The 65,278-nt window shown below is 56.0% G+C and overlaps 9 protein-coding genes across 28 annotated transcripts in view; 3 read left to right on the top strand and 6 right to left on the bottom strand.

Moving 5' to 3' along the window:
• The window catches only part of RLF (RLF zinc finger), a 31,203-nt gene extending 12,697 nt beyond the window's left edge, over positions 1-18,506 (bottom strand). For 2 of the 5 annotated variants that reach the window (XM_061480304.1, XM_061480306.1), the window contains exons 1-2: positions 13,226-13,346; positions 2,198-2,330 (exon numbers count right to left, since the gene is read on the bottom strand). Coding sequence is in view for 2 of the 5 variants with exons in the window: in XM_061480301.1 (XP_061336285.1) it covers positions 2,198-2,330; positions 8,047-8,128; positions 13,226-13,380; positions 18,289-18,501 (583 nt within the window). In the remaining 3 variants the exon portion in view is untranslated. Of the gene's footprint in view, positions 1-2,197; positions 2,331-8,046; positions 8,129-12,477; positions 12,596-13,225; positions 13,381-18,288 lie in introns of those variants that run through there. The other 3 variants (XM_061480301.1, XM_061480305.1, XM_061480303.1) reach the window with 3 other exon arrangements.
• Positions 18,507-21,021: 2,515 nt separating this feature from the next.
• CNKSR1 (connector enhancer of kinase suppressor of Ras 1) lies at positions 21,022-27,196 on the bottom strand. The gene is given in 21 exon segments (XM_061480172.1): positions 21,022-21,227; positions 21,306-21,487; positions 21,687-21,777; positions 21,847-21,911; positions 22,132-22,205; positions 22,299-22,370; positions 22,777-22,922; positions 22,924-23,105; positions 23,216-23,246; positions 23,521-23,645; positions 23,730-23,866; positions 24,331-24,457; positions 24,460-24,700; positions 25,041-25,109; positions 25,385-25,444; positions 25,519-25,749; positions 25,838-25,879; positions 26,120-26,204; positions 26,293-26,483; positions 26,659-26,816; positions 27,063-27,196. Coding segments are annotated over 21 exon segments (2,565 nt in total). The 5' UTR covers positions 27,115-27,196; the 3' UTR covers positions 21,022-21,023.
• Positions 27,197-29,480: 2,284 nt separating this feature from the next.
• ZNF593 (zinc finger protein 593) lies at positions 29,481-30,481 on the bottom strand. Its single transcript, XM_061480168.1, has 3 exons — positions 30,270-30,481; positions 30,074-30,136; positions 29,481-29,929 (listed from the first exon to the last, which is right to left on the bottom strand). The coding sequence occupies exons 1-3, from the start codon at positions 30,464-30,466 to the stop codon at positions 29,728-29,730; spliced, it is 462 nt and encodes a 153-aa protein (XP_061336152.1). The 5' UTR covers positions 30,467-30,481; the 3' UTR covers positions 29,481-29,727.
• Positions 30,482-30,803: 322 nt separating this feature from the next.
• On the top strand, positions 30,804-31,901 carry CUNH1orf232 (chromosome unknown C1orf232 homolog). The gene is made up of 4 exons (XM_061480208.1): positions 30,804-31,073; positions 31,166-31,252; positions 31,338-31,435; positions 31,642-31,901. Exons 1-4 carry the CDS (start codon positions 30,816-30,818, stop codon positions 31,898-31,900), a joined length of 702 nt encoding a protein of 233 aa, XP_061336192.1. The 5' UTR covers positions 30,804-30,815; the 3' UTR covers position 31,901.
• A 326-nt stretch (positions 31,902-32,227) lies between these two features.
• On the bottom strand, positions 32,228-35,154 carry FAM110D (family with sequence similarity 110 member D). Of its 2 annotated transcripts, none has more exons than XM_061480207.1 (2): positions 34,976-35,154; positions 32,228-33,590 (listed from the first exon to the last, which is right to left on the bottom strand). In XM_061480207.1, exon 2 carries the CDS (start codon positions 33,469-33,471, stop codon positions 32,509-32,511), a length of 963 nt encoding a protein of 320 aa, XP_061336191.1. In that variant the 5' UTR covers positions 33,472-33,590; positions 34,976-35,154; the 3' UTR covers positions 32,228-32,508. The 2 variants fall into 2 exon arrangements, with proteins under 2 accessions (XP_061336191.1, XP_061336190.1); XM_061480206.1 differs by lacking the exon at positions 34,976-35,154 and adding an exon at positions 34,543-34,883.
• A 7,005-nt stretch (positions 35,155-42,159) lies between these two features.
• Positions 42,160-48,510, bottom strand: PDIK1L (PDLIM1 interacting kinase 1 like). 3 transcript variants are annotated; one of them, XM_061480348.1, is made up of 3 exons: positions 48,458-48,510; positions 46,126-46,427; positions 42,160-43,495 (listed from the first exon to the last, which is right to left on the bottom strand). In XM_061480348.1, exons 2-3 carry the CDS (start codon positions 46,408-46,410, stop codon positions 42,755-42,757), a joined length of 1,026 nt encoding a protein of 341 aa, XP_061336332.1. In that variant the 5' UTR covers positions 46,411-46,427; positions 48,458-48,510; the 3' UTR covers positions 42,160-42,754. The 3 variants fall into 3 exon arrangements, with proteins under 3 accessions (XP_061336332.1, XP_061336331.1, XP_061336333.1); XM_061480347.1 differs by having other exon boundaries at positions 46,126-47,514; positions 48,458-48,509; XM_061480349.1 differs by lacking the exon at positions 48,458-48,510 and adding an exon at positions 47,663-47,809.
• A 2,313-nt stretch (positions 48,511-50,823) lies between these two features.
• TRIM63 (tripartite motif containing 63) lies at positions 50,824-54,318 on the top strand. Of its 2 annotated transcripts, none has more exons than XM_061480225.1 (9): positions 50,824-51,034; positions 51,135-51,301; positions 52,434-52,599; positions 52,857-52,952; positions 53,114-53,347; positions 53,457-53,479; positions 53,662-53,786; positions 53,888-53,965; positions 54,074-54,318. In XM_061480225.1, the coding sequence occupies exons 1-9, from the start codon at positions 50,876-50,878 to the stop codon at positions 54,082-54,084; spliced, it is 1,059 nt and encodes a 352-aa protein (XP_061336209.1). In that variant the 5' UTR covers positions 50,824-50,875; the 3' UTR covers positions 54,085-54,318. The 2 variants fall into 2 exon arrangements, with proteins under 2 accessions (XP_061336209.1, XP_061336208.1); XM_061480224.1 differs by having other exon boundaries at positions 52,431-52,599.
• Positions 54,319-54,982: 664 nt separating this feature from the next.
• SLC30A2 (solute carrier family 30 member 2) lies at positions 54,983-57,292 on the top strand. Of its 2 annotated transcripts, none has more exons than XM_061480177.1 (8): positions 54,983-55,112; positions 55,226-55,428; positions 55,671-55,817; positions 56,070-56,223; positions 56,307-56,463; positions 56,600-56,705; positions 56,797-56,931; positions 57,004-57,292. In XM_061480177.1, exons 1-8 carry the CDS (start codon positions 55,063-55,065, stop codon positions 57,147-57,149), a joined length of 1,098 nt encoding a protein of 365 aa, XP_061336161.1. In that variant the 5' UTR covers positions 54,983-55,062; the 3' UTR covers positions 57,150-57,292. The 2 variants fall into 2 exon arrangements, with proteins under 2 accessions (XP_061336161.1, XP_061336163.1); XM_061480179.1 differs by having other exon boundaries at positions 54,991-55,112; positions 55,229-55,428.
• A 379-nt stretch (positions 57,293-57,671) lies between these two features.
• Positions 57,672-64,783, bottom strand: EXTL1 (exostosin like glycosyltransferase 1). Of its 11 annotated transcripts, none has more exons than XR_009747802.1 (11): positions 63,306-64,636; positions 60,301-60,394; positions 60,120-60,227; positions 59,616-59,735; positions 59,395-59,527; positions 59,197-59,315; positions 58,810-58,905; positions 58,627-58,713; positions 58,313-58,469; positions 58,069-58,240; positions 57,672-57,888 (listed from the first exon to the last, which is right to left on the bottom strand). XR_009747802.1 is itself a non-coding variant. In XM_061480188.1 (11 exons), exons 2-11 carry the CDS (start codon positions 64,238-64,240, stop codon positions 57,811-57,813), a joined length of 2,283 nt encoding a protein of 760 aa, XP_061336172.1. In that variant the 5' UTR covers positions 64,241-64,557; positions 64,681-64,783; the 3' UTR covers positions 57,672-57,810. The 11 variants fall into 11 exon arrangements, 7 of the variants coding, with proteins under 7 accessions (XP_061336172.1, XP_061336173.1, XP_061336175.1 ...); XM_061480188.1 differs by adding an exon at positions 64,681-64,783 and having other exon boundaries at positions 57,672-58,240; positions 58,313-58,473; positions 63,306-64,557; XM_061480189.1 differs by having other exon boundaries at positions 57,672-57,987; positions 58,313-58,473.
• Positions 64,784-65,278: the final 495 nt, after the last annotated feature.

Raw genomic sequence — 65,278 nt, 5'->3', positions numbered from 1 at the left:
ACTCTAAAACCTCATGGATTTAAGTTTGCTCTCCCTAGGTACCTGTAGAACCGCAGAGTACCTCAAGTTGGAAGGGACCTGTAAGGATCACTGAACCCAATTCCCTGCTCCTCACAGGACTACCTAAAACTAAACCATATATTGACAGCATTGTCCAGACACTCCTCGATCTCTGACAGGCTTATTGCCATGACTACCTCCATGGGGAGCCTGTTGCAAGGACTGACCACCCCCTCAGTAAAGAACCTTTTCCTAATGTCCTGACACAGCTTCATTTCATTTCCTCATGTCCTACCAGAGAGAGGAGATCAGCACCTCCCTATCCATTATTTACTGTAGCTCTTTAAGCCCAATTCATCAGCCAATTGCTCACCCAAAGTATAATGGACTTGTCTAGCCATATGCTGGACATTTTATCCACAGGGATACTGTGAGAGACAACATCAAAAGCTTCGCTACAGAACATGTACTTTCCCTTAGCTGACAAAACAGTACGCCTCAAGAGAGCTATGATGCCATTTCAAGCTTAACATAAAGCTCGACAGAAAGGCTTGATGCTCCTCTCCAGAACTGTACATACTTCAACAGCACCTGGAGAATTAAAGAGTCAATACATTCTTACACTGCATGCAACAATGCATATCGACAAGAAACAAACTGTCTGATGACCTGTAGAAAGAAGTATGGAAATGTCTGAGATGTTCTGACAAGCCACATTAGAACCGGTGTCCTGCAGCAGCTGTAGTGAACCAGCTACCTGCAAAGGCTGTCATTTACTCTGGGTTAGCCAAAAAGGAAAGTTTGCTTTAGGGTAACAACTTAGTGGAAGAACCATTGCACAAAACCATTTTCACTATGTGAGTATCTTACTGGGTGAGATGGGTAGCTAAGAAATCAGTAGTACAGAATTTCTGAGAGAGGACTGTACACAATACAAGGCAAGAACAATCTCAGGCTTTCTGCACTTAAATTCTGTCCAAATAAAAGAGCATCACCTTCTGACAGACACCACTCCAGTTAGCAGAAGGTTTTCAAAGTGCACCTAAACAGAAAACCCATTTCAGGGTACATACCACATGGTTGTAGTGAGATTCCCTGGTATTCTGCAGAAGTCTGCTTAATGGGCCATTAGATTTTATTTTCTATATAGGTTTTATTTTCTAAATACAGATTTAAGTTTCAAGTCTATGGTGCTAGGCTCCATTTTCGAGAGGAAAACCTCTGAGCAGTAAACTCTTGACACAGCTGACACCTCACATTAAAGTAACCTCAGCAGAGAAGGCAGAAAAAGCTGGGAATAAGCTCTCCAGTTGCTAGGAAACAAGCCTCCTCTCTTAAAATTTACATCTGTACATGCCACTGTGCTTCAAATTTATCAAGGAAAACAGTGTTTCCATCTCCATCCTGTTTGATGCAAGCGAATGCTATCACAACAGGGTGGCCCAAAAAAAACCATTAATGAAGAACTCGAAGAAGGTTTGCTTATTCAACACATCCATCCAGGTGAAGCACATTACTCATGGTCATGTCTGTACAGGTGGTTTATGTACTGTTAACTGAGGGATTGAAATACCTGCAAGTCCTTAATGGCACCACTAACAGATATGAAAACAATTCAGTGAGTAAAGGAAGAGAACACATCCAAAAGTTCTATGAAGCGATGCTAAAAGCTCCTTTCCTTCCTCACCTCTCAACATTTTCTGATTCAAGATCTTATTTCCATAGTCTAAACACACTGAGGTTCCAAGCCCAGAGCTCAATGAAACCTCCACACTCATGTTGCCCCTCCACACGTGCTTGTCATACCTCCGAACGGTGTGGGGAGGCACGGTTCCTCCCTGGGAAGCATTCAGGAGCACGTTTAAAAGCAAAGTTCTGAAGAACAAACCACCTCAGGGAGCAAAATTTCCCTATTTTTATGATGGAAAGAAAGGTGTTTTTTTTTAAAAATGGAGCTTCAAAATATTCAAATTGCTGGCTAGTAGAGCCCAGGCTAAGATGATTTAGCAAGGCCACATTATTCAGAGTGACACTGAGCCAGTTTCATCATAACTACCTTTTAGCAACACAAGAATACCACTGCACAATGCAATTTAAAATACAGCTCTCTTCTGACTTCAGATCACTGGCTCCCCACCACAACTGCACCAAGTAATTCCTTAATACCCACACATCATCTCTGGAATCACCTTCTTACCTTCCTCAGCTTCTACTGGTTGCTGGGACAGAATTTTGAGAAGAACTGGATGTTTCCATATTCCTTCCCTTGTGATATCCACCAGTATTTGGAGGTTGTTATTCCCAAATTCCAGCAAAGCATCATGTGAATCCTACAAAATGTGACAACAAAAAAAGTCATTAAAAGGCTCTGCTAAAAATTAAACTGATGCGATTTTACATTACCTGCCCAAAACTTCCCAATCTCAAAGTACTGGAATGGCTTAAGTCAAAAAGCCTGCTCTGCAGTTGTAATTCTGCAATGCACAACACTGCCAACCCAGCCCAAACGTGATCATGAATAATTTCCTTTATTAAGATGGAAACATCCTTCTACTGAATACAGATTTCCTCACAAAATAAACCATGCCCAGTGGTCACTCCAACATCCAGGGACTTCCAGTCCTGCAAGTTCTGATGCTGTGAAGGCTGGCGCAGGGACCCTCCACCCTCAACAAGCCTCCAGCTGAAGCTCCTCCACCAACCCTGTGCCCACAGCACAACACCCACCAGAGATTAGGGCCCTAACACTTTTAATGCTGGAAATCTGAGGAGTGAAGGATGAGACATTTCACATGGAGAGAAGTTTAGAGCCTAATGCAGGAAAAAGGCAACTGCAAAGGATTCCAGCACTTCATGTGTCTACCAGGAAAACCCATCCCGGGTGACCAGCACTGAAAAACTGAAGCTCACTGAAGGCAGTTTAACTAGAGAGCCATAAAGCTGTTTCTCACAGCAGCCACAGCACATCTCACATTTAAGAGCTGATTTGATACATGACATGTCCCCTGGTTCTGGTGAGCTGTGGTTTAGCAGGCAGCACTTCCAACACCGTTATTAACCTCAGGCTGGCTTTCAGTAGCCTCTGCTGTATCCTCTCTATATGCCAGACGCAATTCCATGTTCTAAATGGTCAGAATTAAATGGGGCTATGCTATAACCACTGGGAATAGCAGAGTAACCAGAGTCCTGCAGCATGGGCTGTCAAAAGACAGCAATAAACTGCATTCCCCATTGCAACACACAATCAAGCTCCCGAGTTACCTTCAGGAACCAAGTGAATTTGCTATGAAAATACCCAAGGCTTTCCCATTAACCATTCACAGTAAAAGGCATCTTTTTATTTAACAATTAGATGTCCTTTAATAAATTTGATATACACATTCAATATCAAAGGCTAATTTCAGACCAACTTCAATGTTTTGATATACCAATTTCCTTTCTAATACTGCAGCAAATTGCACTTCACAGGTCTCTGGAGAAGAGAGCTTGGATTTAACTCTTGGGCAAAGCACCTGCCCACTAAGGATTGAAGCTTTATCCCCAGCAAAAGATTTACCAAGAGGAAATCACATTCCTTCAGTGAAGGTTTCATTTACTTGATCCATAGCTGTTGTAAGTCAGAGTCTCACAAGTTTCTTAAGGGACTCCTCTCCAATGACTCTGAAACCATGCTATCAGACATGCTACTTAGTAAATCCCAAATTAAAGTCAAGTGTCCAATGGCAAGTTTATATGGATCTGTTCATTCCTTGGATAGTCCACCCATCTCTACAACACGAAACTAAGCGTATGAGGCTCTTCAGGTAGTCTGCGCATCCAGATGACTCTGGGTCAATTCCTGCACTAAACCAAGAGCACAGGTGAGTTTAGAGGAGAATCATTCCCAGTAGATACTAAGAGAAGATTCCAACAACCAAAAGGGAACCAGAGGAGGATGCACATACCCCTACAAAGCTCACTACAGCAACCACCTTCCAGAGTGCTCATCTAGCCCACAGTGAATTGGGACATTCTGGGGGATAAGCAACAACACTGGGTGGTGTTCTGCTACACAGGATACGTATCTGTATCCTGCATATCTGTAGGATGTCTTGTCACAGGCAGCACGGGGAAGTCAAGGAAAAGTAATGCACATTTTGTATGTTCCTGTGTAAGCTGATAAGATAACACAAAATGTATTCTTGATTCCAGAAGCTGGTATTACTGTACTCCATCGCTGGACTGATCTTCCTATGCTAGTCATAACATTAAAGTAACCATGTCCTGACTGCCCTTGAACAGACTGGATTTCAGCTATAACCAGCCTTTAATATAGTAGGCAAGATGGGAAAGGAGGAAGGAAACAAAACAAGTTATCAGTTATCATTGTTAGAAGCCTATCGGACCGTCTGCCACCTTCAGGTGCTCATCAGACTTCAGGGCGTGGTGTTTGGGGGCCAGACTAAAGGACAGGAGCATCTGTTTGGTCTTCTTCACTTTGCTGAGGAAAATACGACTGAAAGCAAAAGAAAGCTCAAGAGAAATCTGAGAACAGCTCAGTGAGGCAGGGCATCAAATAACAGAGGCCACGGTACTCAGGAGCTTTGCCTCAAGTTTTACTGTTCAGGTCTGCACTTTGCCCTTCCTGGACCCTCTGACTAGTGTCAGAGTTGGAGAAGAGAAGGGGCACAAAGCAGCACAACAGATGAGATGCTGGGACATGTTACCAGACAGAAGCCAAGGGTGTCGATGGAGATCACGGCTGTCACCCCAAGACCCATCATAGCTCTGAAAGGTCACAGCCACTGGGAGAAGTCTCCAAGTGACTGGAAGAAACCACCAGTCCATTTGCAAGACCAAGGGGAGGAGAGCCCAAGGAACTATAAGCCCAGCCAGCATAACCTGTGCTCAGACAGACTATGGGGCAAATTCTCCTGGAAAGCACATCCAGGCACCTGAAGAACAAAAATGTGACTTGGGGCCAGCCAGGGTTTGCCAAGTGCAAGCTATGTTTTAGCAACCTATTTTCTGTGATAACAGGCTACAGATGACATCAGAGTCATCAGGCTTAGCAAGGCTTCCGACAGCCTCCCACAGTAGCTTTAAACCCAAACTATTAAAATAGGGAAAGTGCACAACAATGCAGATGGAAAAACCAGGCTCAGGCTTGTGACCAATTGTACAGAGACCAGCTGGCAGCTGCCTCCGGTGGTCAACACCGAGCTGAAACTTCTAACACCTTCATGAATAGTCTGAATAAAGGGACACAGCACGTTCTCTGCCAGCTCACAGCTTGTACAGAACTCGGAGAGCACCTGACACTGCCCAGGCACTGACGGCAGAACATCACTGGCAGGGACGTACTGAAGTTCAAACAGCAAATGCTGCATCTGGCACAACCCCAGGTGTCACTACAGGCTGGTGACAAGCTGGCTACAGGTTCCAGCGTGCCACAAGCAGCCTCTTGGGTCTGTAATTAAAGCGTAGGTCAGCAGTGAGCCCTTATGCAAACAGGCAAACTGTGCTGAACACTTTCAAGCACAGCATAACCAGGAGGTTGGCAAAGGGTTTATTCCTCTCCAGGATTCCTGAGACTCCACTGGAGTAAAACACTAAACTCGTGGCTGTCCTCTACTATCCATTTGCCACAGCAGAGCAAGTCTAGCCAAGGCCACAGAGGGCCTATAAATTTTAGAGCTGCCTTATCTTCACTATACTCTCCAGGAGATAGTTGGAGCTGGACTCTTTCTGTCCAGAGTCAACAAGTCACATAAAGGGAAAGTCTGTGAAGTGTGTGTGGGAAGCATATCACTGTTCAAACAGCCTCGCTTTGAAAGGACTATGTGAACTTTGTGCTATCTCCATTCTTACAGACACTTAAAACTTGGTGGGGAAGGGCCCTAAGCAACCTGATTCAGCACAGCCCTTACTCTGCACGAAGAGGTGGATCAGGAAACTGGAGCTCCCTTCCAACTTCAGCTCCCTCGTGACTCTTCCACAACAGACACCTTCAGAGCACTGCATATTCAATGCATTTACTGGACATACTGAAAGCACACTCAGTGGGAGCTGGTGCTTCTGTCCTACACTAGTTCTTCTCTGGCTGCAAGAACAAAACCAAACCAACATCAGAAGAGAGCGAAAATGCACACATCAGAAGCTCTTTCCAAACACAACTGTACTGCAGGATTCCACCTGCTAAGGAGCACTGCAGTTAAAAGCCTCACAACTGAATGCTACAATGGAGCAGTTTTGATACCTTCATTTCAATTTCCTTCACAGTAACCAGGACTGTGATTGTAAATACAGCCCCAATGTTGATTTTATTTGTAGCTAACCACTGTATCTGTGGCCCAACTCGGCTCCTGGCAGACTTGCTAACTGAGAATCAATAATTAAAGACTAAGCTACTTCTAAAACTGATTAGAAAAGCTAACAAGTGAGCTACTGGTGAGAGCACATCAAAATCAGTTGTTGATATCAGTAGAAGAGTTCGTGCTAATTGCAGATGCAAAGAGAGCAAAGTATGATGCTTAAAATCACACCCAATTGCTGGATTTTTGGCTTGGAGCCTGAAGCATCGCTCACAAAGGGGTGTTACAGCTGCACCCTAAAGATGTGAGTGACTTTGTATGTTCTTAACCAGAGCTCAAACTGCTCCTAACTAACAGCACTGAGACCAACACATGAGCTACAACACACAAAGTTTTCAGACTGTACTTAAGCAGTTGAAAACATCGCTTAAGCAACCCTTACAGTCACACAGCTGCTCCTCCTCTCAAGTATTTCCTTCCTGTGCAAGCTGGATCAGGAAACCAAATTTAGCAGAAAGAGCCTCAGGGGAGGAGTGGGGTTGTTTCTTCTTCTTTTGTTTTTCACATTTAAAGCACAATCAATCCCCACTTCACATGCAGCTAAATGCCAGTAGGATCAGGCAGGTGAATTGCAGACCTAACTCAAGGCTGCTGCTGCCAAAAGATGCTCGTTATAGCCTCAGGACAACTTTAAAAATGCCAGTGAAAACCAACAAACTGATCTAAATTTGTATCTATGAAGTACGCAGCCACAGGGCAGAGTTTTGTAAGTGGATCATACAGGAAGTCTGTGCGCATCATTTTATCCTCAGCCTTGGGTGCTATCAGCAGCTACTACGGGGTCACAAAAGTTTTCATTTCATACTCACCCTCAATACACAAAACTTGTCTAAAGGAAGCATTCACACTCTGTCAGGTTCGAAGGGAACCCTGTTCCATAACCCATATTCAATTCCCAGGACAATACATCTCTACTCCCACTAAAGCCATTTCTGAATGCACCGGTTTATCTTCCTCAACTGGCCAGATTACATCCATCCCCACAGTACCTCTCCAGAGTTCCAACCCCAGATCGGGTTTACATGCATCAAGAGCCCTGCTGTTGTTTGACTGTTGTTGGTGGGGATTGTTGCACCAATCCTTTCCCTTGGATTTTACAGCATCTGCTCATCTATATTCACATCCTTTCGCTGCTGCCATTGTACAAAGTCTGTGCATGGATTCCTGCCACACGATCTCACACGTTGTTTTCATTTCACAGGTCTTGCTTAGAGACAACAAAACTGGACTCATAAAAATCACAGAATCATTCAGATTGGAAAAGACCTTTAAGATCATCAAGTCCAACTGTCAACCCAGCTGGGGTTAACACTCAGCACTGCCAAGTCCACCACTAAACCATGACCCTAAGCACCGCATCCACACATCACAGTTAAAATCATAGCAGCAACAGATCTGGCCCTCGTCCTGGAAAAGTCTATTAGTACAAACACAGCAAGACTCATCTAACTCAGTCTTTTTCTCACACAAACCATCAGAAAGACCAAGATTTGCTACAACTGCCATGACTATGTAGTTATAAACTACAGCCTAAGGCTGCCAATACTGTTGTTGCAATTGGCTTTTTGCCACTCAGAAATTCTTGCTGCCTGGAAAACAGCAATCCAGGACAGGTGGAGTTCAGTGGAAGGAGAGGAGGAACACAACAGCAGCTTTATTTATTAGGTTGTAAAGGGAAATTCAGAACACTTACCTGTATGGACTGATGGAATCCCAACCACACCTCATGCGGCAACTCACTTTCAGGAACTGAAAGCAGTAGCTCAAAACAACTCCTGGAAAAGTAAAAGGCAAGTAAGCAAGCTGTTCTTGAGCACACTGTGAACATTTGTGGTACATGTTACTTAGCGTTCAGGTAAGAAATGACAGTAACATTGAAACATGTTTGCCTGCACAAATCAAAGGCAAGAAATAGCCCCAGAATCAGGCAGGAGTCATACGGAAAGAGTCTTCCTTTTACTGTGTACAACCTCGCTAGGATGAGATTACAGATACTTTTATAATGCAGGGTATTTTACAATAGAATCACAGAACAGTTTGGGCTGGAAAGGACCTTAAGATCATTCAGTTCCAACCCCCCTGCCATGGGCAGGGACACCTCACACTAAACCATGGCACCCAAAGCTTCGTCCAACCTGGTCTTGAACACTGCCAGGGATGGAGCATTCACAACTTCCCTGGGCAACGCATTCCAGTGCCTCACCACGCTCACAGTAAAGAACTTCTTCCTTAGATCCAATCTAAACTGCCCCTGTTTCAGTTTTAACCCATCACCCCTTGTCCTATCCCTACAGTCCCTAATGAAGAGTCCCTCCCCAGCATCCCTATAGGCCCCCTTCAGATACTGGAAGCTGCTCTGAGGTCTCCACACAGCTTCTCTTCTCCAGGCTGAACAGCCCCAACTGTTTTGTTCAATGTTGCTCAGGAACACTGCAGTACAGAATTTCTGCTCCTTCCTCTCACAAAAGAATCCTAACATTCATCTTGAATAAAACTCATTTGAGCCCTCATGGTCTCAGCCTGGAGTGCGAATGAAAGTCAGCCTTACCTAGCAAGTGTCAGTGGTGAAATAGGTGAGAAAATAAAGCTAAAGAACAGCTTGACAAAAGACACAGAGATTAAAACAGAATGGGACCTAGAGAACATTTTCCTAACAGTAACCTAGAAGCAGCAGCTGTACCACGAGGTGATCAGCAGAGAAACGGACCGGCAGAATAGATTCCTACAAGCACCTTATAAACCTTTCATAAAGGGGTGGGAGCATTCAAATATCTATGGTGCAAAGAGCAACGCTTACCAGGCACAGATACACCCCATCCACACTGAGAGTACGTATCAAAGGTGTTCATATTTAAATCGGTGTTCGATCAGATTACAAATTTCCAAGTTCATTAATTCAGGGAGCTGCTGTATTTGAGGAGCTCAGTTACCTACACAACACAGTGGAGACATCATTCCCATCATCAGGCACTGGAATATCAACCATCACTGTGCCCACGAACAAGTGGGCAACAGGACCATCAGATATTCCAGCTGTCATAGGTCTCAGTATTATACAGGAATCAGGACTTTTCCCTCGTACCCCAGCTTGACAATACAAGTTATTCACCAGCCCAGATGTCCAGACCCAGGTGGTGGCTATCAGACTATCAAAAAACTTCATCAGTTCTCACAGCAACTCCATTTTCACATAACCAAAACCCCTACAAACAAACCCAAAGAGGGACCTGCTACGTGTCCAGTTTCCATGGACATCATACAGAGACTATCTGCAACAAATAAAACGTCTGCAAACTTCAGGGTCAATGTGCTTGTGGAGAGTCTCTGATGCACAGCTCATTTTCAGACTACAAGTGAACCAATCCTATCTACTTCCAAGCTCAACTCCTGGATATACTTTTCTTGAATATTACTTTTTCATGGATATACTGGTTAAATAAAATATCAGGTTTCAAACAAAATGTCAAACCAAGGTTTTAGAAATCATTTTTCTATACTTAACCCTTCAGGTGCTACTTGGACAGTGAAAAAAACAGCTGAAATTAGATTTTTAAAGCATTGTGGTCCTACTGCTGGTAACATGAATGCAGCATCCTGCTCACACAGTACACTCAGAAAGAAGAGCACTCGCAGAAGCTGGAGAGAAAGATCAGCTTCAAGGGCTTCCTGAGATCCCTGAGGACAGCCAGCTCACCACATCTCAGGGACAGACACATTTAAGATGGTTAAATTGTTCTTAGTTTTTCTACAGAAGCATTACCTTAGGTATGGTAATACTGGGGGAGGCAGAGGTGTGCTGTGAGAGGAATGTGTTGTGGAAACAAGAAGCCCAAGTTCTACTTGACCAAGGCAAGTATGTGGTGGGCTGATGCCAACCTTACGGAGTTTAACCGTGCCAAGTGCAAGGTCCTACACCTGGGTGGGAGCAATCCCAGGCACAGCTACAGGTTGGGCAGAGAAGAGATTCAGAGCAGCCCAAGGAGAAGGACTTGGGGGTGTTGGTCCATGAGAAAATGAACATGAGCCGGCTTCAGTGTGCGCTCACAGCCCAGAAACCAACCGTATCCTGGGCTGCATCAAGAGAGGCGTGACCAGCAGGTCCAAGGAGGTGATCCTGCCCCTCTACTCTGCTCTTGTGAGACCTCACCTGGAGCACTGTGTGCAGTTCTGGTGTCCTCAACGTAAAAAGGACATGGAACTGTTGGAACAAGGCCAGAGGAGGCCACGAGGATGCTCAGGGGCTGGAGCACCTCCTGTATGGAGACAGGCTGAGAGAGTTGCAGCTGTTCAGCCTGGAGAAGAGAAGCTGCATGGAGACCTCAGAGCAGCTTCCAGTGTCTGAAGGGGGGCTATAGGGATGCTGGGGAGGGACTCTTCATTAGGGACTGTAGGGATAGGACAAGGGGTGATGGGTTAAAACTGAAGCAGGGGACGTTTAGATTGGATCTAAGGAAGAAGTTCTTACTGTAAGGGTGCTGAGGCACTGGAATGGGTTGCCCAGGGAAGCTGTGAATGCTCCATCCCTGGCAGTGTTCAAGGCCAGGTTGGACAGAGCCCTGGGTGCCATGGTTTAGTGTGAGGTGTCCCTGCCCATGGCAGGGGGTTGGAACTGGATGATCTTAAGGTCCTTTGCAACCCTAACTATTCTATGATTCTATGTCCCTTCATGGCCATGGCTAAGGAGAACATTCCCGTTCCACCACAATCATCTGCCAAATCTGTAAACTACAAGAGGCAGCACTCCAAGCTTTCCTTTTACTTCCTAAGGTTAGCGAGAGAGTGGTCCAACAAGGTCTCACACTGTACCTGCATCATGTTTCTTATGGGTGGCACAGCCTCTACATCAGGCCACCTTTACTGTGAACACACAGCTGACCAGGTGGCAAGGAAAACCACAGCAATGCTGAGTTTTGCTATTAGCGGCTCACCCTGCTGAGAAGTTCTTTCCCCCTTCTCTGGGAGGGATGTTGGAAGGGAAGTAGCAAGTAGAGCACTTTTGCTTTACAACAGGAAGCTTGCTTGTTTCATTTCTCATTGGGCTTCAGGTCTGAAAATATACAGCATGCATGACAAAACCCAACCCAAAACCTGCAGTTACAAGGCAACAGGACACTTTCATGTCCCTACCCAAACAATAGCCTTCTTCCCTCATGGAACTTAACTTTCACCTTTAAATCCCTCATCTAACTCCTCTCTATCCCTTCCTTGGAAACTCTTATGCAAAATAAAACCATGGGAGAATTGACTTCAGTTATGTCATTTACCTCACCCTATCTGCAACCTTGTATTGTCTTTATCATTCTTTAGATTCCTCTCAAATGTAATCATAACAAGAATAGAGGAGATCCCAGCAAGTTATCTGAATACACAAGGAACAGCAAACAAACTCCTCTCACTGAAAGACAGAAGAAGCCAGATTAGCAGAAGATTTGGATTTTTCTCAAGAAGAGAAAAGCAATTTTGACAAAGAATTGGCATTCCTGCCTCAAATTATCCAACAGTGGCAAAATGCACATCAGGGATGGATGACCTGCACACAAAGACAGTGAAAGACAAGCTTTTAAGTGACATGAGTAGGAAACACGCAGAATACACAAGCTAGTAAGTGATAATATGATGATGATGAGAATACTTTATCCATAAAGGGACAGTCTGCAAAAGGAATTCAGATATTTTGTATTATGTACCAGGTAAATGATTTAGCAGCTGAAGTCTTGAGTTTCCCTATTGAGAAGACAAGGAAGACTTTCCCTGATTTCATGGGGTTCTCCTTCTTTACAAAGGATTAAATAGAAAAATAAAAATCACTCCTAGTTCACATATTTCTCATAACTCAAAAAAAAACCAACCATGTAAAGAATTCAAGGCATCAAACAGACATATCTGGTTCTGAGCTTTGATTGAAAGTTAGAACATCACAAAAAAACCCACTTCTGACCAAGGAGTTCATTGCAAAATCCTCCTCGAAAAGAACACTTGATTTCGGCCCACAAAGTGAGTAAGCTCCTGACAACAAAGAGAAAACAGTCCCCTGAAAAACTGTCCTAGAATTACTTTTACTTCATGGTGACCTTTATATTCGGGGCTTTAGATCTTCACCCTCCCCCTTCGAATAAAGCCTTACCAGCAAGGAATGACCGGCACATCAAGTTATCTTTGCAGGTCAACCATAGCAACTGATTCTCCTCCAATGGGTGTGGAAGGCCTCAGGCTACTCTTTTCAATCACAAATAGCTGCTTCCCACTTCAGGCACTACAAGTTCTAGCAACTTAGCTGATGGCCTGTAAAATAGTTGTCTCTTTTGTTCCAAGAATTGCTGTGCTTTAAGTCCTGCCTACTGGCACCTGTCAAAAAGCTCAGGCTGAACTACTGTGTTCCACTTTGCTATCCTGCAGCAACAGCCCACATGCACAACTTGCTTGCCATAAATACAAACCAGCTCATCCTTTTCAAAAAGGAACATGTTGAGAGGACACTGACAGCAGCAACCACACAGCAAGTGATAACAGTTTTATTCATCCATGCATGGAGGTCTAACATTAAAGCTTCTGCTCCATGAGGACCACACTAAGCTTTTTCTACAGAAAATTAGTCTTATTTTCAGAATTGCAGTACCTGCCTGATTACCCTGACACAGCAGAACAGAGCCTTACCACTTGTTCACATCCATTAGCGATACCCAAGTACATTTTTGTGGTATGATAAAAAAAAACCAGTTCTTAAGACATTCAATCATAATCAAAGATAATAAATCAAACACGGCTGTCAAATGAAGCATCACACTATTTCAGTGACTTGCTCTTTCATTTATAAAGTACATATTCTCATTTATTTATTTCTTAATAAGATAATGTACCAACTTAAAACTTACAGCACCAGCCTGCCAAGTACCAGAAGAACATCTTCACATTCGGTAGTCAAGTAAGGTCGTGCATTAGCAAAGCTTTGGATGGAGATCCGATATACTTCCAGAAAAGGTAAAACGTGTTCGGATGCACCCCGACTGCCAGCATACTGCAGCAGTGTCTGAAAGAAAAGGAGACAGCATTAGAAGTTCTCATCCCCCACTTTCAGCTAAAACCCAAATATCAATATGCAATATCAAACACATGCAGTGGAAGAATTCCTGGAAATGAGCAACTTTTACTCTGAAGGAGAAATAAAATTGCAGCTTTTCTCCCGAAAAGAAGTTCTCCCTTTTACTAAAAAAAAAATAAAAACTGCATTTATTTTATTATTTTTGATGAAGTTATCAGAATTTCTATTGAGGAGCAAGCTGGATGCAGTTGGCACAATGTCAACTGTTTAGTTAAAAATCAGGGAGGAGTCTTGCACTCCGCTTCAACTGCTATGGAGACAGGAGCACACATGTAACACTGGAACCTTTATTTATAGTGAGAATGCAGACAAATAGGCGAGAAGTTTGAGATGAAGAACAAATCATCCAGTTGTGGTATTTTAAAGATGAAGCCGTTACAAGGGGATACAGAACCCACATCAGACCTTTTTATGTAGTCAGTTTTCACATGCGGAATTATCCTGCATTTTACTACTTGCCCACAGCAATCCTACACTATCCAGAGGCAGCAATGAAGAAGCAATGGAAAATGTAGACAGTTTGAAGAGAACCAAAAGTCATTTCAAAGATCAGCACAGGGATGGCAGCAGTTATCTCCCAGCCTTTATAAAACTTCACTATGCCACCATGGTGTTTTCCTACAGTTGTAAAGGAATACTGAGAGCAAGCAGGACACCTCACCTCTACTGCCAGCTTGCTTCATAAGGAACACCTTCATGCATGTCCTCCTGCAACTCCACAGCATTATGCCTGTGTCCTTACCAGTTACAATCCCTCTCTCATGCTGCACTCCCCCTAAGCCAAACAAGGTACCAGCTGCAAAGAAAACACAAACCAATGAAGGTGATGACTGCGCTTTGTGCAACTCTTAGGGCCAAGTTCATATGGAAAAGAAGTTCAGAATGCTCCATCCTATCATTTAATACAAGCCAATATGTCCCAAGAGGATGACCAGGTCATATCAGGTTTCAAATTGCTTCAAGTTGGAACTCTGTCAAAGGATTTATTTTAACACCTACAAACACACACATAGGATCATATCAGATTATAACTGGAAGAAAGACACTACTGATGATCCCCCAATGAGCTTACTAAAACCAAGTGTGGTCATAATTGTCAGAAGCCTCTAAGATGAAGCCTAACTTTGAACACAGCAAGAAATACGTGGCCAACTTCACATTCTTTTGTGGGCTATTTGGAATCACGTCAGTGATCTAGCTGTACAACACTAGCCCTAGGGTAGAAATCAAATGCAGATATCCATTGGACTGACACAACCATGTATGATGTTTAAGAGAAAAAACACACTCAATAAAAAAAAAAACCATCAAAGCACCAGTAAAAAAATCAAGCCCAATTCATAATTATTCTCCTAGAACTCAGTAACACAACTCTCAGTCATGAACTCTCCAAAAGACCACACAACATTGATATAGACATAAGGGACGATTGAAAGCATACAAGGATCCTCCTTAAACAAAGCACAAAGATCATTAGCAGAAGCAATGACCAGTTAACTAACCCAGCCTAATGAAGGATTTGACCACATAACTCAAATTACATACGGCATGAGAAGCATTAAATTACATTCAAAGGCTGTCAAGCTGTAGTCCCTAGAGAAACCCAACTGATGACTATCATGTTTAGTAAACCCAGCAGTAAGGCTCTTGTAGCAACTACAGAAACAAATCAAACATTCCAAACTCTGCACTTCTCTAAAAATACATCCATTAAACCCCATCTATTTAAAAAGCCAAATTTAGTATTTAATTATTTTGATAGACCCTGAGATCATCAATTATCTGGTCTGTATATACCCATAAAACGTGGCAGAATGTTCCCTAAGATTAAACTAACTTACTAGGAAATGCTGCACCATTGCTTGAGTGCAATCCCAGCAGAGACCAAGAGTCCTGCAGCTCATATTAGCACTTCATTGAGTAGCCATTTATCAGAACCTTCCCCCAGAGACCAGCACTGCTGGTTTCAGTGTGTAAGACAGGTTCAAGACAAGAACAGCTTGAACTTCAAAGACACATGGGTTTGAATATTCTTGTGCTATTAACATTAGTGTACTAATACATAAGCAAAACACAGTAACTGTATTACAGAGGCTCTTAAAAGCCCCTTTGCTATTTCACAAGTAGCACAAGTTCAGTAAACCACTACAGACTTTTCCTGGCAGTCTATAAAGGTAAAATTAGATCATCTTGAACTTGTCAGAAATACATAACCCACATTACTTGACATAACAGTCAAGTAACACTTCTATAACCAATTACTGCCTTACAGTCTAATTACCTGAAGAGAGTATTCAAGCACTTTAAGTCTGGTTAACACACAACCACTTAAACTTTATCCTATCCTCTTGCCTTCAACCACAATCACACGTCTAAACCGTGAGTGGGGAGCGAAGCTCTGAGGTCACACACATCCACCTGCCACAGCATCTACAGAGGAGCCCAGGTCCTCATGTCCTGCAGTGCTGGGATACCTGCTTAGCTGCATTTCTTCTGAAGCATCAGTTTCTTGCTGAGAACCTATTTAAACACATCCAAGCTGCCTGACCTGTTATTACAGCTTTTAAGGAGAAAAAACACCTCAAAAACACAAACAAGAAACAGACCAACCCAACAACAACTTCCACTTCTTAAAACCACCAGACTGCAACTGACAGTCCCCAGCTGTGTCAACTTTAATCACTGCAGAAAGCCAGCATGTGCTGGGTATTGGCAGATGGGATGCTTTGATGTCCTACATCATCTGCTTCATTGGTAACTTTCTCCATGGCACAAGCTCACACGCACAGTGCTCGCATGGAGCTCCCCAACAAACAGGTTTTTCCTAAGGTGAGTATGCAAAGCATTCATGCTTGTACAGTATAAAATTGCAGAGCCAAGCCACTAGTTTGGCTTCATGAGTTTCGTGACAGCAGTGTTACTCCCCTGCTCAAAGAAGAGGGATCTTCAAGGCAAGCATGCCATCCAGCATCACTCCCAGGAAGAGCTACTGGAAAGCTGCACATGGCAGCATGCGTTTACATGTAGTAAACCAGAGCATCCGGACAGCTCAAAGGATTCAGTTGTGTCCTGGCAACTTTAGGGACTTCCATGGCAAACAAAACACCTTTCAGGACCTTACCATAGGCACAGGATGATGGCACATCCATGGCGATGACCCTCATCACAGCTACTTCCCCACACTGGATTTAAGGCCAGTTAAGTCCAGCTTCTCTCTAGGCATGTTCTGCTGTAGCTTAATAAGCTTGTGACAAGACACCAGTGGTACCCTCCAAGTCATCAACACAGAATCAAGCCGAGCTCCTTCAATTTCATAGGGGCAGACCTTAAGTTATTTTTAAGTCCTCTCTCTCAAACTCAGTGCAACAGCCACAAATATCCCCAGACAGAAGGAGAAACCAAGATGTCAAAGTACAGCCTAAACACAGTGGTTCGACTGCACAATAACATCACGAATTCAAGCTTGAAGTTTCTGCATCACAGAGTGACCATTTCACCTTTCCCACTGTATCTCTTGGTGTCACGACAGTCACGACAATCAGAAATGTCCTGAACTGATGGCAACCCGGGATCGATGGTTTTCATTTTTATGTGGATTATCACAGAGCTCTAAAACAAGACAACCATTAATGTCAGCACAAAGGCCTGAAGAGACGCACACCTTCCGAGCAACAGCCTTTGGTGGGGCTTTTTGCTTGTTTTTTTTAGGTAACAGAACTGTCTTCCATCAAGTTCCTCTAAAGCTTCCTCTGTACCAAACCAAGCCGGTGAGTGGATGTCTGTGTATGCTGACCACCTTGAGAACCTCTCCTAAGTGTTACTTGAATATCTGCTCTGATATAACGAATGCCACTGGGAACGATTTCAGCAAGAGAGGAAGTCACCCAGGTTATCCTGGGCTCTGTGTCACTGCAGGAGCACAGACCTGGACAGTTGGCTTCCCTTGGGCCCTACCCAGCAACAGGCAACCACATCCCACAGTCTGAGAAACAACAGTTCTGAAACCCAACAAACAGACTCCTGTTGTTGTTGTGGTAAGGGATGAGCTACCCATCCTCCCAGCATGGGATGGCAAAGTACACAAGCTGTGGATGTAAAACCCAGGACTCTGAAGGGGAACGTCACTTATCTGTAACACACCAGAAGGATTCTCCTTCATCTGGTACCCAGCTTTGCCAATCTCCATTCAAACACAAGGGCTGTATCAGATGAAGCTGGTTAAACTAGCTTATAAACCAGATTTTATTTTGCATTTTAGAAAGCAATCTCTTCAGCATCAAGAGGGACAGCGCTCCAACCCAGCAACACTTATACAGCCTTAGAGCTCAGGGTGAACGATGGTGCGGTGGAAGCAAGCACTAATGAACCACTGAAAGAATTTATCTAAGAATAAGTTCTCTCCATCACTGCGAATTTAATCAAATTCAGCTCTTCTTCTGCAAGGGAATGGCTCAATCCAGACACTGCTGATCCTCAGCCTGAGCTGCATTAAGCAAGCATTCGGACAAGATCACCAGCCCACAGCAGCTCCTTCAGTGCCTTCCCACCAGCGCAGGCCCCCACCGACCAGCACGGATCCCACTCAAGACCAAGCACACGGTTCTGATCCCCAGGCACGCAAGCAAACAAGAAGCAACGCGAAAGACCAGGAGCGGAGCCAAGACCGCACCGAGAGCGCGGTGCGGCCGCCACCAGCTCCCCCTGCCCGAGCCCAGACACTTCCCCGGTGCAAGGGCCCCAGCACCGGAGCGCCCGCGGGGGCGCCCCAGCAGCGGGATTCCCCTTCCGCCGGGCGGGGGAAAGGCCCGGCCCGGCCCGGCCCAGCCCCGCGCGTACCTGGCAGAAGCCGCGGCAGTAGTTGCGGGACGAGGGCTCCGACACCTCCTGCTCGCGGAGCTCGGCCTGCAGCTGCCAGAGCCGGGCCCGCAGCGCCGCCACCACCCGCGGCATCTCGGGCCGCGGAGCCGCCTCGGCCTCGGCGTCCGCCATCTGCACCCGGCCCCACTGCGCGTAGGCAGCGATCACGTGACTCGCAGCCGCTGACCTCATCGTCCCGGGACGGCGTCACGTGACGCTGCCTGGCGCGCGCGTCCGCGCTGACGCCACCAGCACGGGCGGTGGGAGAGGAGGGGCCGGACCGGCGGCGTCACGTGACTCAGCGGGCGGCCACCGCCCCCCCCCCCCCCCCCCCCCCATACACCCGGTGACGGGGTCCGGTACCGGCAGCGCCCGGAGCCCCCCGGCGGGACCCGGGTCCGGCACCGGCCGCGGTTCGGCCTCACCCTGGGGGGGGGAACCCGTGAATCCGAGCGCGGCAAGGGCGGAGCAGTGACCCCGGAGGTGCCCTCGACCGCCGTTCGGTGCCGGTGAACGGAGCGAGCGGGACAGACCCGTGTGGAAGGGCCTGTGTCCGGCCCTGCTCCCCCCCCCCGGGATCCGTCCTGCTCCCCTGCTGCAGTGGGGCAGGGGCAGCGCGCTGCAGGCAGGCTGGAGCTGAGCAACGACCCCTTCCCCAGAGGGTGCCCGGGGCAGGGCTGGGGTCATCGTCCCTGCAAGCGCTCACACCCCGTGGAGACGAGGCCTCGGTGCCATGGGTTGGAGGTGGCCTTGGCAGTGCTGGGGTAAGGGTTGGACTTTGTGACCTTAAAGGTCTTTTCCAGCGTAATTCTATGGTTCTGTGATTGATCCTCCAGCAACGGGACAGACCGGACAGGCGGAGAGGAAACGTGGAGACTTGAGTACACCTGGAGGCAAATAGCAGACATTGCACGGAGGGCGGTGGAGGATTTGTGCGTTTGACAGAGATAATGCATTTTATATGTGGTTGTATGCCTTCATACACGTTATATGTGTTTAAATGCATACACAGAATCATAGAATAGGTAGAGGTGGAAAGGACTTCAAGATCACCCAGTTCCAACCCCCCTGCCATGGGCAGGGACACCTCACACTAAACCAGGTCACCCGTATGTATGGGTAGATAAAATACATGTTCATACTGACATGCGTGTATGGGAGCCACTGATGTAGTTGGAAGAGAAATCCTCCCGTTTACCCTGGAGAAACATTAAAGGCCCTCAGGGCCAGGACATTGTCCTTAGCCCATGTTCTGTCCCATGGCAGGTACTGGGATTGAACAACCCCTTGCCACTGGTTGTTTACAAGCCCTTTTCATAGTACAGCCACATATATGTGTGTATATATATATATATTATGTATACATATATATATGTAAACGTAGAAATGGGTGTGATATTTCCCCTCTGTCTGCCACAGCTTTTCAAACATGATGGAGAGTGGCCTGATGAGGACATGAGCCAATGCAGCTTTGTGTCCTGCACCTCAGGTGTGGGAGCAGGGCCTGGGTGTCTGCACCCTGAGCCGTGCTCCAGGACTCCAGAGGCTGTTTGGAGGATTAGGTTGGTTGAAGTGGTCCATCTTTTCTTATGAACACCCCGGAACGCGAGGTGTAACTACACAGCTCATCCCCTCACCGGGGTACCAATTATGGCTATAGGGAAAAGGGGATGTTGCTCCTTTGAAGACAAGTTGCTTTCTTGGTTGTTCCCTTCACCAGCCATAAACATCCTGCGCATGTGCACTGGGTGCTGGTGGTGGTGTTCCCTTTTCCCCATGGAATGTGGGAGGGTGGTGGGGGCTGGTGTACCTGAGGCACAGCCGCTCGTTAGGGAGCTCATTCAGCTCTTGGCCCCTGCCGGTCCTTCAGTCTTTTGATGGCTTGGAGCTCTCTGAGCTTTTTGGTTTTGGTTTTTCCATTTACATTTCCTCTGCAGCGAGAGCTCCTGGATGGGTTGGGGGTCAGCAGCGCACCCATCAGCAGGTATCCTTACGTGAAAGTGGTTTATTTCAGGTTAGCAAGTCTGCATTGGGTGTTTAGGGAGGGCACAGGGGCTGATGAGCGCACTTTGGGAGCTGGGCTCTGGGGCACCTGAGGGGGCAGTACCCAGATGGAGTTTCAGATGGCAAAGCAAGGGTGGATTGCCATGGTGGTGGCATGTTCTGGAGCTCACCATCTGCAGGTGATGCCCAGCACCAGCTTCCTGTCCTGGCCCCTTAGGCTTAGGAACAGGGGGTGGACATTTGCACTTTGACAGCTAGTTTCTGAGGCAGCCGAGGTGGCGTAGGCAGAGAGAAGTATGGCACAAGGAGCTAGGAAAGGGGATATTGGGAACGAGAGGGATGGGAAGCAGGACAGAAGTGTAATGAGAGAGGAAAATTGAGAGATTGAGGGGAAAAAAGTGGAGCGATGGAGGGTTAGCATAAGGGATAGGCCAAAGCCCACTGGGGATCTGCAGCCTTGGTCTATCCTCTGCCCTCAGCAGCCCCTTTTCCAACATGCAGGCAAGGCAAAACGTCCTTGAGAAGAGTCACTCCTGTCAGTGCAGGTCCCAGCCAAGGGACGGGGGTGGAGCAGGAGCCACTTTTCCTGTGGCAGCTCCATGCTGGGGGCTGAGCCTCCAGAAACATCACCGCTGTCCCGCACACCCCCCTGCACGGGCAGAGCACCCGCTCTGCTCCCACAGCACTGCCAGACAAGGTGAGGGGGGGGTTCAGGGCTCAGCCCCCTCCTGGGGGAGGCCACGCTCGGCCCCAAGCCCCCTGTCATGGTCCTGGCCCTGCCGCCCGGCCCAGCACTCCCGCAGCTCCTGGTACAGCTCCTGGTGCTCCTCCTTCCAGCGGGAGAAGCGCTCCGAGGTGAGCGCAGCATCGCTGAGCAGCTGCTCCAGGGCCTGCAGCTCCGCCAGCTTCGCCTGCTGGCAAAGAGGGGTTGTCCTGGGGCGCTCACCCACGGGCAGGGTGCTCTGCGGGGTGAGGGGGCCGTGGGCACCCACCTTGAGCGTGCTTTGCAGGGCCCGCACCGCGTGCACCTTGGCGTTGATGAGGGGGTTCTTGCTGCGGCGGACGAAGGACTTGCGGTACTGCTCCTGCGTCAGGGCCTGCTGCCGCCCCGTGAGGGACACCCCCCCCTGCTTCAGGCACCGCATCAGGCACTCGAGGTCCTCCCCACTGGGTTCTGGGTGAGGAAAGGGGCAGTGTTTCAGCCCCAAATCCCAAGGTGCTGCCCCTGCCCCGAGAGAATCCCAAGACGCTACACGGTTTACACCCAGATACATCCCAATTCATGCACCCCCCAGCACACATGCACACCAAAAGGGAGGCCCTAACTTAAAAGGGTGCACACAAGGTGACAGATGTCACCCCCCAGCACTCACCCGTGGATGTGCAGGGCTGGGGGCTGCCGGGCTCACTGCAAGCTGGGAGGAGCTGGGGTTTCTCTGGGGTATTTTGCAACCTTTTCCTTGGCTGAGGGACAGATGGGGTGAGACAAGGATCCTCCATCCCCTCCCCAGGGTGTCCCGAAGGGCAACTCACCAGGTCACAGCCAGGCCTGGGGCATTCATCATCGGGGTCCTCGGCTTCTGTCTCACTGTAGCAGTCTGGAGGTGGAAGGGGAGGACAGTGACAGCAGAGGGAGTGGGAAGCCCCTGCTGCCCCCCCTCCCAGCCCTCAGCATCACCCCAGACCTCCTCTCAGGGAGCATTTCCCACATCTCCCCCAGATGATGGGAATGATGGACCGGGCATAGCTGTCCCCGCAGGGCTCCCATCTCCCCCAGGGGAACTGACCCCATCTCCCACCCCAAGAAGGGCCGGTTACCTTCCTCCCTGTCTGGGACCAACTGGTGGGCCAGCGTGTACTTTGTTTTGGCTGTTATTAAGTGACTGACCCACCTGGGGAAAGAAAGGACACACATACAGCCAGGTCATGGCCAGCCCCGTGCCGTGGGACCGGCACTGGTGGGCGCTGCCTGGTGTGTTACTCACATGCTCAAATCAGCCAGCGTTTCTGCAGCGAAGATGAAGGGCTTGTACCTCTGATGGCAGAGCTGGAACACGCTGGAGCAGGGCAAGCAGGCAGCTGCTTTTGCTGCTGTGGTTATCCAGCAGCAGAGCCAGTCCCGAGCCCACATCCAGCCTCTCCTGTACCATAGCCCCACCATCCCAACCCAGCCCTGGAGTTCAGGCTTTTCCCTGCCATTGAGGCTGCTCTGGTGCTCATCCTTGTCCCAAGTAACACCGGTAGCACAACATACACATTGCTCAGAGCAGGGGCTCCCATGCTGCGGGAAGGCCAGTCCTGCAGCCCTGTGGGGACACCACCAGCCCAGGGGGACCCTATCATGGCCACAGGGACATGCAGGTGGCACCCAGGAGGACTCTTCAGCATGTGCCCTTGGGACAGCATCACCCACCCCGTTCCACCAGCAGCCAGGAGGTCCACGGTGAGACAGACCCCACTCACTATTTCTTCTTCTGCTCCCTTGTGCTCTCCAGGTCATAGGTGGCCACGTTGACGAGTCCTGCAGCCTTCTCATCCTGCACAGGAGGCAGCTGTGTCCAGCACCCGAGCGAGTGCTGGGGACAGGAACCCCAAGGACACCCTGGGGTTGCCACTCACATTGGGGTGATGGTACCAGTAAAGCGTGTGGCCCTTCAGCACAAACCAGCACCGCTTCCACTTCTGGGCCATGAAGCCCACGTGATCCTTCTTCTTGAGGAGCCAGCCATCGCAGTCCACCCGGCCCAGGTCCCGGCACGAGACCCGCCGGCGGCTCAGCCTGCTCGCCACTCCTGGCAGCCAGGGCATTGGGGGGGTCAAGAGCAGGGAGAGGCAGCAGGAGGCAGAGGCTGGGGGAGCCCCCAGTCCCTGTGCACACCAGCCCCAGCAGGGTCCTGCTCACCTTTTGGTCTGCGTCCTCTCTGGGGGCTTCCCTGGATGGGGAAAGAGAGACAAGTGCTTAGAGACAGCGCAGGGGGGGTGAGTGCAGAGCAGCATTAGATAACCCCAACTCCCCCCCAGCAGTACCCACAGCCCCTTAGGCACCCCCAGCTTGCACTCCCCTCAGCAGAGAGCTCACCCCAGCACAGGCATTCTGCCGCCCAGCTCTAACATTCATGTCCTGTGTGCCCCACACTGATGCCCTCCCAGTGTCTGTCCCCCCCCCCCCCAACCAAGGCTCAGCACTCCCCTTCCACCAGTTCTCACCTCCCGAGGGTGCTGGCTGAGGTCTGCACCCCCAGCCCCCTCCGCAGGGGCTGCCATGGGGCTGAGCTCCGCAGCAAGGGTGCCTGGAGGGGAGCCACTCTCCTGTGCCACCTCCTCTGCAGCACCTGCACACAGCAATCAGGGCTGCAGCTTCCTGCCCCAGGGGAGAAACCGCTGCACCCCAGGTACCCCCTCTGCTCCCCTCCTACCATAGCTGGGCAGTGCTGGCAGCTCCCCCACAGCCACCCTGGGCAGCCTCGAGTTCTGCTTGTCCTCTCCTGCCTCTTCGTCCGTGACAGGGTCCAGTGCAGAGTCTGGCCCCGAGTCAAAGTCGGCAGCAGCAGCGCTGGAGGAAAAAGGGATCCTTAAGCTCCAAACCCCCTTGAGCACTGTGGGTGTCCCACTGCTGGGCTCCAGCCAGCCCCACGCTTACTCAGGCACCCACAATTCTCCCTGCCCAAGGAGGAGTGGGGCTGGAGGCAACGGCAGCAGAGCCTCAGCACCAGCTCCAGCAGCAGGGCCAGAGCCCGGCCTGGCGGCTCCTGCTACCGGCTCCACACACGCCTTTCCATTCCGGGAGAGGAGAAAAGTCACGTCTAAATATAGCCCCAGCCCCACTAAAACGTTACCAAGTGAATGAGTTACAAACACAACCGCTTTTTTTTCCATTCCTTAAGACCACTGGCAGCTTCCCAGCACGCTTGCAGCAGCGGCCACGCTGCTGGCACCACTCCAGCCAGGAAGAGGCTTCGGATGCAGCTCCATGGTGGCCGGGCTGGAGGAGTTGGGGTGCCAGGGGACCAGGCTCACCTGGAGCTCAGGGACACGGGGCTGCCTGGGCACTCACTGCTTCTGGTGCTGGTGGAATCTGCAGCATCCAGAAATGCTTCCAGGAGCTGCGGATGGAGTGTCAGGCCCAGGTGACATCCCGCCACAGAGCCCAGAGCTTGAGGGACCACCAATGTGATGGGAGATGCCCCAGCTCCAAGCATCCCTGTGGTGTTCCCAGCATAGCCCAGTGTGGCACTGGGGCTGTACTGGGAGCGCTGGGATCACTCACTTGCTGCCTGGGAGAGGACGGGGAGCCAGGCAGGTCAAGGGGGATCTTCTTCAGCACCAGCGTCACTTTGCTCACATCTTCCAGCAGCTTCTTTGCCAGGTTGACACGTGTCCAACCCACCTGCGTGCACTGCCTGGTGAGCCACAGGGGACACCCACAGCCCCACACTGCCCCACAGCCTCCCAGCCCTAGGCACTCCCATGGCTCCCACATCCCCTAAACCTTCCCAGGCAGTGGCTTCTGTGACCCCTAGACCTTTCCCAGCCACGGCTCCTGCACTCTGCAGGACACAGCTCCTGTGTCACCCCCCTGCAAACCCTCCCAGCTGCAGGTCTCGTGTCCCCCCCAAAACCTTCTACCCACAGGCCCTGTGTCCCCCAAACCCTTCCAGCCCTGCCGCTCCCCATCCATGAGTGCTGAAACCAGCACCACTCCTGTGCCCATGTGTTCTCCAACTCACCACAGTCTGCTCATTGACCTGTACGATCTCATCTCCCGGGAGGATGAGGCCCCTGTGGGCAGCCAGGGCCTAGGGCAGAGGCAGGGTGGGATTGGGGTAACCAGCACACAGCGGTTAACCACTACCCAGCACCTGAGCTGGCACAGCACTGGCTGGTAGGACTGGGGTGCAGGGGGGGCTCCCACCACAGACCAGGCTCTGCTCTCTTAGCTACATGGTCTTAGCTGCAGGCAGCCTCCCCCAGCTCAGCTCTGGGAGGGGTGGAACCCCCCCAGCAGGAGCTAGAAGCGGGTGACTGAGGGACAGCGTGGGGTGACAGGCAGGGAAGGGAGCCCCTCACTCACCTCCGAGGTAGCTGCAGACACAAAGTGCAGGCAGGAGGTGGTGGAGGTGATCTTGAGGCCCTGGGAGGGGACAGGAGGGAGGTGTGAGAGGGATGCCAGGCACTGGGGGGGGCACCGGGGCAATGGGGACTCACCAGTGGGGCAGTGAGGAGTTGGGGGCTGCTCCCCAGGGGCTCAGAGGGTGGCGTTAGGGTGTCAGGGGACGTCGGGGGGCTCCCCCACGGGCTGGAGGGCAGCATCAGGGTGTCAGGGGACATGGGGGGACTGCCCTGCAGCACCACACGCTGCAGCACAGCCCTGCGGTCCAGCAGCGCCGGGGGGCTGCAGCCCACGATGCTCTCACAGATGCCCACGATGTGCTGGCACTGCGGGTGACAGCGGGGGCTGAGGAGAGGCTGTGGCAGCATTATGCCCCCCCCCGTGCCTGCCAACCCCTCCTCACCCAGCACTTACAATCTGCAGGATCTGGCTGTCCCTCTTGGCCGCAGGACAGTCCTGGGGAGGCAAGACACGGGGCTGAGCAGGACGGGATGGCTGAGCCCCCTTCCATCCCAGCTGGGGAGGCCCCACAGGGAACCCCCCTCATGTACCACATCCCCCCTTGCCCCCACTCCAGCAGGCAGAGCTTTGGGGGACATGAGAGCAGAGGCTGGCTCTACCCCCCCACCCCCACCCCCCCCAGTATCACACCCATCACCATGGCCTTGGGGCAGCACAACCACCCTGGGCACCCACCGCCTGCAGCGCCTCTGCCAGCTGGGTGCAGAGCAGGACGATGTCCTGGCTGGCCGAAAAGTCGTTGAGGGTGGAGAAGAGGTACCTGGGTATGGAAGGGTTGGGGGGCAGAGAGCTCAGCCCCAGCTGTGGGGGGCACCCAGCACCCGCAGCTGCCCTTACCCACCCCAGACCTGTTGAGCCAGGAGAAGAGCCCCTTGGCAGCCCTGACCAGGTCGACGACACGAGCCAGGAGGGCGAGGGAGGGCGGCCGGGGGGCAGCCCCCGCCGGCAGCCCCCCCAGCACCAAGCTCTGGGTGCCCTGCGCCAGCTCCTGCAGCCTCTCCGTCAGTGTCCGCAAGCTGGTGCTCGCCAGCCCCGCTTCCTGCGGGGACACGGATGAGGGCAGTGGGGGTCTATGGGGTGCTTCCAGATCCCCGCCTGCATCAACACAGGGTGCCCCAAACACACCCCCCCCCCCCTTCCCCCAGCCCGGGGTGCACCCACATCCCTCCTCCCACCGCGGGAGCCCCGCAGCACCCATGGGTGCCAGCACTCACCAGGGCACGGAGCTGCTCCACGGCCTCCAGCAGGAGCTCCTGGTGCCCCAGGCGCCGCACTCCCAGCGCCTCCAGCGCCGCAGCCGAGAGCCGCAGCAGGTCGGGCCCCGCCAGCCCCCACGTCTCAAAGGGGTACCCTTGCACGGCGCCGTCCAGCCCTGCCCGAGGCCGCACTGAGTCCGGGCACCCCAGCACAGCGTCCCCGGGAGCCCCTGCCCGGGTCATGCCCGGCTGCTGGCAGAGCCCGCTCCGTGCGAGGAGTGGAGCCGGTCTCAGCCCAGACGGCACGCACGGACAGAACCCCCCCTCCCCCTCGAACCCGGCTGGATCCAGAGGCCAACCCTCACCAGGGACAAGGGGAAGGAGCCCATGGGTACCCCCCCCGGCTCAGCCGCGGTGCTCACCTCGGAGCCAGGCCGCTGCCTGCGCCGGGCCCCAGGTGCCCACGGGCTCCATGGCGGCCAGGCCGGAACGGGCGGCGGGAGCGGCCGCTCACCTGCGCCAGCGCCGGGCGGCCCCATGGGCGCACACGCGCACCGCTCACCGGGACGGCCCAGAGCGGGGCTGCGGGGCGAGGCCCGGGCGCGCCTCCGGTGAGTCACGGCCCAGACACACGGGGACAAACGGGCCCCGCTCAGGGCAGCGCCCGCAGCTCCCCCTCCCCACGCAGGGCATGCGGTGAGCGCCGAGGCCCGGCACTAACCGGAGCCAGCGGCCCTGTGGGTGCGAGGCTCGGCTTCACAGAGCCCTCGGGGGCAGGATTCCCACCGCTTCCTTCGCAGCTGAGCGCAGCCCAACCCTCCCGTCAGTGACCCCCCCCCCCAACGCCCCGAGCGGCCCTGGCCCGGCTCGGCCTCCCCCGGCACCTCGGTGCCCGCCTGCCCCCGCCCCAGCGTGTGCGCTTGGGGGAGCAGCAGGCGCTGATCGCGGCTGACAGCGCTCGGCGCTCGCTGGGTGCGCGCTGCACGGCCCGGGGGTGTGGGGTGGGGGGGGCCGTGGGGCAGGCGGGGACGGACGCAGACCCCTCACAGCGGCCAGGGTGAGGGGTCTGAGGCTGGGCAGGGGGGAAGCGGCCCCGCTGCTGCCCCACGGGGCCTGATCCCGCTGCGCCATGATCATCCGCCCCAGACGCTTAACCCCGGGGTACTTCCGGCTGCTCCAGGTAAGGGGGGGACTCCGGGGGGGTGAGGATGGGACCCACAGGGACCCCTGTGCTGCCCGCCAGGCCCGCGAGCCGTGCCCGGCCGTATCCTGCCTCCAGGTTAGCTGCGAGGGTGCTGCTGGACCCTGCGAGCGCTGCACCGGGCACTGTAACAGCACCCCTGGACCCCCCCCCCGGGGGACCACGAAGCTGTCCCCATCGCCCCTGCATCCCCCCAGCTGGGTGTGATGGGGATGCTCAGGGCACGGCCTCAGGCGCTTGCCCCTGGCGGTTGTGGGGCTGTGCCTCACGTTCCGCTCCCCTCTGCTCTCCTCTCTCCCCTGCAGATGCAGCTGGCAGCAGGGCGCAGGGCCGAGCCGGGGGGGCGGCTGCTGACCCCCCTGGCGCTGCTGCTGGCGGCTGCCGGGCTCTGCCTCTCCTTCTACAGCGCCCGCAGGATGGCCGACCCCAGCAAGGGCCCCCCGGAGCTGTGAGGAGGGGTCCGGCAGTGCTGCAGGGGGGGTCAGGGCTCCCCTCTGCCCACTGGCCCCCACCTCAGCTCTGCTGCCAGCTGCGGCGTCTTCCCAGCTCATCTGCGCCATGCCCAGCCCTTCCTCCCTGCCCCGGCAGCACAGGGCCCTGGGGCCAGGGCACACACGCCTCTGTCCACGTCTGTCCCCGCTTTTGGGAGCCAGTTCATCAGCTGGGATGGAGAACGCAGAAGCCACCTCCTGGCTCCGGAGCAGGCAGCTGAGCCCCGGGCCAAGGCACTGCAGGACACCGGGATCCAGCCCCAGGAGCAGGGACCGAACAAACAGACAAGAGGGAGCGACTGGGGGCTGCATCCTTTTTCCTTTCCCCTGCCAGTAAGAGGTGGCCAAGGAGCCACCCCGCTGGTGGCCACATGCAGCCCCCCACCATCCACATGCAGCCACGGCCAGCGGAACCCTACAGGAACAGAAACCAGCACTGAGCACCATTAGTGACACAAAAGGAGGGTTGGGACCTGCAACAATGGGGAGCGGGGCTGATAGGGCCATGGGGTCAGTGACTGCCTCCTGGCAGGCGCTTCCCACTGGGGTGGCATCTGAAACCTTCCAGCCCCACCCTGCATTCACCAAACCCTCCCAGAGCTGCAACACTGCATCTCCACAGAGCTGGGGGAACAAATCCGGGCGGGCTGCATGGAAATAAACCCTTTCCTGCTGAGCACAGCTGTGGGGTTGCTCTGCTTTTCTGCTGCTCCAGCCCAGCACTACAGCTCGGCAGGAGACGCGAACCTCTGGCACAAGCGGTTTGCTGCCAGGGCTGCATCAGTGATACCCACGCTGCAGTGCGTGGTGACATTGTCACTAAGTCCCAGGCAGCGTCACCAGCAGGATCACAGCATCGGGCTGGTGCACGCAAGGCAGGGAGCCTGATCACAGCACACATGCAGCCCCAGCCCAATCACTTGTAGACGTTGGGGTTTAAGGGACAGGAGCCTGGAAGTATTCCTTCCAGGGGACACCAGGACTCCTCTCTAGGGACCCAGCACCAGAAGCTGCTTTTCCAACAAGGCAGGGACAAGGCTGTTCCTCTGGGCTGGTGCTGTTTCCCTTTGCATGATCAGGAAGAACAACCAATGAGGCTGTGCCCCAAGCAGGGCAGGCACATTGAAATAGAGCTCTCAACACTGCCGGGCTGTTCACTGACGTGCTTTAATGGAGGAGTCTCTCGGGTAACCGCTGACCCACGGAGAGGGGCCTAAAACCGCTCCACAAGCAAAGAGAGGAGTGCACAGTCCTGCCAACACTGAGGGAACAAGCAGCCTGCCCCTGCCCTGGGAAGATGGGGGCACCTGGGGTCTCGCTGGCTCCTTCTCCTCATTAGAGCCATGGGCAGCAGCGCTGCCAGGAGCAGTGTTTGCCTGCTGGGACGTGTTCTTCTCACACAGCTGAAGACAAAGGCACCCTCACAGAGCCACTCGGCCCCTCAGTCCGCGGCGCTGAGCTGGACGCCTCCATCTCGGTGACCTCCTCCAGCGGCTGGGTCTGCACCTCCACCTTCTTTGGGGGGATGTAGGAGCCCATCCCAGCGGCACGCTCGGCCTCCTCCTGCGTGTACGGTGCCTCCCGCAGCTGCTTCAGCCTGCGGGGAGGGCGGAGGGGAGGGGTGAGGCTTTCAACCCCAGCTCCTCAAACCCAGAACCGGCGCTGCCTCACCCCGATGAAGCAGACGCAGGTCACAGGACCACGGGGTGGCTCAGGACCCCCAGCTCCGGCACCCCGTTACCTCTTCTTGTGCACCTTGGACCGGAAGTGCTCCTTCATGCTGGTCAGGTCCACAAAGTAGCGCCTGGAGGGGTACAAAAGAGGGGGGGGTCAGGCTGGGGAGTGCCAGACCCATGGCTCTCGTGTGTTCCCCTATGGCCGGTTCCCATGGGGCAGGACCCCCGAGGCGTTAGAGACCCCCCGGCCCCGGCACGCACGCGCAGTGCAGGCAGTAGAACTGCGCGCATCCCGGCAGGTCGGGGTCGGGCTCCTGCCGCAGCAGCCGCGCCGCGTTCTCGGGCCGCAGGTCCCGGTGGATCTCGTCCAGGTCGCGCCGGCGCCGCTTCGTCTTCAGCTGCCGCGCCAGCGAGTGCGAGCGGTGCGCGCCGGTGCGGCGGCCATTGCGCGGAGACATGGCGCGAACGCACGCGGCGACAGGCCCCGCCCACCCAATGACGTAAGCACGCGGGCCCCGCCCACCCACAGCAGGCCCCGCCCCCCGGCTCCGTCCGCCGGCCGCGCTCCGCGCAGGGCCCGGTCACTGCTGTGATGAGCCGGGCAGGGCTCAGCACAGCGCGGCCCGGCCCCGATCGCGTTTCCTCCGCTCCGGGTGATCAGTTACACATGGGAGCCCATGGCCGGAGCAGTGCGAGGCCCCAGCGTGCGCTCTGCTCGGCGGGCTTGGGGCAGCCCCAGCCCTGCGGGGCCGCTGTGGGCAGGGGGGGCTGGAGGGGGCTGGGGGGCACTGGGGGGGTGCGGAGCTGATGAGAGCGGCTGCTCCCGCGCTGCCCCAGCTCCGGCCGGGCTCAGGTTCCCCTTTGTGCTCGGAAGGAGCCCCTGAAACTTTAATGAAGCCACCGGATCGCCGGGGCGGCGCGGGGGTGCCCTGCTCCCCACAGCACCCGCCGGCTCCCAGCCCCGCAGAGCCCCTCACCATGGCCCAGGGCTTCTGGCAGCTCTACAAGGCCAAAGTGCTGCGGACCCTGGGGGAGGCTCGGGCAGATGGGGAGCTGCAGGAGGAGGTATGGAGCCTGGGTCCTCCCAAAGCGGGGTGACCGAGCTGCCTGCCCTCCCCTTGCCTGCACTCCTGCCCTCACTTTGGGGTTCGTTGCAGGGGGACCAGCCTGAGCTGATGGAGATGGCTGAGCCTCCCGTGCTGATGGAGGAGGGCCCCAGCCCCGTGTCCCAGCTAGCGAGGAAGGTGAGGAGGGGGCTTGGGGAAGCCGCGGGGGCCCTGCTTAGACCCAGGGCTCCCCAGTAAGCCCAGTGCTGCCTCTCCCCTGCAGGTGCAGGGGGTGGGTGCTCGGGGCTGGCGGACACTTTCATCCCTCTTCACCCGCGAGGACGAGCACCAACTGCTCAGCCCCGAGCTCTGCGCAGACCAGTAAGTGGCACTTCAGTGGGGGGGGACCCCAGAGCCTGGATCCAGCCCCTGCGAGCTCACGCCCCCCCCCCCCCCCCCCAGATCTCATGAGGCTGGGCTGGGGGGGGCAGCATGGAGGGGGACCTTGGGGGTGCCAGTCCTGGCCACTGTGGGACGCAGTGAGAAGGGTCCCTACACCGACATCCCCATGCCCGCTCTCTCCCCAGCCCGCTGGCCGCCTCGCCCCCGGAGCCGCCCCCCTCTGAGAAGACTTCCAGCTTTTGGGGTCTCTTTGCCACCAAGTGGCAGCAGGCACCGGGGCTGGACAAGGAGGTGTCCCCCCCGGAGCTGGCCGAGAGCCCCGCGGAGCCATCAGGTGACGATGGCAGCGACCTGCGGGAGCCGGAGGAAGGAGCCTTCCGCTGGGGCTTCCTGGAGGGCAAACTGGCCGAGATCCGGAATAAAACCGCTCCCAAGGGCAAGTAGAGGAGGATGCGGCAGCGGGACCCTGCAGCAGCACCAGCGGCTCCGGAGGGCAGCCCCTGCCCACAGCCGAGGGGGGCTCCGCGGTGTTTCGCAACGTGTCTGCACTAAAGACCCCGAGGTGCCCCCTTCTCCCCGAGCCCTGCCTGGTGCTTGCTTCGCCCTTGTCCCCCCACAGGAGCCCTATTGCCCCTGGAGCAGCGTGGCCCCACAGCGGGATGGGGAGCTGTCCCTCCCCCCCGCCAGCCTAAGCTCTGCCCCACACGAACCACACGCGACGCCCTATAAAAAAGAGCCAGGTTTATTGAGCGCTACTCCGGCCCCTGAGGGGTGGGCACTGCCTGCAGTGGGGGGCTCGGGCTCTGCCCACCCCATGGCTTCCAGCTGGTGCAGGGCATGAGCGGAGACAGGGAGGATGGAGCTGGGTCAGGCACGGGGGCAGCAGCCTGCCAGCCCTGTGGACAAGGACAGACTCCCCCAGGGGAGCCCCTTTCCCACCTGCCCTCCAGGTGCCCCTGTGGACTCCTCCCTGGTCCTGGGTAGACCTGGCGGCCCTCTCAGCCAGCTGCTCTGTAGCACCAGAACGGCGACATCCCCGGGGCTACCTCCACTTAGACAGCGGGCTCCTGGGCCGCCACCCCCGCTCGCTGGCAGTCGTAGAGCCACTTGATGATGCGGGCGTTGCGTTCCACCACCGAGACGGCAGAGCCCAGCCGAGCATCCGGCTCCTCCTCACCCGGTCCCACCTCCCCATCGCTGCCCCCCGAGGCCTGCCCGGGCTCCGACTCGCAGGAGCCGTGGAGCAGAGCCCGGGAGTTATCCCAGCCCGCGGGCACGAACCTCTCCCGGCCCAGCAGCTCCACCAGCGCCCGGTCCAGCCCGCAGCAGTTGAAGAACCGCTCCTGCTCCGAGAGCGGCAGCGACAGGCGCAGAGCCAGCGCCGGCTTCCCGGGGGGCTGCGCCACGGAGCCGCCGGGCAGAGCGACGATGCCAGCGCTGCCACCTCCGCTGCCGGCACCCGGCATCCTCGCCTCCTCCTCCTCCTCCTCCTCTGTGGGCACCCACGGCACGGGGGTCTCGGGGCTCTGGGATGCCGGCGGCCCCTCACCCAGCCCCCTGGGAGGGGACGAGCCGGGGCACTTGTCCCTGCGGGGGCCCTGGCAGAGCGGTCGCGGCAGCGCGGAGCCGTCGGCGTTCTCCTTGTCCCCGTCCGGGCAGTCCCGTCCCTGCCGGTGGATGAGGAGGGCCTCGGGTCTCAGCACGGGGCTCTGGCACAACTCGTGCCGCTGCTGGCGGGCGAGGGCGCGCTGGGCTCCGGGGGAGAGCCAGGGCGAGCGGCTCCGCAGCGCCGGCTCCTGCCGCCGGTTGATGACCTGCAGGGACTTCACGTACTTGGCCTTGTCGGCCTCCAGCCGCTCCACGGCGCTGCACGTCCGGGCCCCGCCACCTCCCGGCTCCCGCGGCCACCCGGGGCTCCGGTTCAGCCGGGCCAGGGGGGAGCCGCGGCCGGGGACCACGAGGTGCAGGTTGCTGGAGGCGCAGGCGGCAAGAGGGGGGCTGCCCGGGGGCACCATCGCCCCCAGCCCTTGAACGTGAACCCCGGTTGCTCTGTTCCCCCTCGAGTGGCTGAGGAGGGGTCCGGTGCTGCGGGCGGGGAGGCTCCCAAAGCTTCGCTTGGCTCCTGGATTAGGCCCTGGGAGGAGAGAGGAGATCCGGTCTCAGCAGCAAGGATGCAGCAGTGGCAGGAAGTGGATGGAGGGGGGGATAAAGCAGAACTGGAGGCTCCCTTGATCCCATGCTTTGGCCAAGCAGCGAGCTCTGCCAGCCGGGCACAAACAATCCATGGGCAGGAAGAAAGACGTGCTGACCATCTGCCGGCTTCACCCGCACCGCAGGAGCAGCTTCCAACAGGAAGGAATACCAGAGCCGCTGCCTTATCTTGGAGCGCAGGGACAGGAGAACAAAGCCCGTGCACGGGAGAGCTGCTGAGCTGGGCCCCTGGGCCCCTGCGTGGTGGCACCAGGATGCTCTGGGGTGTCTGGGCCATGCTCCCTGCAGCCAGGCTGAGGCATCTCCTGCTCAGTGAGGGGGGCACAGAGCAAAGGGGCTTTATCAGCCCTGGGGCGTGATGGCTCTTGCTCAACTGTGCCCAAGCATCTGTGCAGGGCCGGGCTGTGGATCCAGGGGTGGGTGCCAGAGGAAGGGGGTCTGGAGCCTGGGCCAGGGTTTGTAAATGCCCAAAGCAGGTGGTTTCACTGAGCAGAAGAGGCCTAAATGGTCATGGAGACCGAGCCCCGCAGCCTCACCAGGTGACAGCAGGGATATGGGGCTGGGAAGAGCAGGATCACTGGAGAGCAACAGCCCAGGAGCCCTCTGCCTGCTCAGCTCCACACAACCCCACGGCCACATCCAGCCCTGTACAGAGAGGGAAACTGAGGCACGTGGTTTGTCCGGTCCCATGCTCCCAAATGCTGAGCTCCCCACTGCTGGGCAGAGATCCCCAGAAGCTCAAGGGAAGATGCGCCCAGCACAGCCCCATCCCCTTCCAGCTCTGCCTTGGCAGAGCCAACGAGCCCAGTGCCCTGCACCAGGCCAGGATCATGCCCAGCACCTGGGCTTGGCAGGTGGAGGATGCTCTCGCTCACCTGAGCCCACACAGGGATGCAGGGATGGGATGCAGGACGCTCTGTTCTTGCCTGGCTCCTGAGCCACCACAGGGAGGCAGGGATGGGATGTGGGATGCTCTGTTCTTGCTCAGCTCCTGACCCCACACAAGGATGCAGGGACGGGGTGCGGGATGCTCTGTTCTCGCTTGGCTCCTGAGCCACCACAGGGATGCAGGGATGGGATGCGTGGATGCTCTCTTCTCGTTGGGCTCCTGCCCCTCTGCCGGCCACAGCAAACTGAGCCCAGGGCAAGCAGTAGCCTCATGTAGAGGTTGAGGAGGAGCCACCCCATTAACCCCTTCCAGCCCAGCCCCACCAGCAGGAGCGCTGTGCCCCAGCCACAGCCTTCACACCCTGGAGCCCACCCTGCCCAGCCAGCGTGACAACTCCCTCTCCTGCAGCCCCAGCTCACCTCAGCAGCTCTCCTCCTCCTTCTGCCACCTCCTTATAGGAGCCTGGCCAGGATTCTGGGATCCACAGCAGGGATGTGCCTCCTCCCAGGCAGGACTGAGTCTCTTTGTCCCTCCCCAGCACACAGCGCATCAAGGACGGGCCAGAGAAACCACGTCCACTCCAGCAGTTCCCGCGCCTCCATCCACCTGGGTGGATGCTGGGTGCGGGTCCAGGTCCTTCCCCAGGATCCTGCCCCATCCAGCGAGGGAGGAGGAGGGAGGCAAGGTCCTTCTGGCACTTTCTCTGCTGGTGGCGAAAGGGTCAAAGCGAACCAGGCAAGTTCCTGCCTCCTCTTCCCCCCTCCCCGGGAAGGGCTGTAAATTGCAGGAAGCCACAATGGGCTGGAGCCGGCCCAGGGGTTATTTTTACCTCCGCCCAGGGCTGGATGCTCCCAGGGGCACCCCCCTATCCCCTGCTCCTGCCTGGGGGGCTGCGAACGTGGGGCTGCTGTGGCTGGGCGGGGGGGGGCACCGGCTCCCTCCGGCTCCCGCAGCTGGTGTGGATGCAGAGCACTGCTCAGCGCAGGCTCCAGCAGGGACAAAGCTCAGGCATTTGGCCCGGGACCAACTGGGACCATCCCAGTTCCTCCATGTGGTGCTGCTGCTCAGGAACTGGGATGTGAGCAGTGCCAGGAACTGGGTCCGCATCCAGCACTTCCCTGTGCGACAGCACCAGTGCCAGGACTCCTGGGCTGATGAAAACAGAGGCTAAACCAGAGGCTGAGCAGGGTAAGAGCAGCCAGGGCTTGTCCAGGCTCTGCAGGCACTGGGAAGAACCCCAGGAAAAGCAAGGAAGGGACAGGACCTATTCTATTGCAATAAACCTGGAGAGGAGCAACGCGGGGAGCTGCCTCTTCCAGCAGTACTCGGGCTCTGCGTGCACGATTCGGCCATGCCAGAGCAAATCCAACCACCTCCAGAGGGAAACGGGAAAAGGATGGGGGAAAGTGATGGATCTGCCGCAGGAAGAGGGGCACCCACGTTCCCACAGGGGTGAGGAGCTGTTCTTAACTGCAGACAAGGTGAATCACTATTTATCAGAACAGGTTTTGTTTCCTGAGCAGGAATAACGGGAAAGCCACAAGTGAGTAAGAGCAGCCTCATATTCCCCTTTCTCCGGCGGATACAGGGTGTCCCCATGGGATGCTCCTACCAAACGCCTGCCCCTGTCCCAGAGCAACTGCTCCTCTCTCCAGCTCCTCCTCAGAGCACAGCTGAACTGGTTCATTTAGGCAAAGCATATCCCCTTTGGGATACAACAAGGGATGATTTGAGGGGCCCTTCCTGGCATCAGCATCCCAGGCAGCTCCTGCTTCCCCTGGGGAGGCAAATGGGGGTTTTGTCACTGTGACTTCTAGGAAGGGATTTGCCCAACTTACCAGCCTCTTGGTGGCTCTTCTGGGTCCCATGGATGCTCAAAGTCCCTTGTTCTCATTGCAGAACACTCGGAGCTCTCACAAGGCGTGCTCTGCTCTGCACTGGGGCTCTGCTTCCCCCCCAGCTCACTGGGAAGCAAGCAAGGTACCAGACAAGCAAAGCAACCCTGGGCACAGCCGGTAACGAACCCTCCAGCTTTGCAGCGGGTGAGAGGAGGCTGAGGAAGCCCTCAAAGAGATTCCTTCTTCTTCCAGCACCACTTTCCAGCTTGATGACACAGCCCTGCTCCTGCAGGCCCCCTCATGGCAGGGACAAACCTGTCCCCATCCAACCCCTTCCAGATGCATTTCTCCTTTACAAAGAGAACTGTAAAACCCCACTTTAACCCAGGCGCAGGCAGGACCGCAGCACCCGATAGCAGCCATCTGCTGCAGCCTGCTGCTCTGCTTTCACATCCCACAAAAGGCCCTTCGTGGTCCCAGCTCCACGCAGATGCCTGGAGAGCAGCCCCTGGGAGCTGGGTGGCTGCAAGCCAGCGGGAGCCTGGGGTGCAGGCGCTTTCCCTAAGGGGCAGGCAGGAGCCTCGCCGCACCGCTGGCTCCAATGGGCTTGAATAACCCTGAAGCCATCGCTAACCTAAGGCACCACCGACCACAAGGAGGAACCAGACAGCAGCGGGGCTCCTTGTTCAAACCCTGCCGTGGGGGCTTCAGAACCCGATGGCTGCAGAGCAAAACAGGTCAGAACCATGACCCCGAGGGCAGACAGAGCTGGAGGAAGGTGCCAGGACTGAGGGCAGCAGCATCCCCGGTGTGAGAGGCGAGCACCTGCGCTGACCCCACCGCCTGCTGCAAGGGACCTGCAAAGGTTTTTAGGCTGCATCTCCTCTATCTGAAAGCCCGGAGATTGAAGAAGCCTCTGCGCAACCGCAGCCCTGGCAGCAGCTCTGCCCCCTCGGGAGACAGCAAATACGGGGCAGCCCCAAAGAGAACAGCTCCAACCACCCCCGGGCAGCTCAGCTCAGCCCCACGGCTCAGCCCAGGCCCCTCCTCACAAACTGCAGCCCTGATGCAAACCCTTTTCACTTCAGGCAGCCAAAGACTCTGCACATTCACGTGGGAACAAAGGGATTGCACAAGCGCATGGGCTGGGCTGCAGCTCCCCTCCACCAGCCAGCGCTGGTGCTGGCTCATCCTCCAGGTCACTTCTCCGTGTTTCATCTGCTTTGCTCCCAAGAGCACGCAGACCCCCCCTTAATAAGCTCATGGAGCCAAGAGAGGAGACCTGCGGCAGCTCAAGTCTTGTCTCTCCACCTCCTACAGTGCAGACACTCGTGGCACCGCAGGCACATCCCTCCTCCCTCATCGCACTTAAGGAGAGAAACTGCACTTTGCATCCACAGCTCCCTGCTACCAAAGGGGGAACTAAACCCATTAAACAGTCGGGGTTTACACGCTCCAGTCCTCTGCTCCCCGCACAAACCCCCGGCAAAGACAGGAAATGCTCAACAACCAACGTGCCACGGAAGGATCTGCAGAGCATCCGTGGAGCAAAGGGAAAAGCCACACAAAGTCCCCCATTTGTGCTGCCCGCAGTCCGAGCGCATCTGCCCCGCACCTATGGCACAGTGGAGGGGGGAAAGCTGCTTCTCCGACGCCAGGGCAGCTTTCCAAGGGGTGGAGGAGCGGGACAGCAGCCTTATCTCCACCACAGAGCAACATCTGCCATTACGCTGCAGTCTGCACCAAACACAAAGCAAAACCAGAGCCAAGGCGAGTGCCCAAGCCCTGGATTGCCCAGCGAGGACCTGCCCAAGGGAATGGAACAGGCGAGATGGGGCCTCAGCTTGTGCACAGCGAGGAAAGCAAAGCAGAATTAGGGTTATCTGAGCCTTGGTTACATCCAGTTTCGGCACCGGGGCAGTGCCTTGCGGGTTTCTGCCCTCCCTCCCAGCCATGGATTAGATACAGTTCAAGGCTCAGGCTTCTTCACTGTGTGGGGGAGAAATTTAGCTTGTGTCTGTATTGAAAATCCCCTCTCTTCCAAGGAATCCAAGGTGTGACCTTCTCCTTTAATTCAGGTGCTTACCCTCCAATACAGATCCTGCCAAGGGGGGAATCTGCCTAGTTCTGGCACCAGCATGCACAGGAATCTGCAGGTGCCGATGCAAGAGCACGGCCCATGTGGCTGGGCTTGGGTTTGTTGCAGGGATAAGAAAGGGCAGGACCAACCGGTTTGCAGCATTTCCTGGTTGCTCTGTTCCCAGTCCCTTTGCTCCAACGGTAATTAAAACATTGTCCTGATTTCAGCTGTAACCAAGCTCATTTTCTCCCTAGCAGCTGGTGCAGGGCTGTGGTTTCAGCCTTAGCCTGAGAACACCACCGATAACACACCAATACTTTGGGTGTATTTACCCTGATCAAGGACTTTCCAGTCTCGTGCTCTGCCAGTGAGGAGGAGCAGCACAAGAAGCCAGGAGGGAGCAGAGACAGGACACCTGAACTAGCCAAAGGGATATTCCATCGCACAGCACATCATGCCCAATATAGAAACCGGGGGGAGCTGGATAGCTGCTCAGGTCAGGCTCAGTATGGGTCAGTGGGGGCTGAGCAATAGGACTGCACATCACTGCTGTTGGTTGGGGTTGTTTTGTTTGATCTTTCCCTCTTATTTCCCTTTTCCTTATTACTGCTATGCCTTAATTATTGCACTGCTCTTATCTCAAGCCACACGTTTTACCTTCCTTCTGATCTTTAGCTGCCAGATGGAGTTAAACCCACAACAAACATGCAAAACACTACTACGTTTTTGTATTATGCCCAAGTAACAGTGGCTCCTGAGCTCTATTCCTAAGGCTCCTCAGGGCTCACAAGACCCTCACAAACCTCCAACTACTTACACCTACTTGAGGTCCCAAAAGCCAGCACGTCTGCTCCCTCCACCAGCTCCAGCCAAAGCCAGCAGTGCTTGGTGCAGGAGCACCAGAGGGAAGCAGAGCAGAGCATAAATTCACCATCAGTCCTCTGCACAGGGCCTGTGGTACAACAGCTTTCACCCACAGAACAAAGGGTGGGGGCTTTTGATATGAAATCCTGCTCCAGCAAACACAGGAGCTAGAGGGGAAACACTCACTCCAGGACCATGGCAGCATCTGTTTGCATCCTCAGTAGTACTAGCAGTATGTTTGCTTACAGCCCATGGTGGTACTTGGTGTGTTTCTAATAACTGCAGGTATGTACTGGATGCAAGAATCATGCTTTTTGTCTTTAATCCCCTCTTTGGAAATGAGGTACAGCCACAAGAACAGCATTTTGACTCTTAAAAAGGCTCAGTAGAACACACAGGGTCCACATGGACATGGCTCACCTCAGGTGGTCTGGAGCCAGCTCCCTTTTCACATGCATTCAGCCTCACTGTCAACTCCTCCAGCTGCACATCACACATCACTTGAAGTCTGGCACTGCTACTACCCAGAGAAGATGAGTGGCACTGCTATTAACCAACCCAGCATCTTCCATAAGCTGAGGATAACCTACAGGATGACTGAAGTGCTACAGCTTACTTCTGCCCTAAGCACAGCAAACAAACTCCTGTGTAGCTCTGCAGACATTGCACCGACTGAGAAGAAAGCATTTCTCTGCATAAAGTTCAACAACTTCATTGAAAATCAGGTTTTATTTCAAAAAACAGTCATGAACTGAAATTGCACAATTTTCCTCATTATAAATTCTTTGTAAAATATATTTTACAGTTTTTAAAGAAAGATTTGAAAAAGAAATCTTTTCTAAGTGCTGAAGAAGTCTCTTGACTTTGTGTCACGCTGGTGAGGAACTCCAGAGCTGCTACAACGATGTGATTTATCAAAACAGAACAGAAACCAAACAGAACACAGATTCAAGGATTCAGTGTTAACCAAGGAAACACTCCACAGCAAGGCAAAGCACCATGAGGGGGATTTCAGGTACCCCCATGTTTTAAAGTGGCCGTCAGTGCAAAGAAACACTTGGGAAGTCAAAACACCCATTTCCTGTGCCGTTCACTCCTTGCTGCACTGCAGGCAGGCAGCATACTCAGTGTTCAGCCTTTGAAATACTTCAGAGAACCAGAGGATTTGCAAAGCACCTTAAAGAGAAAGTGTTACTGTGTAGTAAGTGCATACTTCAAGCTAACAGCTGATTCTGGCTTCTGGGGGAGGTAAGCGAGGAGGAAGTTGGCAATGGATTTTTTATAGAGCTCCTAAGTTCAACATGGAAAAGTTCTATGCCCTCTACAAACATCGAGTGCCCCTGCTGAGATAAATGTAAGCACTGTGGAACAGTGCTGGCACAGATAGCGAGCAGTTTGTTTTCCTTTCCATAACAGGCCAAGGCTTCAGTTGTACCGAACTCGGGTAAAATGAGAACACACACATCTCTGTTTGCAGAGCCCAAGAAAAAATAGATCTCTTCCGATGGCTACTCACACATAGGCTCCGAGTCTTCTACAGACTAAGCTCTCTGCAGGGAAGCAGCAACACGGGGACATCTATAGAGGCAACAGGCTTGTCCTCAGTATGATGCAGTCACCCCTCCATCGCTGCCCATTTACACTGGAACTCTACTGCTCTGCTTGTAGTCTTCTGCAAGTTACTTCTATAGCATCTTCTAAACAAAACATTGCTTTGAAACAGCAAAGTATCATCTGAGAATCACTTTATGACAACGTCAGGTTGGGAAGTGAAGCTAAGGTGTGGTGAAGCAAAATAACAAGGATTAAGGACTAAAGCTCCCTAAGTAACTGCCACCACTCTATACACCACCAGGTAAGAGCCATCTGTACTCTGTAAAGCCTCAGAAGTTTGGCAGAATCAGAATCCTTTGCTTTTGGAAGAACAAAAAGGCAGAACAATGACTAATCAGAACTGCTCTCACAGCACTAACAGGGAACATAGCTGAGAAGTAAATTACACAGGGAAATGCAACACTTTCCAGGTAAATTTAGGGGAAAAATAAAACCAAAACACACTAGGTTGATTTTGTGATGAAAACTGGCCTTTGTTGTTGCTGTAAAGGCAATTCTTTAAGACTCTACTTTTTTCCAAGAGGTCAAATAGATGAGAGAGGCCATAGTCCTCTCTCGGCATATCAGTCTGCTTCTGTGGAATAAGAGCTGAGGATAAGCAGCCTTTCAACCACTTCAAAGCTACATCTCCCCATCTGTGTTTTTAAGTGAATATTACTTCTTTAAAAGGAAGAACACTAACTGGAAAAAAAAGAGCCAAGGTTGCCACACAAATGGGAGATACCTCTCACATACTGGTTACTGAAGAGGTGTGTGCTATAAGACAAACAGTCACGCCTTTATCTCCTCCTCACCACCATGTTAGAGGTAGTGCCAGAAAGGAAGAGGCCACGACCATTGTCACTGGTCAGATCTAGTTAATGGGAAAACCACCCCCATATTTTAAAGAATCTTAAAAAGAACACTCTATGCTGCTGGATTCCCTCATTCATTTTCCATAAGCTAAGCCCAAAGTACTCTTATTATAAATCCTCAAAGTGCTATTGAATTATAGATAGAGAGCATGTGTGAAAGTGTAGATTAACTGATTAATCAAGTGTTTGATCCCTAGGAGAAAGCAAAACTGAATGATTAAAGAGCAAGGCAACATGCTAGTACCCAACTGCATACGGTTCTGACTCCCAGTGACAAGCTCATGAAGCTGTAAGTGCTCAGCATGGCCACATCAGCACTTTGAGAACTGCTGAGCTCCTTGCATTGCAATTTCTCTTTGTCAAGCCTCAGAGCCTCTCTTTGACATTAGATAACAAAAATAAATAATCAAGTTATTCAGGCCTGAAGGAGGAGGAATGCTTCTCATCTATCTTCATCTTGTTTTCTAGCAGACCCCAATCATGCAGACCCACACCAAATAATTTAAGTGGCATACACTCCCAGTCACTCATATACATAAATATATACACAGAATTGCTTTACAAAGCTTGAAGATTTGCACTACCAGCATGCAAATCTTTTTTTCCATTAGAGTTCCTAATACTCACATAGGAAACTGGAATGTACGAAATACTCCATGACATAGTGCTAGAAGTAAAGCCTCAGCTCTTAAAGACATCCCACTGCCAGCATACACCGACAAACACTGTCACACCTTACACTTGCATGTAACACCCTGGTATTATACACATCAACGCACAGCAGCCGCCTCGACACTCGTATCATGAGACTCAAAAAGAGATTCATTTGGTAGAAACTACACCCTGCAGGTTGGAGTTCAGGCTCGTTTCTTTTACTGCTGTTAAGCTGCGCTATCAGTTCAGTGAGAAGCAGCTCTATCAGGACACACACACACAGCCGGGCCCCCATCACGTGTCCCAGCTGCTGTCCTTAAAAGCTATGTTGACTAATCGAAGTTCCAGCTCAAAGGCATCGGGGCGGTCCTGGGGATTGGCAGCCAGCATCTCCTTCAGCAGCCGTTTCATCTGAGCGTTCATGGACTTCTTCTTCACAGGGATGAGCAGCTCCATTTTGGGGTTCTCCAGGAGGGCCTCTCCAACGGGCACGATCGCTGTCCCCTGCTTGACGTAACTCCCCAGGAGTTCTTTCTTGGTTTCTGTATCTATAAATGTGATTCTTTCCAGCATTGCCCAGATTATAATCCCCAGTGCAAAGATGTCTGCTTTGGCAGTGTAGTGTCCTTCCCAGACCTCAGGGGCCATATAGAAGTCAGTCCCACATGCAGTTGATAGAAAACACTTATTTACGTTGACTGGCTCCTCAGCATTCTGTCCTGAGGCTGAGCATACTTTACTCAGCCCAAAATCAGCCACTTTCAGGGTAGGCTCCAAGTCACTTGCATCCATCCTGCTCTGAGAGATCAGAATGTTGTCAGGTTTGAGATCACGATGAATAATCTGATTTTTGTGCAGGAATGCCAGGGCACTGCTGAGCTGAAGCATGAAGCTGGTGTTGGTCTTGCGGTTTGGCTTTCGGGACAACAGATACTCATTCATGTCTCCTCCATCACAGAAATCCATCACAAACCAGAGGTAATAAACACTCCTGGGGTCAAAGACTATTTCTCCTTTTAATGAGGTCTCTACAAGCTGCAACAAGGAAAAGAAATACCGTAACTACCCGATGATCACAAGAATGTAAAGATATGATGGAAAAACACGTGGAGTTTGGATCCTCCTCTCAACAGTCCAGAGAGGAAGACACTTTGACTGGTGAAAAGAAAAACTCATGCCAAGTTTCTGATTTAAAAAAACTAGAAGTCACAGTGTTTGACAGCCCCCTCACTTTCATGCAGACGAAGCATATCAAGCTCATGCTCTTGCCCAGAAGCTGAATAACTATTCTGAAAGACACTCAGTGGCCACTGCACTCCCATCTGCTCCAGCTGGACAGTGTCCCTGCCCAACAAAGCCTGTCCCACCCATATGGTCAACAACTTCAACTTATAAACAAAGTCTTAACAAGCAACTGAACAGTGCCAGGGGCTTGTCCGCTCCACAACAAGTTTTTAAAGACTTCTCTATTCCTTCCACAGGAATGTATCCTAGCAAGCATTAACACAGGATCCCTTCCCTTAGGAGAATGCTAATCTACAGGCACAGCTGCTGCAGAACAGCTCTCCCACCATCATGATCCATCAGCTGTTTTCTGGAACATAAGTAGTGTGTAGCCTGAGCAGCCAGTTCTAACAGCTGCCTCAAACAGAAAGCAAAGCAAAACCAGCAATCAGTTTTACTAATCCCAGTTACACAAGCTCACATTTGCCTCTTCAGCTCCTCTGAGGTGGCACTAAGCAGCAGGTAAATCCTGATGGAGGTCTTGCAATTGTTTGTTAGTAGCGACCAATGTATACAAAAGCAAACACAGCTCCTACAGGCTTGCAAAAATTGAGGTAGCTATTCACATTTAGAGCAACATTTTGAAGTGCTTTGAAGAAGTGACCTTTCCCAAGAGCAAAATTCCTAGCAATTTATAGCTATCTAACTGCTAGCACAACTAGTACCCAAACCAGACCAACTTAAAACAGTAAATCCAGGTTAGAGCTAGAAAACAACCTGTTTCAGGTCTACAATCAGTAACTGAGATGAAGGTATCACAGGGCAGCAGGGTGCCCCCTCTGCCAAACGAGCACCAAGCCACGGCTCTTCCCCCCACACCTTTACAGAAGCTGTAACTGCATCTTAGCTCAGCACTAAGACTTCACTACCAGATCTGTGCCAGCTGCAAAGCACCACAAGATCAGGCTGGTTCAGGACTCTCACTTCACTGACTTAGTTCAGCTGACACTAGTGAAGCATCTGCCCCACAGCCCTTCAGGAGACACCAATATCCCTTTCCCCAGGCAACCTCCTCACCCACTACACCAGTGCAGCTCTGTAACACACTACTTCCCCCACCTGGGGTGGGGAGAGTAGAGAGCAGCCAAGCGAGATCTGATTTTCTCTGTTTCAGCACATGCTATTATAAAGTGATCCCAGCCTCATCAGTCAGCTCTGCCCTCCACTCCCCTCTGCTCTGAACAGCTTGCACCTGACATGGGTGAGCTCTACATGCTGCATTGTTAACTGGCACCACCATCAAAAGCCAGTGCTGCAGGTGAGCTGGAAGCTCTCCTCACCTTCCACCCTGTGGGGTTTTAAAGTTTCTCTCTGTACAAGTGTCCACATCTCTCACAGACCCACTAAGGACTAGGAAGGTAAGGCACTAACACCTCCCACATGAGCTGGCCAGTATTATGTTACCCTAATCCCTTCATGAAAGCAGGTCAGTAACAACTACCAAGCTACAGCAAGTTTACAAAAGCAAGAATCCTCTTTCTCAGGCTCACAGAGCACTCAGCACAACAGGATGTGGACAGCCATGAAGGGCTGTCAGATGAATGCTCACCAACAAAAGGCCCTACATTAGACACGCAAGAATGACAACAGAAACTGAAATGATAAAAGCTGACTGGGGATGACACAATTAACATCGAGCAGGCTCAGGACTTTTTAAACCAGAGACATTAAATCCCTGCCAGGGGAGAACTTCAAGTTGGGGCAGCTCCTTCACAAGGGAAGGAATGTGATTATCTTTCAAAGTCTTTCCAGAACTGCTTATTCTTCAACCATCCGCATCTTCAAACTTAAAGAACATTTTCAGTAGCCAAATAAGGGGAGTGAAATTTAATCCCTTACTTATCACACCTTTACCTCTCCTTGAAGATATTAATAGCTCTTCAAAACCAGGAAATGGCTCACCATATGCTGCCAACTGCTGATCATTTCTGAGAGAATTCTAAGTGTTTGCTTCCTAAATCAAGACTCTTACTTCTTCTTCCAAGGACATTCAAGATTAAGAAATGCTTCAGAGCAGTCTCCCAAGACATACTTGCTCATTAACCCTGCAGCAGGCCTTCTGCTGAGGAATACAACAGCCTGCACCTCCCTTGTGCTTTACCTGTGGTGCTTCCTCAAATTATCAAAGCAGATTTGCATTTAACCTCCCCCCAGCCTTCTGGAGTGGCACTGGCTTCACATTACAACGTACAGGCAACTGTTCAACAGACAGGCTCTTTTAAAAAGATGTAATTATTTTGGGGTGTCAACAATGCAGACAATACCCTCTCCTAACTATGGATACCTCAAGAAACCCCGGAGATCTTAGCTACCCACCTCCTTCCCTCCCAGCTACACGTTCAGAATCATGACTTTCACCCCATTACCTCAGCTTCATGTACCTGTAAATAAAGGGAGGAACTGGAGCCATGGGACATCTTCTGCACCATACCATCTTTCTGCAAGATGCACTCCTCCAGGTGAATGACGTTGGGATGCTGGCTCTTGATACTGCTAAGTGCCCAGAACTCACGCAGAGCTAGTTCCACGTTCTCTGGAGCATGGCACCGAATCTTTTTCACCGCGACCCGTGCAGAGGTCTTCCTGACGACTGCTTCGTACACCACACCATAACTGCCACGACCAACCTCTCGTATTAGATCGTACTTAGGCTGGCTACTCACCATCTTCAAGACCAAGGGTTCTGGGGAAGGGGGGAAAAACCCACAGAACTAAAACTTATGAACAAGAACTGGGCTGTATTTTCCCCCATGTGGTTTGGTGCAGCAATACGAGGCCTACCGAAACCCTGCCGCTAACAGGAGAGTGCCTCCGAGCATTACACTGATGCTGCATCCAAGTGCTGAAACGTTCCAGAAGCTACTCTGTAAACCTGTACCTGTTGCCACGGACCAGTGAAAGGTGAAATTACATCATTTTGGTGGGACTATTAACATTTCAAATACAGCCCAGTTTTCAAGGTGGCAACAATTCAAACCTAGATTTGCATTGCACTGAGACGGGACTATCCCGTATGCTCCTGCTCCTTTCTCTCAGTGTCTTCTGTGAGCATCTGCAGGAATAATAGTATGGTACCATGCTCTCCATCGATGCCTGGAAGAGCAAGGAGAAGTTCTAGTTGAAGCCTGTGGGCAAGCAGTAACAGATCTGATTAACACTGCCTGTTACGCAGATGACTGTGGAAATAAATGTTTCGGGTATAATTTCATCATGAATTTCTTTCACTGATACCAAGACAAGCAGATGCTTTGGACTGCTTCTGGTTTTTAGTATTACTGTGATTTTCCACCAAGTCTCTTCTGATTGAGGAGTCTACGGCTGCAGAAGGTTTAAAGGGTAACTGACTGCAGAAGCTTGTGCCCTGCATCTGACTTTCACTTCTGCTCAACAGGGCAAGGACAAAAGTTAAGACGTTGCTCTGTAAGTAAAGTGAGACACACACCAAAACAAAAGCCACCAAACACTGCTGTAGATTCATGACCCTCTCTACGCACCTCCCTGCAAGATCACAAACCAAAACCACACCCCCACCACCTTCACACAACCAAACCAAAAAGGGACACTGACTATAGACAGGGGGGGGAAAAGCTTGGCCAGCCAGTTATCACTGGGCAAACAGAGCCAAACACAACACAAATAAAGCACAACTGAAAGGGTTTGTGACACTGCCAGGGGTAAATGGAATTCTCTTTATGTCAGTAAAGCAGGCAATAGGAAACACATCAAAAGAGCCTGTTCAAATATCTCCACTGGTTTAGGAACTTATTTTTCTTTAAGAAAAAAATAAAAAGGGAAAAAAAAAGAGAGAGAAAAAAAAAGGTACCATCAGCCTCAGGGTAACACCACACACACATCGTAACCTTCCACACAACTCTGTGGTACGCATGTATGAGACCACCACCATCGGATTCTGCTCACCAGATGCACCGAGCTCGCACCTGCGAGGCACAGATTAAGATTACAGCCTCAGCATTAAACTGTGGTGGGCCAAAACCCCTCCCATGCAGGGGAGAAGAGCAGGGTCTGTAATCCCAACAGCAGCCAAATAACTCCTGAGGGAAAGACTGCTTTACACCCTCACATCGAGCTCAAAACGAGCAGACCCCCCCCCCTCCTCCGTGTGTAAGAGTTGGTTGCTGCGCGTTGGTACCAGAGAGAACGTGTCACAGTGCCAAGCGCTGGGGGTGCTCTCTGCCTCCCTTCACCCCCACAGCGGGCCCGGCTGCTCTGGAAGCACCGCCGCGGTTCTTGCCTAAGCGCACGGTAAATACCGCCCGCTCCCCAGGGCAGCGACCCGGGCCGGGCCTGCTGCAGCCGGTAACGCGTTCCGTGCCGCGTTAGCAACAGCCACAATGGAACAAACCACACACACACACACCCCCCCCCGCCCCGCTCCCGGAGCTGCCGTCACAACCGGGAGCCCACCGGCACTACGGGGACCTGGCTCCAGCGCGCAGCCACCGAGGCACCGCTCGCTGCAGGCGGAGGCCGGCAGCGGGGCCTACACCCCGCCAGGCGCGGCCCGAGGGGCGGCCGGGCCGCTGCACCGCACCCGCCTCGGCGGTTACCGGGGGCCCCGCAGAGCCTGGCGCACCCCTGCAGCGGAGGCACCGCCCGGGCGGGCCCGGCGCGGCCCCGACTGTGACGAGCGGGGATCAACCGCTCGACCTCGGTCCCGTCCCCCGGCCCGGGCCGGGCCCAGCACCACGTTACCTCCGCGCCGCTACCGCGCTGCCGCCGCCCGGCCGCCATTATAGGGCTCCCCCAACAACTGCGCCGCCGCGGCCACGCCCCCGCGCGGGCCACGCCCCCGCGCCTCCGCTGCGCCTTCTGATTGGTCTGTGCGGTCCGACGCGATTCGGTTACGCCCGCCCCCAGGCTGCCCGGTGCGGGGGCTCGCGGGGTCCCGCTTTATCCCGCTTCGTCCCGCACCGTCCCGCTCTATCCTGCTCTGTCCCGCTCCATCCCACTTTATCCCGCTCTATTCCTCTCTATCCCGCTCCGTCCCTCTCTATCCCGCTCTGTCCCGCTCCGTCCCGCTCCATCCCACTTTATCCCGCTCTATTCCGCTCTGTCCCTCTCCATCACACTCCGTCCCGCTCCATCCATCCCGCTCCGTCCTTCTCTATCCCGCTCTGTCCCACTCCATCCTGCACCCTCCCGCTCCGTCCCGCTCCATCCCTCTCTATCCCGCTCCATCCCACTCTGTCCTGCTCTATCCCGCTCCATCCCACTCTGTCCTGCTCTATCCCGCTCTGTCCCACTCTGTCCCCTCTCTCTACCTCGGTCCCTTCCTCCACAGGCTGTGACTGCACCCCATGAACAGGAATTGGGGGTGCAGCGCTGCTGCCATGGCCCCGCTGTCTCCTCCACCCCTTCATCACGCAGCTATCACCGGGGGAGAAGCCAGGGCCATCATCCACTGCTGGGAGCCCTGTGGGAGCCAAGTGGAATCCGTTCAGATACGCTCCCACTGGAGCATCACGCTCCCATTCTCCCTGGTCCATTGGGAACAAGCCTGGTGCTGATCAGTTTTCAGGCCCCTAAGCTGCCCCAAGGCAATTAGGGGCCAACAAGCCCCCTGTGGCTTCCGAAAACTGATTAGGACATCACACCCCCTCCATTACAATGAATCCCCTTAACTGAGTCCAGAAGCAGTTAATCAATGCCACCCCCTGGCAGGGCCAGCTCGTGGGTGTGGGGATGGGTGCACATACGGGTGCCCCATTCCCGGCTGTAGTCAGCAGCCAGCTCTCACAGTGCCATGCCAAGTGTCTGCCAGCTCTGTTTGCGTGCCAGCTCCTCCCTGGAAGAGCTCCAAGTGCTGAAATGGGGACAGTTTTGCAAGATGTGCTTGGCTGGTCCTAGCGCAGTCACTTGATGACACGTGAGCCTGTCCGGAAGGAGCACCCAAAACAACTGCAGGGCTGCCCTGCCCTGGGAGGGGTCTGCCTGCAGCCAAAACACGCTCTGTGCACCCAGGCACTTGTGTACCTTGCATCCATGAACCCCTGCACCCGTGCATCGCTGCACACCTGCACCTATGTACTTATGGACCCTGCACTCGTGTACCTGTGCATCCGTGTACCCATGCATCCTGCACCCATGAACCCCTACACCCGTGCACCCATGATCCCTATGTACTCATGCAGCTGTGCACCCATCTCCCCTTGCTTCCTTGTACCCATGCACCCATGTACCCATGCATTCATGCACCCCAGCACCCGTTCCCTCCTGCCTGCTGTAGGTGCAGCAGCAGCCACCACCCCTCATCACCCTCTCCCCCCCTCGGCATGACCCAGAGGCAACAGCACAACACCCGTGGCTCCTCATGCAGGGTATTTACAGGTCTCCTGTGGGCCGGCGCTGGCATTTGGCACGACCCCTTGTTTACTGCTGCAGCAGCCATGTGCACCGGGTGCTGGTCCTGAGGAGCTGTGTATGAACCCAAGCAGAAGGGCCGGCTGCGTTATGGCAGCGCATGGCAGCACAGGGGGCATCCTGTAGCTCCCTCTGCATAATACAGAAGAATATAGAAGGATACAGGGAATACAGAAGAGCCCCCCGAATCCCTGCCTGGGGTAGGAAGGGGGAAACCTGGTGCATGTGCCAGGCATGGGGTCTGCATCTCCCTGGTGCTGCCTTTCTCCTCCAAGCACAGCCTCAGCACCGTGATGAGGCTGCTTTTGCACCCAAGGAGTGGTCGCATTTTGGGGATGCTCTGTATAAGTCATCCCTTGCTGCCGCTGGCCCAGCTCTGTGCCATTCCTGGCACCCTCACAACGTCTTAATGACCACAGGGCTGTTGCTCACCCCTTCTTGCCTCCACCCCCACTCCCAAGATCCGGCCCTACTGCCCCCGGGGATGTGCAGCCAAGCCTGGCCCCATTTACCCCCCGCTCTGGGGTGGGTTTGCCAGCAGCCGCAGGCAGGCAGGGCCTCCCGTACAGCCTGTCCCCTGCTTGTTTACCGCCCGGTGGCATCCCGATGGCTCAGTCCCATGTGACAGGTGCTGATGCTTCCCTGGACACCCGACCCGGCGCTGGCGTGACCGGGAAGTCACTTATAAATAGCGGGACGAGGGGCACTACCGACAGCCGAGCGCGGGAGAGAGCAGCCACCACTGTGCCGATGGATTTCCAAGCCGGCATCCTGCGGGATGGCAACCCCATGGAGAGCCTGGAGAAGCAGCTCATCTGCCCCATCTGCCTGGAGATGTTCAGCAAACCCGTGGTGATCCTGCCCTGCCAGCACAACCTCTGCCGCAAGTGTGCCAACGACGTCTTCCAGGTGAGAGGAGGGTGCCTGCGCCCTTTCCCCCCACCCCAGCCTGGGTGGGTGCCGTGGTGCTGTGGGGATGCTCATGGACGCCCTAATGTGCATCTCGCAGGCTGCCAACCCGTACTGGCAGAGCCGGGGCAGTGTGATTTCGGGGGGCCGGTTCCGGTGCCCGTCGTGCCGCCATGAGGTGCTGCTGGACCGTCACGGTGTCTATGGGCTGCAGAGGAACCTGCTGGTGGAGAACATCATCGACATCTACAAGCAGGAGTGCTCCAGGTAGGCACGGGGTGGCTGTGGCTGTCTGCCTGTGCCTTGCCCCAGTGGGGACACGGGGAGATGGGGACTCAGGGACATGGGGGATGCCCAGTTCCCGACCCCCAGCACCATGGTTGGGACTACAGGAGAGAAACTGTAGGGGAGAGATTTTCTGCTGGCCCAGTGGTCCCTGACCCAAATCTTCCTCCTCTTGACCCAAATCGTCCTCCCCCAACCCAAATCCTCCTCCCCCTGTCCAGTGGGGTTTGGGTCTCTGGGCAGCTCTAGGGAGCAGTGGGTCCCTGGCAGGCTCTGCCCCTGCTGCGCTCTGTGGCTGAGGTGTTTGGTGGGAGGGAGGAGGTGTGGGGGACAAATCCAAGCTCTGTGCATGACAGCGGGTGCTGCTGGCTGATAAGGGGCAGGGGGACAGTTTGGGGGGGGCCCATTCAGTAAAAGGGCTGGGGGGGGGGGGAAGGGGGGTCACAGGATCTCGAGGTGGAGGAGGGGCCCCTGCCAAGCTCCCTGAACCACTGTAAATATTGTTTGAGAGCCATGGGGACGATGGCACAGAGCAGGTGTCTGCGCCTGCTGGGGGGGTCGCTGGGCTGGCCTCTGGTTTCTTCTGCGGCTTAGCTTGTCCCCATGTCCCCCCTTGCTGCAGAGGGGACACTTTAGCTGCAGGCATTGGCTGCACAGACACACACACACACACGGGTTTCTTGGTGCCCCCACCCCACTCACATGTTGAGTGACAACAATCAACCCCTGCAGCCCAAGGCTAAAATTAGACACTTGTGCAGCACGCCCGGAGCGGGGCCCCAGGACCCCCCCGCTCACCGCTGCCGGCTGCTGCTGTGCCCAGTGCCACACTGGTTTAAACTGGGACTCACCGGGCCTGGGGCTTAGGGAAGCACGGAGGTCGGTGGCTCCTGATGGAGCGAGTGTGGGGTTATGCTGGGACCTGTCCTCTTCCCTGGGGACCTGGCTTTGGGGTGGCCGTGCAGCATCAGTGGGGATGTCACCACAGTGGGGACGACGGAGAGATGGGGCGGGACGTCATCGCGCAGGGATGTGACTACAGTGGGGATGTCACCCCAGTGGGGATGTCACCATGGCGGGGATGTCACCGTGGCTGCGCTGCTCTCTCCAGCAGGCCACTGAAGAAGGGGGAGCACCCCATGTGCAAGGAGCATGAAGACGAGCGCATAAACATCTATTGCATCACTTGTGAGGTCCCCACGTGCTCCATGTGCAAAGTCTTCGGTGCCCACAAAGACTGCGAAGTTGCCCCGCTGCAAACCGTCTTCCAGGGCCAGAAGGTGCCGTGGGGGGAGTCGAGGGGCGATGCAGGGAACACGGCTTGTCCCATGGCAATGTGCTGAGCTGGGGCAGCCACAAATAGCACTGGGACCTGCTCACGCGGTATTAATAGCCCCCGTGTGACTTTGCCCAGGAGACAGCCTATATTTAGAGTGGTCGTGGCCTGTGGGAGATGTGGGGGGAGCAGAGCTGGGGCTGGGCATGTCCCCATCCCCACTGGGGTTCAAGCTGTTTCTGTCCATCCATCCCTGCCCAGACCGAGCTGAACAACTGCATCTCCATGCTGGTGGCGGGGAACGACCGGATCCAGACAATCATCTCCCAGCTGGAGGACTCGTGCCAGAGCACCGAGGTGAGGAAAGGGAGAAAAGGAGCCCTCCGAAACGCAGGGGTGAAACCTCAGCCCATTTGGGTTGGCTGGGAGGGGACTGGAGCCCACGGACTAGGCAAGCCTCTGGGATGCTGCCGGTGCCGAGGGACACAGGTGGCAACCCTCACCCCTTGTCCCCGCAGGAGAACAGCGAGGCGGCCAAGCGGGAGCTGTGCACTCGCTTCGACACCCTGGCAGCGCTGCTGGAGGAGAAGAAGTTGGAGCTGCTGCAGCGCATCACCCGTGAGCAGCGCCACAAGACGGGCTTCGTCCAGGGCCTCATCCTCCAGTACAAGGAGCAGCTGGAGAAGTCAAGTCGGCTGGTGGAGACGGCTGTGCAGGCCATGGAGGAGACAGGGGGAGCTGCCTTCCTCATGGTGAGACCCCCAAACCTCCCTGCTGGTGCCCCCATGGGGTCCCGATGGCTTGGGGATGTCCCGGTGGCTGCCACGTGGCTTCATTCTGCTCTCCTCTTGCTCCCCACAGAACGCCAAGCAGCTCATTAAAACGTAAGTGCCCAAACTGGGCTCAGTTTGGTGATGCTCAGCCCTGCAGCTGGGCAGGGTTCGGCTGCAGGGGGGGGGGCTTTGCCAGTGGTACCCGGGTGGCAAGTGTGGGGATGCTCCAGCCCCTGTGGTCGCCCTGCTTGGCAAGGGGCAGGGTGGGACATGGCCCTATTCTCCCTGCCCAGGATCGTGGAGGCCTCCAAGGGTGACAGGCTGGAGAAGATTGAGCAGGGCTATGAGAACATGGATGCCTTCTCGGTGAGCCTGGAGCACCTCGCCGAGGCAGTCCGCACCTTGGACTTCGACTCTGGTAAATCAGTCCTCAACCCCAATGCCCCTTTACCAGCACCCTGATGGCACCCATTGCCTTTCCCAGTGGCTCTATGGTGACATTTGGCCACTTGTTTGCAGCTGAGGAAGACGAGGAGTACTTTGATGGGGAGGAAGAAGAGGTGGAAGAGGATGCGGCACCCGAAAGAACAGTGATGGGTAAGAGGTGGCATGGCTGACCCCCCCTTCCCAGGACCCTCAAGAACCTATGGGGGAGCTCTGGGGGGATGGGACCTCCTTTGATCCCTCCATTCCTTCCCCTTGTAGCTCCCCAGTAGCCGCAGTGGCGTTGGCAGCACAGGAGGAACGTCGCGGGTGCAGGATGTCCGCCGACGGGACTCGGGACACAGGGGAAGCACCATGGGGTCTGGTGGCCTCTCAAGCCAGCACCTGCTTCAGCACAGGACACTTTTCTATATGGGTGCAAACAGGACAATTCCGCACGTTTTGTATCTTCCTTGTTTTGTATATAATTGTCATAGATTTAAATTTTGTGTACTTTGTAAAGAAAACTGGTGTTTCGGGAGCGTCTGTTTGCTTCGCCTCTTGTTCTTGGCTTGATGGGCACTGGGGATGCAGGTGGGTTTGCCAAGCCCGTGCCATTGCTGGTGCCCCTGCCAGCACCAGGCACAGCAGAGGGATGCTTCCTGGTCCAGCACTTCATTTTCATGCTCATTAGCTCCTCTGGCAGTGCTGGCTGCCTGCCCAGGGGTGTCACAGGCAGGATTTATCTCCTACTGATGGGATGCCCCGGACCAGTGCTTGCCCGGGCTTGGGGACATGGCAGAGGACTGAGGATGCCCTGGGGTGTGCCAGTCCCCCCGCAACATGGGGATAGCCTTGGCACTGAGCTGCCGGTTTCCTGCTCGGCACCTGGCCAAGCAGAGACAGAGGCAGCATCCAAAGCTGTGCAGTCAGCCCCAGGGGAAATGGGGCTCCTCACCAGGGCAGGGTCACTGCGGGGGGGTGACATGGCTGGACATGAGCCGGCGGAGCAGGGAGGGGGTCACCGGGTGCCTTTGGAGGGGGGGCACCGGGGGACGCTCCATCCTCCCCTTGCCTCGGGGCTGCGCCCATGCCCCGGTGCCTGGCTCCTGAGGGGTGCCCGCAGCGGGTCCAGCGCTCCGGGTGCGGGGCGAGCGCTGCAGCCGCCTTGCGGCCGGCCCGGCCGTGCCCTCCCTGCTCCGGCCTCCTCTGCACACGGGACCCCGCCGCTCCACACGAGCCACAGTCGCGGTCACCCGCACCGCAGGACCATGGCAGCGCCCGAGGAGGAGCGGCACCTGCTGAGCCCCGGGGCAGGCGGGTAGGGGCGGCCGGGACCCGGTGCGGGGCTGCAGGCGGGGACCCTGCGGGCTCCGGCGGGGAGCGGGGCCGGGGTCCCCCGCACCGCCCGCGCCCTGAGCCCCCCTCCCGCAGCAGGTCCTACCTGGGGGCCGCGCATGAGGACGGGCTCGGCTCGGTGCAGGGCCAGGGCTCCGCGCTGGAGCTGGGGCAGCGGCGCAGCCTGCACTGCCACAGGCGGGGGGCCGTCGGTCCCCGCGGCCAGCAGCAGCAGGCGCGCAGGAGGCTCTACCTGGCCGCTGGCATCTGCCTCCTCTTCATGGCTGGGGAGGCTGTGGGTGAGTGGTGGCCGCAGGGTCTGCTCGCGGGGGGGTCACCAAGGGGCTCACCCTCTGCCTGCCTGCAGCACCTCTTGCTCCCATTCCCCGCAGGCAGGGCCCCCCTTTGCTTTTCAGGGGGTGAAGCATCCCAGTGGGCCCCCTCCACTGGAGCCTGCGGTGACCTGATCTGTGACCAGCTCAGGGTGGGGTGGGATCCCCCCCACTGCCAACCCAGTGTCCCCACGGCCCCTTCTCCACAGGCGGGTACCTGGCGCACAGCCTGGCCATCCTGACGGACGCAGCGCACCTCCTGACGGACTTTGCCAGCATCATGATCAGCCTCTTCGCGCTCTGGGTGTCCTCACGCCCCCCCACCAAAACCATGAACTTTGGCTGGCACCGGGCAGGTAACGGGGCAGCAGCACCCCTGGGCTGCCGTCCAGCTCCCGCAGACCCCAGGGAGCACTTGGAGCACCCCTGGGTGCCCATCCTAAGGGGAGCCCTGGGGGCATAGGAAGCCCTGGCAAAGCCCCTGCACCACGCATATGGGCAGGGAGCACCCCCAGGGATGGGTGCTGGGTGCTCACCCCAAGCCCTGGGCCAGGAACGTGCTCAGGCTTGGGTGGCAGCGAAGCAGCAATGAGGGGGGCTCTCTGCAGAGATCCTGGGGGCCCTGGTCTCCGTGCTCTCCATCTGGGTGGTGACGGGTGTCCTGGTCTACCTGGCGGCCCAGCGCCTGCTCTCGAATGACTACGACATCGAGGGTGGTGTGATGCTCATCACCTCCGCCTGCGCCGTGGCCGTCAATATCGTGTATGTATGGCCAGCTCTCGCCCTCCCGCTCCCCAACCCTGTGCCCAGTGCCCCCAGGGGTGTCACTGCTGCCCTGCCTGCAGGATGGGGGTGGCTCTGCACCAGACTGGGCACCATCACAGCCATGGGGCAGCCGGTGAGCAGCCCAACACCAGTGTCCGCGCTGCCTTTGTCCATGTCTTGGGGGACCTGCTGCAGAGCGTTGGCGTCCTCATAGCATCCTACATCATCTTTTTTAAGGTCTGGGTGGCTACTGGGGGCAAAGGGGGTGCTGGGGACACAGGGAGAGCATCCTCAGCCAGGCCTGAGGTGCCAGTGGGGATTTGGGATGAGGTGATTGTGCCAGAGGGGCCTCACCCTCTCCCACCCCTTCCAGCCCGAGTACAAGTACGTGGATCCTGCCTGCACCTTCCTCTTCTCTGCACTGGTGCTTGGGACAACGCTGTCCATCCTCCGTGATGTCCTCCTTGTCCTCATGGAAGGTAGGGACCCAGTGCGGGGGTCTGGGCCGCAGGGCTGCCCCTGGGTGCCATGGCTCCGCTCCCTCCAGCGCTCAGGGCTCTTCCTCCCCAGGCACCCCCAAAGGGATTGACTTCAACGCCGTGCGGGAGGCTCTGCTGGCGGTGCAGGGGGTGGAGGCCGTGCACAGCCTCCACATCTGGGCGCTGACAGCAGCACAGCCGCTGCTCTCGGTGCACGTCGCCATCAGTGAGTATCGTGCCCTGGGGATGGAGCCGGGGCTCACCCGCACGCCAACATCCCCTCCCCTGCTCCTCGCAGATGCCGGTGCCAGCGCGCAGGAAGTGCTGGAGGAGGCCAGTTCCCGGCTGCAGGGCACCTTCCACTTCCACACCACCACCATCCAGGTGGAGAACTACTCTGAGGAGATGCAGGACTGCCGGGAGTGCCAGCCGCCCCGCGACTGAGCCTCCCGCAGCCCCCTTGTGTCCCGAGCGGGGCTTCTGACGGCGGCAAATAAACTGCAGCACAGGGCTGGGTGTGCAGGTGGGGATGTTGGGTCTGGCACCATCGGGGCCTTATCTCGGGTGTCTGCTAGGAGCAAAGGCAAGAGGGAAGCCCCACAGCCGCAGGGAGGCCAGCAGGTTTTGTCTTCCCTGTTCCTGTTCAGCGGGGCAAAGGCAGCTCAAACAACCCTTTCTCCCTTCTTTGGGCAGCGCTGCAAGGCAATGGGGTGCCTGGAGCTGTGGGGGGAACCATCCCAGCCTGGGGGAGGGAGAACGCATGTGCTCTGCTCTCACCTCTTATCGCTCTGTTTGCCCTCAGGAATCCAAAGGACTCGCCCTTCCCAGGGGCTGAGGGCTGGGAGGCCACAGGATATTCCCAGGGTGCCCGGATGGGTGCCAACAGTAGAAGCATGGGTGCATCGACACATCAGTGCTCCCAGTGGGTACAGCCCACTCCCCAAATCCCACAGCCACCGCCAAGCCTCCACCTCTCCACCCACCTTTATTGCATTGGTAAAACCCAATAACGGTTAAAACCCCGTCAGCAGTAACCAACTGCTCTGGGAGGGCTCCATGCGCCAGGAATGGGCCACTCGGAGCCAACCCAAATCCCCAGCAGCCCTCAGGGTTTATCCAAGTGTGGGTATCTCTTGCGCAGGATGGAGACCTGGTCCTTGAAGAGGACGGGGTCGAGGCGCAGCTGGGAGGACACGAGGGGCATGTAGCCAAACCAGTCCACCAACTGGTCCAGGCAGTCCTGCTGATGGGAGAGATGCTGGCCACCAGCTGTGCCCTGCCCCTTGGCAGCAGGAGACCATGGGGGTGAGGGGCTCTGCTCCCCGGCCAGGGGCGTCCCTGCATCCCCATCCTCACGCCCTACCTGCTGGGGCACTGCCTCCTTGTGCTGCTTCCTCTGGGCCACCTTAATGGGCGGCAGCTTGGTGACAGCGGCCACGAGGATGTTCATCAGGATGTCCTCGCAGGCGGCCAGGCCGTCCACCAGCTCCCGCAGCCCCGCCGGCAGGTACTCGGTGAAGAGGCTGTGATAATACCTGGGAAGGGAGAGGGAGGGGGCAGGATGCAGCCAAGCCCTCCAGCACCAGCACCCTTCCACAGCTGAGTACCTGTGATAGAAGGCAGCGGTGGTGAGGACGATGGAGAGCTCGTTGGTCCACTTGGAGGTGTAGCCCCAGCGCCTTTGCTCAGCATCCCAGAAGTGGCTCTGTGCAGGGAAGCCCACGATGCGCTCAGGGAAGCTGCGCCACACCACGAAGGCAAAGTCTACCTGGCACGGGACGGGGGGAGGCTCTCACTTCCCTGCAGGGACCTGTGGGAGGGAGCTCACCCCTAGAGGTGTGCCCTGGGCAGGGGGACATGGACACAGCAGACACAGCCCCCTGACAGCCCCGTGGTGACTGCTGAGCATCCACAGCCTCACCTCACTGGTTGAGAGGCTGGTGTGCTCGTCCAGGCTCAGCACAGCGTCCGTCTGGATGGCTGCATAGGGGAAGAAGCGGTCACTGACCTAGGGAGAGGAGGCAGGTTGGGATGTGCCACGGGGTGGCTGCTCCAGCTCCTCGACCATGTCCCGGCTCCCTGCCATCACCCCAGCTCTTCTCACCTTGCTCCTGCCCTGGATGACAGTCAGAGGCACAGCGGTCTGGGGCCATTTCCCACTCGGCGGTGACGGCTTTTCACTGCTCCACAGCACCAGGATCTGCAGGGGGATGACCAGCGTGCCCGGGGTGTCTGCCTGGGCTGACCCATCACGGTGCATCGGTGGCCGCGGTTGAGACCCCCCCAGCCCTGCAGCAGGACCTGCTCCAGCCCCCCCGCACCCCAAAACCATCTCATGGCACCTCGGACCGGAATAAACCCCGGGTGGTCCCGCATCCACCCCAGACCCCCCTCACACCCCCAACACACCCGCACCCTTCCCAGCCCACAGGACCCTGCCCTATCCCTCCTGCCGCATCCTCGGGTGCGGTGCAGGGCTCAGCTCCCGTACCTGGGCGCAGTACTGGGATCCGGACACGGCTTGGATGAGCCTGAGCATGGGCTGAGAGAGGGACCCCGCCATCGAGGTGGCTCGGATGAAAGCCGTGAACTTCTTGGAGGGGCTGGACCCTGTAAAAGGCAGGCAGAGGGTGAGCGCTGCGCCGTGCACTGGGTCTGCCGCGCTCGGCTGGGGCAGGCAGGCTCCTACCGCGCTGCAGGTGGTAGAAGGGGAAGTCCCCGAGGTGTGTGGAGAAGTCGGGCAGGGCCAGGAGCCCCCCGGGCAGCGTGTTCCAGAGGAAGCGCGAACGGGAGCGGTGCTGAAGCAGCCGGTCCTTGATGATCTGCCAGAGGCCGGAGAGATGCTCCCAGCACCCCGGCTGTGACCCCGGGGGCTGGGGAGGGGGGGGAAGTTCGAAGGCGGGGGCTCACCTCCAGTGTGGTGTGCACGATCTTGTCCACAGAGGAGAAGTACGCATCCCACAGGAACTGGGTCTGCTGCTGGAAAGCCAGCACACGCTCCGGATGGATGCAGCGCACGGCAGAGGGGATCTGTGCCACCGGGGAAGGGGGGGGGGCTTGTTTCTCACCTCAGTGTCCCCCAGCCCCCTGGCAGGGCTGCCTTGCCTCTGCCACCTCCGTGCCATCCCAAGGGACCCCCCCTCAGCCACTGCCCTACTGCAGCTCTGTCCCCTCCTCTCCCTGGAACAGGATCTGGCCCAGGACCCCCAAGGGCTTTGGGTCTGAGATGTTCAAAACTCCCTTCCCTGAGCTGAGTGATGCTCCAGGGCTGCTGTTGGGGTGGGACCCCCTCTCCTCCAGCCCATAGGAGGGCTGAGGAGGTTTCACCCCCAAGATTGGCTGGGGGCTCCACCATTGCCATCAACACCGGGGGACCCTTTGTGTCCGGTGTGGGGCAGGATCTGGCCGCGGTACCTGCAGGAGCAGTCTCTCATTGCCCACGACAGCAGCTTTGCCCCAGTCGATGGCCTCGGCGAAGGGCAGCTCCCAGCCATCACTCAACAGCACGGGGATGCAGGCAGCCTGTGGCAGAACCCACACAGGCTGGGACAGAGCCCCCGGAGCCAGGGAGGGGCGTCCCCTGTCCCCGTGGTACCTGCAGTGCCTCCAAGAAGCGGAATGAGCCCAAGCGCCTGCCCCGGGGCACAATGCAGAAGGTGGAGTTGTGCAGCAGCTCCTGGTAGTCAAACCTGGGATGGGAGATGGGGTGAGAGTCAGGCTCAGCCTCACCTGTGAGCATCTGGGGTCTCGCTTGCACCCAGCAAGGGTGAGCATCCCTGCCAGGGGGGAAGGAGCCAGCCCAGGGCAGTGCTAGGACCAATCTGTGCTGATTTGGCTCCGAACAGCCTCAGTTCCACCAGGCCAGTGACGCAGAGGCACACTGGGTCATGGAGGGATGTGTCTGCGCACTGCTGAAAAAGGAGGGGTCAGGATCGGACCCTGGTGTCCTTTGAGGGCTCCCTCCACCCACCCGCAACGAAACCACGCGCAAAGCCGGCGCCTGAACCCCCAAGCCCGAAACTGCGGCCGCTCCTGTGCCGTGCCCGGACTTGCCGGGCAGGACCAGCCCTGCCTCCCGAGGCGCTGCGGCGGGGCGCAGGCAGCGCGGCCCCCCCCGGCCCCGGCCCCGGCCGCGCTCGCACCATGGGGCTATGAAAGCCCCTTCTGTGCGGCCGGTGGGGAGCGGCGCGGCTGCGGCCGGCCGGAAAATCCAATGTTAGGCTGGGACAGACCCCATCTGTTCTGCCCAAGGGGAGGGAGGGACGGAGGGAGGGAGGGATGGGGCAGCTGGGTCCTGGGGTGCGCACGGTCCAGCCAGCGGTGAGCATGAGGCCGAAGTGCTGCTTGAAATGTGCTGGTCCCCCAAGGGCAAGGGTGTCCCCGTGGTGCGGATGTGAGGCTGGGTCTAGCCTGGGGGTTGAGGATGTGTGGCCTCCATGGGTGCTGGAGCACCCTGCAGCATCCTGGCACCCTGAGAGGTGGGAAGTTGTCCCCAGTGCCAAGGCACAGGGGTTTACAATCAAGACCTGGCACCAGACAAACAACCCCTATGTCTCCAATGGATGCTGAAAACCCCATTAGAGCACCCTGCCTCTGTAACACCTTAGCTCCTGCCTCGGTGACCTGCCACGAGGGTGAGGGCAGCTCAAACAGGACCCAGACATCTCCCCCATCACCATGAAACCACAGCAGCGACATCCCCTGCCGGTGCTCACCCTTGGGGCCGCCCTGCTGCCACCTGCTCATGGGGACCCCAACCCCTGTGGTCATCGCCAGCACCTCCATGGGACTGCTCCCAGCTCCTGGGCTGGGGGGGGGCAGCAGGAGGAGGCCGGAAAGGAGTGGGGGGGCAGCCCAGCCGCGGTCACCCTCCCCTCGCAGGCAGGCACCGTGGGGAGGCTGGCGCCGGCCGGGCTGCGGGGCCAGAACCTCCCGATGGAAACACTTCGCTCCTGACGCGCTGCGGTTTCCGGGTAATCCGCATTCAGGGCTTCCTTGTTTTGTTAGGAGCTGGGACAGGCGCCCGCTGCGTTCCCACTCCCCCATGGCCCCTGCGTGGCTCTGGCCGGGCACGGTGCCACCGAGGAGCCATCAGCTCCGGAGAGCTTTTCCCAACCTGCTCCAATGGCTTTCAAGCTGGGGCAGCCCGCAGCAGGGCCGGGCTGCAGCGCTGCTACAAGCCACCCTTTATCCCGGCACAGAACTGGTTTGTTTTAGGCAGCCCCCCAAGGCACAAGGAGGGTGATGACTCCCAGCAAGACCTTCCTCCACTCCCCACACTGCCCTCCACCACACCGGCTCCCGCTGCCCCAGGCAAACAAGGACATCCCCATGGGGTAGCTGGGGTCTCACTTTGCCTGTCCCCATCATCAGTCTGCCTGGCTTTGGGGACATCTTGTCCCGGTTCAGGAGGGCATAAACCCCTGTGTGAGGTCGGGCAGAGCAGACCCTGCACAATGAAGATGCTGAGGGCTTTTTGCCCGGGTGTCCCATGGACACGAGCGGGATGGTGGAGACGGGGTCACGCACAAGCACGCTGTCCTGTGCCACGAGTTCCCCATCTGCTGCCTAAAGCCACTCTGGGAGGGGTGCAAATCTCCCCGCGCTTCAAACAGCGTTAGCGGATTACTTGGGCTGGGCAGAAGGGCATTTCCCAGCCCACGGACCCTGGGCATGCTGCGGGACTGACCTTGGGCTCCCTGTCCTGCCAGCCCACGGCATATCCCACCGTCCTGTGATGCCCGAGCTGCCCCAAAGCCCCTGCTAATCCCAGGGCCGGGAGCACCCCGGCTCCACTTTTACCTCCTGGCACCTCCTAAGACGCTTTGAGGATGATGCCCAACACGGCTTCTCCCCATCTGCTCCCTGGCTGGGTGGCTGTGGGATGTCCCCAGGCGGCAGGACAGGGACCTGCCTGTCACCGTTGGGATGGGATCTGTGTTTACCAGCCCTGGACCGGGCAGCTGGTGGCGTGTCCCAAGCAGCAGGACAGGGAGGCAAGGAGCCAGTGTGCGTCCCTGCAGCACGGAGCTCCCCAAACTCACAAAGCTTTGTCTCCCCCCCCCTCCCCCGTTCTCCTGCCAAGGTCCATCACACACCATCCCACCTGTGAGGAGGGACGCAGCGGTCCCCCCACCCCTCCATATCGGGGGGAGCTCAGGGCTGTTCACACTGGGATGCCCAAGGACCCACCAGTTTTGCAGGAGTTTTAGTGGAACCAGTGGGGGGGATGTTTCAGGCTCATCTCCAAGAGAAATGTTTATGTTAGGGGAGGGTGGAAGGGGAGTGAAGAAAAGCATCATTCATCAGTGTTAGGAAAAGGGAAATCATATTAGAGGTGGCTGCAGTGACTGCAGATAAGAGCCGCTCTCACCAGATTAATCAAGCTTTAATACAGAACAGGAAAGCCCTGAACAATCAGCGCCTCCCTCCTCACTGTGAAACCCTCATTATATCTGGAGACCCCAAAACTTTCCTCTCTCCCCACATCTGGACACCCAGCCACCACGGACGGGCACAGCTGCACCCAGCAGAGAGGCAGGGGCACCTGTGGGGTGTCCTCCTCAGCAGACCCCCTTTCCCACCCCACCTCTGACTCACTTTTCATAGTTGACGTTATCCTTGTCGCAGCGCGTGTCCTTGTGCCTCTCCCAGTCCTTGCCGTGCTTGCAGGTGGTGAGGGAGATGATGTCCTTCCCGTTGTGGATGTGGTGCAGCGCATTCCTGGTGCCGGAGCCGATGCCGGTCAGGTACCGCTTCCCTTTGAACACCAGCAGGTATTTCTTCTTTGGGGGGACCGAGTCCTGATACAGCCATCCCCTCTCCCCACCACGCTGCGGGTGGTCCTTAGGGAAGAGAGGGATGGAGATGTCAAAGCCAGGCCTGAAGCTCTCCGTGTAGAAGCTGGCTTTGGCCAGGATGGCCTGACCAATGTCAAAGCCCAGGTCCTCGGTGTAATTGGGCCAGGTGCCCGAGTAGAGGTTGAAGATGAGGTGGTTGCGGCCACTGTTCCAAAGCGGGAAGCCACGGATTTTCTCATCAACATCACGGATGTATTGACCCGAGAGATGGTCGCGGTCCAGCGTGTCGATGCTGAGGACGAAGAGGCAAGCTTCCTCGGGGTTTGGGGTGTAGTAGCGAGAGCGCTCAATGGAGGTGAGGATCTTGCTGTAACTCTCTGAGATGGGCTGGTCTCTGTCCCGGGGGTAGGTGAACACCCTGAAGCCGTGCTTCTCACATCTGGAGAAGTCAAAGCAGGTTTCCATCCGGCATCTGCTGCTCTTGTAGATGCTCACCTGTGCCGCCCGCCGCTCCCGGGGTGAGGGCACTGAGGGATCCCCATTGCTCTGGAGCTCCTCGGGGTTTGCAAAGCTTTTGAGGAGGGACTGATCAGTCCAGTGGGGCCAATCCCTCTGGGCTTCAGCTTTCCTCTCGGAAAAGAAAGCGAAACGGCGCAGTTGGTCCCCTCCAAAGAAGAAAACGAGGAGCCAAGAGGCGAGCAAAGCAAGGAAAATGTATTTCTTCCTGGTCTGCATAGGTTCACACGTGGCTCCAGCTCCTCATTGGGCCCGAGTCTGGTCAAAAGGCCGATGTCCCAAAAACCCCACGCGGGTCGTGGGGTGGCTCCCGGCCCGCAGGTATCGTCCTGTGGCCTCTGCAGCCCGTGGGAGCGTGGATGAACCCCACAGCCCTCCTGCTGCCCCCTCCAACCAGGGCTGCGCCGTCCCTCTCGGGCTGCAGGGCTCGGTGCCGCCGTGTCCCGCTCCCTTCCCCGCAGCGCAGCGGTTACTGAGCTGGGCCCCCGTGCTGTGACAATGACATTTCCATCCCCGCTTGGCCCAGTTTCAAATCCCTGGGGAAGGGGAGAGGTCGCGCCGTCACCGTCCGGCCACCACCGGCCCCGGCACCACAAGCGTCTTCCCAGGGCGGGACCCCCCCGTCCCCGTCCAACCCGCTGGTTCCCCGCTCCCGTTACCTCTGGGGACTCTCAGCCCCCGGTGGGCTCCGGGCCGCCGTGCCCCGACGTCTCGACGCGCGGCTCGGGGCTGCATCCCCGGCTGGGGCAGGCTGCGGAGCAGCCGCGGTGCCGGGCTCCCGGTGCGCGGCCGCGCGGAGGAGCCGCTGCCGCTGCGGGAGGCTCCGCACAGCCCTGGCCGGGTGCGGGGGGGGTGTGTGTGGGTCTGGGGGTCCGTGGGCCCCCCTTGTCCGCCTGCCTCTGCCTTGGGCTCTGTCCCCGTGGACCTGCGGCTGCGGGTGCGGAACTTCGGCTGCCTGCACCGCTCGTGGCGCCCCTGCCAGGCTGCCTGCGAGACCCCTCCCCGCGCTGCCTGTCCTGCCCTGCCCTGCCCTGCCCTGCTGCCTGTCCCGCACCCTCCGCGCTGCCTGTCCCGCACCGCCCGCGCTGCCTGTCCCGCACCCCGGGGCTCGCTGTTCCCCCCCCGCCCGCATCGGTTTCACCGCGTCCCGCTCCTCCCGTAACCACAACATTCACCCTTTAACCCCGCCCATCCACTTCCCATTGGCTATCCGGGCCCCCCCGTGGGCGTGTCCCGCGGAGCATCCTCCTGCGGCGG

The sequence above is a fragment of the Pezoporus flaviventris genome, unplaced genomic scaffold, assembly GCF_033815535.1.
Source record: "Pezoporus flaviventris isolate CSIRO_AGI_PZ_B2104156 unplaced genomic scaffold, CSIRO_AGI_Pfla_v1 ptg000176l, whole genome shotgun sequence".
In the NCBI taxonomy this organism is placed as follows: Eukaryota; Metazoa; Chordata; class Aves; order Psittaciformes; family Psittacidae; genus Pezoporus; species Pezoporus flaviventris.
The sequence above is the reverse complement of the archived record's forward strand: the minus strand, read 5'-3'. Positions and strand labels throughout refer to the sequence as shown.

Excerpts from the sequence above, each read along its gene's own strand:
- ZNF593 (XM_061480168.1), bottom strand. The coding sequence starts at position 30,466 with ATGTCTCCGCGCAATGGCCGCCGCACCGGCGCGCACCGCTCGCACTCG. Across the intron at positions 30,137-30,269 it reads TTCTACTGCCTGCACTGCGC|GCGCTACTTTGTGGACCTGA; the intron begins GTGCGTGCCGGG and ends GTACCCCTCCAG. Across the intron at positions 29,930-30,073 it reads TCCAAGGTGCACAAGAAGAG|GCTGAAGCAGCTGCGGGAGG; the intron begins GTAACGGGGTGC and ends CCCTCCCCGCAG.
- CUNH1orf232 (XM_061480208.1), top strand. The coding sequence starts at position 30,816 with ATGAGAGCGGCTGCTCCCGCGCTGCCCCAGCTCCGGCCGGGCTCAGGT. Across the intron at positions 31,074-31,165 it reads ATGGGGAGCTGCAGGAGGAG|GGGGACCAGCCTGAGCTGAT; the intron begins GTATGGAGCCTG and ends GGTTCGTTGCAG. Across the intron at positions 31,253-31,337 it reads TGTCCCAGCTAGCGAGGAAG|GTGCAGGGGGTGGGTGCTCG; the intron begins GTGAGGAGGGGG and ends TCTCCCCTGCAG.
- FAM110D (XM_061480207.1), bottom strand. The coding sequence starts at position 33,471 with ATGGTGCCCCCGGGCAGCCCCCCTCTTGCCGCCTGCGCCTCCAGCAAC.
- PDIK1L (XM_061480348.1), bottom strand. The coding sequence starts at position 46,410 with ATGGTGAGTAGCCAGCCTAAGTACGATCTAATACGAGAGGTTGGTCGT. Across the intron at positions 43,496-46,125 it reads GTTCCTCCCTTTATTTACAG|CTTGTAGAGACCTCATTAAA; the intron begins GTACATGAAGCT and ends TCCTTGTTGCAG.
- TRIM63 (XM_061480224.1), top strand. The coding sequence starts at position 50,876 with ATGGATTTCCAAGCCGGCATCCTGCGGGATGGCAACCCCATGGAGAGC. Across the intron at positions 51,035-51,134 it reads GTGCCAACGACGTCTTCCAG|GCTGCCAACCCGTACTGGCA; the intron begins GTGAGAGGAGGG and ends TGCATCTCGCAG. Across the intron at positions 53,787-53,887 it reads CACCTTGGACTTCGACTCTG|CTGAGGAAGACGAGGAGTAC; the intron begins GTAAATCAGTCC and ends ACTTGTTTGCAG.
- SLC30A2 (XM_061480177.1), top strand. The coding sequence starts at position 55,063 with ATGGCAGCGCCCGAGGAGGAGCGGCACCTGCTGAGCCCCGGGGCAGGC. Across the intron at positions 55,113-55,225 it reads CTGAGCCCCGGGGCAGGCGG|CAGGTCCTACCTGGGGGCCG; the intron begins GTAGGGGCGGCC and ends CCCCTCCCGCAG. Across the intron at positions 55,429-55,670 it reads CATGGCTGGGGAGGCTGTGG|GCGGGTACCTGGCGCACAGC; the intron begins GTGAGTGGTGGC and ends CCTTCTCCACAG.
- EXTL1 (XM_061480188.1), bottom strand. The coding sequence starts at position 64,240 with ATGCAGACCAGGAAGAAATACATTTTCCTTGCTTTGCTCGCCTCTTGG. Across the intron at positions 58,906-59,196 it reads GATCCCAGTACTGCGCCCAG|ATCCTGGTGCTGTGGAGCAG; the intron begins GTACGGGAGCTG and ends ATCCCCCTGCAG. Across the intron at positions 58,241-58,312 it reads ACCGCTGCCTTCTATCACAG|GTATTATCACAGCCTCTTCA; the intron begins GTACTCAGCTGT and ends CTCCCTTCCCAG.